We start from the raw sequence: 72,089 nt of genomic DNA, 5'->3' as shown, positions 1-72,089 counted from the left end.
TTGGCACAAAACTCTGTGTTCTCTCCCTCTTCCAAAGGAAAATTCATGTTTATTTTAGAAACCAAGTCACCATTTCCCAAACTGCATTCTAGATAATATGCAAAGTATCTACAGAATTCCTCAAATTAAAAAATATATATACAATTTGGGAGATGGATGATGGTGAGAGTTGCACAACAATGTGAATGTACTTAGTACCACTGAACTGTTCAATTAAATATGGTTAAAATATATATATATATATATAGTTAAAACTGTGTTTTATATTATGCGACTTATACCACAATAAAAAAAATTTGTATATATATATATACAAACACAGATATGTATATTTCAATAAGTTTAGGAAACTAATGTTCTCTCTCTCTTTCTCCTATAGGTATATAGTGCATAAAAGACCTTGAAAAGTCATACAATAGAGAAATTGTCTATCTTTGTTTAGCTCAGTACTTCTAGAACTTATTTGACCAAAGAATATTACTTTTTTTCCAAGGAATTTCCCACAGACACAATTGAGGAAATAAATATTCCTTTCTCTCTCTCTCTCTACACACACACAAGATAAATCATTTATAAGACACTGCTTGTATGTGGAGAGAAATGTACAGAAAGAAGATTACACGTCATATGTACACATATATACTGTTGGAAGTGCCACCAACTAGCCCGTTTAATAAAGTTAGAGTCGCAAAGCTCAAATTGCAGTTTGCTGGCAGAAAGGAAAACAGGGGAGCAGGGATAGCAGACATGCTATTTAATTTTTTGCCCAGCACCTCTTTTCTAGGAACTGCTTCATCCCACTCACTCGCCACCCAAATAGTCATAGTCGGAAAGGCCATGTCTCTGGAGTCCCTGCCCTCAGAGCTGTAGTTGACTGGGACATGATTAGCATTCTCTACTAAGACTGGCCAACTAGTTTCTTCCCTAGGCATTTTGGATCTATGAATGAAAGACCATAAGGAAAAGAATAAACATGGCACTGAGAGAGAAGATGAGATTGGGAGAAAGGAGGCCTTCCTGGAGATTCCCTGCCCCCGAGTCTCCTGCCGAGGCCGAGCCGCATCCTCCCCTTGGAGTCTATGAGATACCCCACTAAACCGCCAGTAAATCTTCTCCCTTCTCCCTCTGTCCTGCTTTTTTGCTAGAATTGGTTCCTGCTCTTTGCAGACGGACTAATACACCAGGGCAAGAGGGATGTAATGAATGAGTCAAAGGTAGCAGGGAGCAAACACTAGAACACAGAACCCCCTCATTTGTCATTTTCTATCCCCCATACCCTCCATTTTCTCCCTCTCTGTCTTTCCAATGGAAAAAAAGTACAGTTCATGGAAGGAAGAGAAACCAATTTTGTAGAATGAGATGCCAAGGAATCTTGCATTTAGATTTTCATCAGTCTGTCAAAACCTGATTACTTTTAATAAAAGCTTTTAAATTGTCCCACTGTTTTCTGTAAGTTGGTTGAGCTGCTCATATATTATATCACATTTTTCTTCTTAAAGATCTCTTTCTTTCTAAGGACCACTGAAGTATTTTTTTTGGCGGGGGAGGTGGGGAAGTATTTCAGGTGGCTAATTCTGTTTCAGTACAAACGTTATTTAGCCCTGTGAAAGCTCACTGATATTGTGGTTACATGTAAAAAGCACAGCTCTAGATTGCAATCCATGTTTTGGTGGCTGGGGGTAAGGAGTATCAAAGCAATGAACAACCTAATTTTATTGTGATCATTTGCCTTAACTCAACTTTAAACAAAAAAATCACTTCCCCCCAAATTAGGCCAACACAAAAAAATTGAACAAGTAAATAATATTAGAGGCATACAGTTAGGAAAGGATTCAAACTTACAAGCAATCAGAATTACAAACTAAAACAGGCATCTTTTTCTATTAGTAAAGTTATATATACCCACCTACACACACACACACACACACACACACACACACACACACACACACACTCGTATGTGTGTATCCTTTGGGGGATAATTTGGCAGTATATACCAAATGCTATATAAATGCACATGCCCTTTGATCCACAGTTCAACTTCCAAGAAAAAAGGAAAAAAAAATATTAAATATGAAAAAGTTACATCCTTAAATATGTTAAATAGTATGATTTTTAACAGTAAAAAATGGAAACAATAAAACTAATGTCCAGCTAGAGGAGAATAATGAAGTAAATTATAGTATACCCACTTGATAAATTCATATACAATAATTAAAGCAATGATTTTGGAGACTATACAGGCAACTAAAACTTATTCATAATTTTATATTAAAGAGCAGGGCCAACACTGCATATATGGGATACTCACAACTGTGTAAAAAGAAATATGTGAAAAAAAAGTCTGGGGCTTCCCTGGTGGCACAGTGGTTGGGAGTCCGCCTGCCGATGCAGGGGACGCGGGTTCGTGCCCCAGTCCAGGAGGATCCCACATGCCGCGGAGTGGCTGGGCCCGTGAGCCATGGCCACTGAGCCTGCGCGTCTGGAGCCTGTGCTCCGCAACGGGAGAGGCCACAGCAGTGAGAGGCCCGCATACCACACACACAAAAAAAAAAAGTCTGAAAGAAATAGTCCAAATTGTTTACAGTGGTTTATTGAATTGTAGTGTAACTACTTTTTGGTATTTTTTATAATGTGATTGTATTATTTTTCTAATTTTACATTTTCTAAATGAAGCAAGTCTCAAAAACTATAATAGTGAATGTTCATACTCCAAGAAACCAAATTCTGATACTAACATACAGCCAACTAGAATTTAAAGACTTAGGAGAATCCCCAAAAAAGAAAGCATCTGTTAAAAAATGCAATTAGATCACTGATCTATACCTAGTTTAAGTCCTAGGGAAAGTACTATAGTAGGAAATATAATATCAGAGTACACAGTGTTTTAGAAGTTGTGCACTGAGAAAATATTTTAAAATGTTCACCAACACAGTTCCCAGGAGTGATAATATGCTATTCAGCAATAGACAAGATAATTAGATTGTTTTCTTTTGGCAAATTACACTGTTAAATTTTTTCTGAGGGAAAGCAAGCATACTACATAGTGTTATAAATATTAAACATCTACCCTTTTACATATTGTTACTTTTTTATCAGACTCAATTCATGTGCATGAGAAATTCTGAAAACAATTCTCCAATGTATAACAAATTCCATCAGAAGGCCGCTTTGAAAGAAATGAATGTTATTGTTCCCATTGTTGTCGCTATTACTATTACTCTACATTGGAACTGAAATTTAACATTCTAAAGACAAACTTTGCCCTCCCTCACCACCACTCTATGAAAACTTTCCTCCAAAATGTACTACTGTATATAAAATAGATAACTAATAAGAACCTACACTATAGCACAGGGAACTCTACTCAGTCCTCTGTAATAACCTATATGGGAAAAGAATATAAAAAAGAATGGAGATATATATATATATATATATATATATATATATATATATATATATACACACACATATAACTGATTCACTTTGCTGTACAGAAGCTAACATAACATTGTAAACCAACTATACTCCAATAAAAATTAATTAAAAAAAAAAGTCATTCCTTACCTCCCTTTGCCAAAGACAATGAATGGTCTTTGTCTTCTCCCCATTTGCATGGAGTCCTCTATAGCCTTTGGCACCATTAACAGCTTTTGAATTATTGCTGTATTCCAGGCATTGTTCTTAGTGCTTTCAAGCATGATCTCAATCCTCACAACAACCCTATGAGCAGGTAATTTTAATAGCCTCGTTTATACACATGGGGAAATGGAGACACCCAGAGGTTAAGTTGCCAAGATAACCCTGCTAGTTATGTTATGGAAGCTAAACTTGAACTCAGCCAGTCCTACTTGAAAATCCATGCTTTTGTCCACCAAATCAAAGTGATCATCTCCAAGCTGCTGTGCTGCTTGGAGTGACCTCCTGTTGAATCACTTCTTCTGTGTCCTTTGCTACATTCTCATGCTTTCTCTCCTTTGCCCCAACTGATGAATAAGCCCAGGACCTATGCCCCCTCTGCCCAGAGGTTCTTTCTCCTGGACTTAAAGATCATTTCATGACAATGAGGGCTCAGACTTTATCTGGGAAAGTCCATTTAAAATACTTGCCCCATGTGTAATTAATGGTATTATTATTATTATATGAGAATAGTGCTGTACATGAGCATATGCTTCAACCTATTTTTAAAAATTTAATCCTCAAACTCTACATGTTCAAGGTCAAGTTAATTACATTTCTCTGCAACAACTTTTGGCCTCTCTTCTTTCAGTGTGCTATCATCCTCCTGTGCTCAAAATCTGAGTCATCTTTAATTCCTCCTTCTTCCTTAGTCTCCACATTTGATCTGTTGCCTTGTCCTATAGGATCCACTTTCACCAGGCTTTTGAGCTTTTTGCCCCTTTCCATTTTCCTTGCAGCTAAAACATACTCCACGAATATCATCCTCCTCCCTCAAAAACCTTCAATGGCTCCCTAATACCTACCAAATTAAGTGCAACCTCCTGAATCAAACATTAAAATTTCTTTATGCCTTCAGCTTATCTTTCAGCATTCACTTAAGTTAATTCACTATGTGTGTTCCACACTCATTCACATTAGATGACATTTATGCCTCATCTTTAAGCAAAGGGAACCACTGGAGGGTTTCAGACAGATTAAGTCATATGCATTTTGTCTTAACAATTGTCAGACTCTTCTCAATGGGTGACTTTAATTTGGCCTGAAAAGTTCCTATAACATCTTGCAGCTATCAGCCAAGATTACTTCATCCTTTAAAAAAGTAAATCATGTAACTGCTCACCACAGTTACATTTACAAAATAATCCCCACACTTTAACACAGAAAGCTGCTCCTTCCATTCCATGTAGCAGTAGAACAGGAAAAGAGAAAGGTACAGAATACTGTTGAGCTACTGAAATTGTGAAAATCCCTTTAAATGTTCTCCCTGTCCTAATAAAAGAGTATGGTTTCCAAATAAGAAATCATTGTGAGTCAGAAGGATTGTAGTCATGACATCCAGTGCTATAAACAGGGTTTCCCTGAATGATGAAAGCAGCCTAAGGGTAGTGAGGTGGGTAGCAAATTTTTTCTTAGCTTATGATTTAAGAACTTACTCATATGAATCATTTTTAAACCTAATTTTGGTAATATTATTTAAATTCTACATTTTTAAAGAAGTAAAAATTACCTTATTCTCTCCAGTAAGCCTGATAGCTTGTCCACTCAATCAAGGCCCTGAAGTGCCCCCTGATGGCAGCCTATCATTATTGCAGGTTCATAGTTCCTTGAGGGCTCTCCAGTTTCACCCTTTCCCGAGTTGTAGATAGACACTCTTGCCTACACAGTGCTACTTCAGGGGCCATTAGTTCTAATCTTCCACCCATCTTTCAAAAAGCCCCAACCACCTAGCCAATGCCTGATGTTCTTCAGGTAGTCCTTTATTACTTGGGGAATAAAGCACTGGGAGAGACAGAAGCTATGTGTCGTGTACACCTGATGTCAACAGGCTACTCCATGGTGTGAATAAGTTCACAACTCTTTGCTGAGAAGGTTTTGACAGCAGAGACACACTCCAGGGTCTTCAGAAGAGAAGGGGGTATTACTGGCAAAGGTGAGGGAAGGGCACAAAACAGAGGGGCTAGATGGGCCAAAGATCAATTTTGTCCATCTTGATGTTTTCTTTTTTAAAACCCTAGTCAGCTTTGGGAAGGAAGTATCTTTGATGGAAGCAAAGACGTTTTGGTGAAAAGGAGCCTTAACATGAACAGAGGTACTTGGACAGGTGAGGGTTGGGGGATGACCATCCTTCCTGAGTGCCTCTACCCTTCCCTGTCAGCATTAGGAAGCTATTCTGTGATCTGTCCTGAGAAATGTGTTTAACCTAGTTCTCAGCACACGTCACTAACACTTTCTTCTTACTTGCCTCAGGCTCAGAAGCGCTACATGACCTGGTTACAGTTTAACACATGCCGATGGCTAAGTGATTTCTCTCAATTCTTTAGGGAAAAAAAAAAAACCCATGGTAAAAATCAGATCCTAGGAATCCAATCTAGGAAGATCTTTATTATATTGATCAGCTGGTTTGGGAGATCAGTGAATGAGGCTTCTTTTCTAAGAAGAGAAGGAAGATTGGGACTGAAATGCCAAGCCTCAGAATTTTATCCTTCCACATCCCTGATTCCAGCACTGACTCAGCTATGCAGATATGAAAATCTCTAAAGATGCTTGTGCTTACTACCGGTTGATTCCAGGAGAGAAAAAGAAAATGTAGCCAATGACTACATCCTTATTTTTTCCTATATCAAAGTCAGTGGAAGCTCAGTATTTCCCAGTATCATAGGGTGCTGAGAAACTCAGCACAGTATTCATTTGTGGACCTTAATATAGCATCACGGGAGGATTGGCCCATATCACTTAAATCTCAGACAACATTTCCCTTTTTGGAAGAAACTTTGCAAAGTTTCTAAATTCTACCTCCTCAGACACTTCTGCAATGATCTTTAAGAAGCTGTTGGCAAACAGGAAATAATATTGAATTACACCTCATTGTCTCCTGAACCATCACTCTATGTTAAATGGGCACTCATTTTGTTTCCCACAGGTGGCAATCTAACTTTCATAGTCGGGCGCTACTGGTTTTCCTTGAAGCTGCACTGTCCAACATGAAAGCCATTAGCCACAGGTGTCTACTAAATTCTTAAAATGCAGCTAATCTGAATTGAGATGTGCTCTAAGTGTAAAATACACACCAGATTCCGAAGCTTTACTAAGAAAAAACAAAATATCTCATTATTAGTTTTTTATATCAATTACTTGTTAAAATGGTAATATTTTGGATATATTGGGTTAAGTAAGATATATTACTAAATTTAATTATACTTTGTTTATACCTTTTAAATTTGGCTACTGGATCAGTTAAGATTACATTTATGCCTTGCATTTTATTTCTACCAGTGAGGCTCAACTCTTGCTGCATTAAATCACTCAGAGCTCTTAAATACTCCCAGACTCCAGGCTCTCAACCCCAACAGTTAAATCAGAATACCTGGGATTGGGGCTCAGCATTGGGGTTTTTTGTTTGTTTGGTTTTTGCTTTTTGAAAGCTTCCAAGGTGATGCTAATATACAGCCAACATGGAGAACTACTGCTCTACATTCTGGAATTCTGTGATTCTAAGATTCTGCACAACAATGCTGTGCAGGTTAAAAGTTCAGAGTTGTTTTTTTCCTTATTCTGTATAATCAACTTTGTCTGTTCTGATCTATTTCTCCCTAAAGAAACAATGAAATGTTTTTCGAGTCATGCAAGTTAGAAGTTGTTTGTTTTATTTTTTAACGAAGTTCACATGAATCCAACACACTGCCAGGGCTAGAAAAAAAAGCACTGAATTTGGGATTTTAAGGTTGATGAGTAACATGTAATCTTTCCTGGGGCTGCTTCTGACACTTGCCTTTTCTTCTTGGAAGCACCTGCTTTGTCCCTGCTAATAACAAGAAATGTGTTCACAGTGCTTCTAGACTTGACTGTGCCTACGAATCACCTGGGCATCTGGTTCAAACACAGATGCTGATTCAGTTGGTCTGGGGGGCAGCCAAGTCCTGCATTTCTTTCAAGTGTCCAAGTGAGCAACAGGGCTTAGGGAATTAGCTCTGACTCACCTGGGCGGGTGGGGCTCATGCACAGCTGCCCAGTCACAGACAGGGAAGTCAACAGCACGCTGACTCTGTTTTCTGAATATGCACGGAGCAAACTTTTCAATGATGCTTCAATGGACAAACTTTCTGCTCTGGTTTGTCCACTGAAGCATCATTACATGGGCACCTATTTCTATAAATGTGAGGGTCCTGAAAGTGGGGTGGTATTTTCATCACATCTATTAGGAGACCTAACTCCCCAGGACCTACTTTCTTCCCATCCTCAGGGCTGAGGAAGGAGCCTGTGAGCTGGAGAACAGACTCTGAGTGGGACTAATTCCATATTTCTCTAGACATACTTGCATCTGCCGACAAGACTCAAAACTGAGTCCCAGGGAGCCACCACTATCTGCCTTGGGTCCCCCAGGACTAATCGTACCATGTTTGTTATCCTTGTCTGTATCACTGGCCACGAGAAGCCCAGGCTCCCAGGTCACCCCACTTCTCTCATTCTTTACTTCCCATCAGGCTCCTCACATCCCTCATGCTATATCCACCTTCCAATCACAAGATCCTCAAACCCCCCCAGTGTGCAGGGCGCCCTCTGGATTCATAATCCTTCTTCAGCAACATCTATTATATCCTCAGCCTCTTCTCTGAATGTTCCTTCCAGCTGGGGCCCCTCCTGAGGGCACTGCTCCCCTCGCAGGCAGCGGTGATGTTTCCCCTCCTTCTTCTGACATCTCTGGGTCTGGAGGCAGAATGGGTGTCCTCCTTGCCCCGCAACACTGCCTCCATACCACTCTCCCTCCTTCCTTGCTAAAACCCTCAGCCTTGCTCTCAACCTGTCACCTTCTATCACTCGCTACCTCTCCCGGTTGTTATGACCCTTCTCGTCATTTGATTACTTTAGCTTCTGGCTCACTGTCACTCTCTCCCGCACTGTTTCTCTCCCTTCTCTTGGTGATTTCAACACACACATAGATGGAACATCCAACCTGTCCTCTTAGTCACTTGAACGCTTCTCCTCTGACAATTGTGTTTGATATCTCCCCTCGGCTACTCACTCCAATGAACAAACCCTCCCAGAACAATAAGTTCAGCATCTCTGACTTAGCCAGGGTGGGATCGATGCTTTATACATATCACAAAATCTAACAAAATAAGCACAGCCTGAGCTTATTCCTGGCTCGTGGTGCATCACCCTATTGGGGTTGGGTGGAGAGCCTTCCACATGGTGATGCAGGGACCCAGGATCCTTCTGACTTGAGGAGCCGTCTTTTCCCAGGTCTAACAGTTCTTTTGCTGGATTCTCTGCATCCAGCTGGCAGACAGAAGAGAGGGGGGATATGGGATAGCAGGAGAGGATTTCTTATGGGCCAGGCCTAGAAACAGGGTACGTCCTTTCCACTCACATTTCATTTGCCAGAACTAGTCACTGGCCATATCTAACTCTAAGGAGGAATAAAAAGTGTAGTCCAGTCAGGTTTGGTGGTGAACAATGACCACACCATCCACATTCTCATTTTTCATCCATCCCGGTGTCTGACCCCTTACCTCCTAGCTCTCCAGTTCACTTCACCTCATGCCCCAACTACAACAAGCCTTCAGCCACTAGGAGAACTGATCCACTGATCCCAACACCTTTTGCTGTCCCTCATCCTCTTCCCTTTTTTTGCCCACTGAAATAACCTGGTCAGTCATTAGAATGACTCCCTGGCCCCTCTAGCTTTTTCACTTGGCAAAACCTCAACCCTGGTTAAATCCAGCAAACACAGCAAACCACAGCTGGGGGAGAACTCACAGCCAAACTCAGTGATCCCACTTCAACTTCGTGATGAGGAAGATCAGTGAGCTCTTGCCACTGCCAGGCAACCGTGTCTGTTTTCCACTCTCCTAGACAACCACATAATAATACCTTATCCACTCTCCTCGGGCCTCTGATAGCTTCTCCACCATCCTCACTTTCAGACGATGGCCTTGCTTCCTGTTTCACTGAGAAGGTTGAAGCCAGCGGAAAAGAAATCCACAGACTCACCCCACTACCCACCCTCTGGCATCAGGACCTGTGTGTCCTGCCTTCTCCCCCGCCCAGACTATAGTCGTCCACTTAATGCCACCCCCCTACCCCCATGCTCTAGATCCATCCATTCCCACCTATTCAAGAACATGGGTCCACCAACTCCTCTCTCTCCAGCACCAAGAACCCCTCCTCTTCTTATTCAGTTATTCTCGTTGTCACACAAAAATGCTACAGTCACTCCCATTTAAAAAATGAAAACAAACTGAGAAACTTCTTTTGCTCCCAATTCCGCTACTGGCTACTTCCATTCCCGCTACTCTTGTCTCCAATCCCTCCCCTCCCCTTCTCTCTTAAATCCATCCACACTGGCTTTCAGCCTCTACACCACAGACTCTGCTCTTGTCAGAGTGACAAGAGCCTCCCCCTTACCGAACCCACCAGTCACTTCTCAGCCCTCCTCTAACCTGACCCTCCGGCAAGGTTGGCGCAGATCCTCTCACCCTCTTCCCTCCATGCTTGCTTCCCACGGCTTCCAGGGCACCACACTCTCCTGATTTCCCTTTCACTTCACCGGACATTCCTCATCAGACTCCTTTGCGGGTTCCTCCAGACCTCTTGGGGAACCTGGGGCTTAGGCCTTGCCCTTGTCCTGCTCTCCATTTGCACTACCCAGTGATCTCATGCAGTCCCTGGCCTTACACACCATCTCTACCCTGATGGGCACCCACATGTGCCTTTCATCCCAGGTGCTTCTCCTAAATCTAGACCCTTAGTCAATCAGTGCCTCCCGGACATCTCCACTTGAGAGTCAGACTACAATGACCAAAAGCAAACTTCAGTATTCCTTCCCCAAATATCTTTACCCACCATCCCCCATCTTGAAAGCAACTCCATCCTTTCAGTGGGTTGCTCAGGCAAAACCAAAGAAACAAACAGAAAAACTAAACCAAAACAAAACAAAAAACTGTACAGTCAGTAGTTCCACTCTTTCTCTTACACCCACTTCAACCTGTCAGGAAATCCTGCTGAATTTTTCTCCAATATATGTCCACTTCTCACCATTTCCATTGCCACCATCTTAGTCCAAGCCTCTGGGAGCCTCCTTACTATCTCCTCTTTTGTAGCCCTGCCCTCCTACAATCTCTTCTCAGTGCTGCAGCCAGAGTGATCCTGTTCTAATACAAGTCCAAGCCCCCTCTGCTCCTGACCCCCCAGTGGCATTCTATCTCACTCAGTATAAATGCTAAAGTCTTAAAATGCCCTACAAGACCTGACGTAATCTGGCCATTTTCTCTTTGACCTCATCCCCCTTTACCTAACCTCTCTCACTTCACTGAGACCGCCCTGGCCTCTTTGTTCTTCCTCAGACATCCCCTGGGAGCCTCAGGGCCTTTGCACTGGCTGGTCCTTCTGCTTCAAATGTTCTTACTCCAGATACCCACATAGTAAAACTTCTGCTCCTTCTTCAAGTATTTGCTCAATGAATCTCCTTAACTATCTTATATAAAATACTCTTTAACATTTTATTACATTCTAACATTTTATAATTTACTTACTATGTCTACTTTTTTATTGCCTCTCTCTCCCTTCTCAGAATGTAAGCTCCAAGAGGGTAGGGATTTTTATCTGGTTTTTACTTTTTTCACTGATACATGCCAACACCCTAGAGCCATGCTCATTAAATATTTATTGAATGAAATCATATCTCCATGATTCTTAGCCCAGTGTCACGTATCCAGTAGACACTCGGTAAATTTTCATTGAACAAGTAAATTAAACCATTCTGAAACCTTTATTTTAAAATGGGTGTGCTTCAAAAACAGAAAGATAGATCAATGGAACAGGATAGAAAGCCCAGAGATAAACCCACGCACATATGGTCACCTTATCTTTGATAAAGGAGGCAGGAATGTACAGTGGAGAAAGGACAGCCTCTTCAATTAAGTGGTGCTGGGAAAACTGGACAGGTACATGTAAAAGTATGAGATTAGATCACTCCCTAACACCATACACAAAAATAAGCTCAAAATGGATTAAAGACCTAAATGTAAGGCCAGACACTATAAAACTCTTAGAGGAAAACATAGGCAGAACACTCTATGACATAAATCACAGCAAGATCCTTTTTGACCCACCTCCTAGAGAAGTAGAAATAAAAACAAAAATAAACAAATGGGACCTAATGAAACCTCAAAGCTTTTGCACAGCAAAGGAAACCATAAACAAGACCAAAAGACAACCCTCAGAATGGGAGAAAATATTTGCAAATGAAGCAACTGACAAAGGATTAATCTCCAAAATTTATAAGCAGCTCATGCAGCTCAATAACAAAAAAACAAACAACCCAATCCAAAAATGGGCAGAAGACCTAAATAGACATTTCTCCAAAGAAGATACACAGATTGCCAACAAACACAAGAAAGAATGCTCAACATCATTAATCATTAGAGAAATGCAAATCAAAACTACAATGAGATATCATTTCACACCAGTAAGAATGGCCATCATCAAAAAAATCTGGAAACAATAAATGCTGGAGAGAGTGTGGAGAAAAGGGAACACTCTTGCACTGCTGGTGGGAATGTGAATTGGTACAGCCACTATGGAGAACAGTATGGAGGTTCCTTAAAAAACTACAAATAGAACTACCATATGACCCAGCAATCTCACTACTGGGCATATACCCTGAGAAAACCATAATTCAAAAAGAGTCAGGCTTCCCTGATGGCGCAGTGGTTGAGAGTCCGCCTGCCAATGCAGGGGACACGGGTTTGTGCCCCGGTCCAGGAAGATCCCACATGCCGCGGAGTGGCTAGGCCTGTGAGCCATGGCCGCTGAGCCTGCGCGTCTGGAGCCTGTGCTCTGCAACGGGAGAGGCCACAACAGCGAGAGGCCCGCGTACCGCAAAAAAAAAAAAAAAAAAAAAAAGAGTCATGTACCAAAATGTTCATTGCAGCTCTATTTACAATAGCCAGGAGATGGAAACAACCTAAGTGTCCATCATCGGATGAATGGATAAAGAAGATGTGGCACATATATACAATGGAATATTACTCAGCCATAAAAAGAAACGAAATTGAGCTATTTGTAATGAGGTGGATGGACCTAGAGTCTGTCATACAGAGTGAAGTAAGTCAGAAAGAGAAAGACAAATACCGTATGCTAACACATATATATGGAATTTAAGAAAAAAAAATGTCATGAAGAACCTAGGGGTAAGACAGGAATAAAGACACAGACCTACTAGAGAATGGACTTGAGGATATGAGGAGGGGGAAGGGTAAGCTGTGACAAAGCGAGAGAGGCATGGACATATATACACTACCAAACGTAAGGTAGATAGCTAGTGGGAAGCAGCCGCATAGCACAGGAAGATCAGCTCCGTGCTTTGTGACCGCCTGGAGGGGTGGGATAGGGAGGGTGGGAGGGAGGGAGACGCAAGAGGGAAGGGATGGGGGAACAGATGTATATGTATAACTGATTCACTTTGTTATAAAGCAGAAACTAACACACCATTGTAAAGCAATTATACTCCAATAATGATGTAAAAAAATAATAATAAAAAATAAAATGGGTGTGCTTTGTTTGACAAAAGCTCTCTAGCAGAAAGTTATTTTTTAAAATCTAGAAAAACTGGAAAAGCACGTATAAGACTTATTTCCTTCAGACAAAGTACTGAAAGTGCCATTTTTCATACCTTCATCTTCGCTGTTCCAGACATTTAAAGTTGACTAATTAGCAGCAGGACCTCAGTCTTGTAACTTTCATCCAGCATTTGCTAGAATCAATGTCCAACAGGAACACTGTCGGCCTTTACTTGTTTTTCATGCCTCTGCTTCCACACGCACCCCATGACTGAGTCCACTCATGCCCACACCTAATACCAAAGAAAAAAAAAGGAGAAAAGGATAGGAAAGAATTGGAGGTGATGGCAGTGAAGGAGGAGGTGCATAAGGAAGCTACCATTTCTCATTGCCTTACTACTATGGCAATCCAATGCTGCTCAAGTCAGCCTGAGTTTTGTGATCATCTGTAAACTTTCTAAAACCATAGATGCTTGGAACCTACCCCAGAGTTACTAAGTCATAATCTCCGACAGCCAGGCCCACGTGTGTGTGCCTTGTTAAAACTCTCCATAGCTAGGTGTGAGCAATACTGGACAAGGTGTTTCACGTTATCCCATTTCATCTTCAAAACAGCCACAGAAGGTAGGTATTTTGATCTTCATTTTATAGACAATGAAGCCAAGTCTCAGAGAAGTTGAGAACTTGCCCAAGGTCGCACAGTCATGAAGTGACAAAAAGTCATGAAGTGACATGAAGTTCAAAGTCAAGCCTTTCTAAGCTCTACTCTGTCTGCAAATACAGGCCACCCCAAGTCCTACAGCACCCTGACAGGGGCAGGCCGTGCTGACACCCCTGATGGAATCTAGTCATCAGTCACTCTCAGGAATCTCAGAAATGCCTGCCAGAGTCAGGTCTCAAAGGACTGCCCCCTGGGCACCCATTAGGTCCAGCATTCCTGCTCACCAACCCCAGGCCCTAGTCCTTGGCTTTGGCCTCAGCCCCAGTTCCTAAGCCCTGCCTCCCAGTCCATCTCTGATAAAGTTATGGGGTGGTCCCCCTCCCTATAGTAAAATTGCACGTTTCCTTAAGGTTGTGAACAGCCCTGCCCTGGATTCCCCATCTCCTTGCTCTACCTCCTCGTGAGACTCTGATCCTTCACCTTGTAGAACCACCTGCCCAACTCCAAGCCTGAGGCTACACCTATTACCCACTTTATCCATTCATTCACAAAGTTTTTACCAATCACTCACTGAGAACCAGAAACTAGTCAGCTCAACGGTCCTAGTACCTTCACGAAAGTTATGGCAGAGACAATGTGAGGGTCAACTCACATTCCCACCTCCGTTCTTGTACCTGGATCTAGTCATTTGTCGTAATGGCCATTTGCTCCTCCATGTATTCAACAAGTAGAACACATGGTAAGTGCTTTGAAGGAGAACAGGAAGATTCAACAGGCAGGGGACAGAGACCTTGACCCATAAGAGGCTAGCCAAGAAAGGCTTTGCCATAATGAACTCGTCTACACTGTACCCATAGGATGGGAAGGTGCCAAGTATGGGAACAATGACAGGAAGGACATCAGAGGGAGAGGGGACAGGATGAACAGATCTGCTGGGCAGGAAGGCGCTCCGAGGGGCAGCAGCAAGATGATCAGCAGGTATAGGTCTGGGGTCAATGTGTGCCTTTCTAAAGGGAGAACGAGTGCAATATACACATTTTACCAAGAGATACATTTAGACTAACAGACTCATACAAAGCCGTGAATACCGAAATGGGGCAGCAGGGAAGAAGCAAGGCAGGAGGGAGGCAGAAGTAAAGCCATGGACCACTTCAGACTCTTTGTGAAAAAAAAATACTTGAGCAGCGCTTTTTAAATCATGTTCTGCAAGGTCTTTCACTCATCCTTTCAACAAATGTCTATTACATGCCTACGTGGTGTCATACACTGTTCTAGGCACTGAGGAGCCAGGGGCAAATAAGAAAAGTCTCTTTCCCTCCTCTCTCACCATTAAACAGATTCTGACTCTGCCCGGGTGGGATCTTTCCTCCCTTGCCTTGCTAGGTTCCTCCTTGAGGGTCTTTAAATACAGAATGGGGAGCAGAGGATAGAAGGACAAAGACGCACAGACTAGGGCTAGGGGACAATGTCCCCGCCCCCATGCCACCAGGGATTTTTGAGAAAAAGATAGTGCTGCAGTATGTGAGGAAAACTAAGAGGAAAGAAAGGAAAGTTTTAAGAAATAGAAAGAAAGAGCATAGCTAACGTACTCAGCTCTTACTCTGTGCCTGGCAATATTCTAAACATTCACATGTATCATCTCACTTAAACCTCACGATTTACAAACTATAATGACATCCATTTTACAGATGAGAAAACTGAGACACAAAGAGGCTGAGTAACTTGCCCTGGGTTACCCAGTTTCTAAGTGGCCAAGCTGGGATTCGGACCCTATTGGGGTGGCTCCCACACCCATGCTCTCTATCATTCCACCATACTGCTTCTTGACACAAACTGCTCTTGACTGTCAATGTTCTTTATGGCATTCATGGAATGTAAATTTTAGAATTGCTACTCTATTTTCTTCTTTCAACCTTTCCATTATAAAATAAAACTGATTCAGAAAACAACAAAAAGTGAATGTATAGTTTAATGAATTGGTACGAGGTGAACACCTTAGCAACCACCATCCAGGTCAAGAAACAGAACTTTGCCAGCCACCCCCAAAGCCCCTCCACATGTCCCATCCTGGTCAATGTGTCTTCCTCCTCACAAGGTTAACCACTACTCTTTTAAGCTAATCATATCATACTTGAGTTTCTTTGTAGTTTTATCGCCTAAGTATGCATCCTGGTATACTACAGTACAGCATTACCCATTTGTAAATTTGACATGTCTTTTAAGTCTATTATATTCTACAGGTTCTCTCCTCCATCCCTTTCTTTTTTCTTACAACTTCTCTGGGTATCTGACCTGTAGAACTCCCACCATCGGCACTTTACTGATTGTATACTCATGGGGCAGTTCACCATGCTCCTCTGTCTTCTATGTTTTCTGCAAATGAGCAGGTGAATCCAGAGGCTTGGTCAACCTCAGGTTTGATCTCTTGGCAAGACTCTAGGTGCTGATTTGTCCTTTCACCAAGAGCCATGTGGTATGTCTGCTTGTCTCTCTTTTTGCAATGATAGCAGCTGTTGGTGCTTGATGCCAAGATCTATTCATCCAAAGGGTGTTGCAAAAGGGTGATATTCTACTTCTATCATTTCTTTTCTACTTATTAATCCATCCATTGGAACATTTTTATAAATATACATTTTTCCCTCATCTGCTATTTGGTTACCCCATGATACCATTCATATACGAAAAACAGAATAAATGATTCTTTTCCTTCATCTATCAATGTTCACAAAAATAACTGGTTCCCTACCATCCTCTGAAGGAGATCAATTTTTAAAAATATCATTATGAAGTCATGGATTTCAACTTATTTGATGGGCTTCAAGTAATTATAATTATTATCCTTTTTAAAGCTTAAATTGTCACCCTTTGGCCAATAGAAGCCTTTTCAAGTTGGCTCCAGGGTGTTTCTGACATAGCCCTGGTGGTGTTTGATAGCTTCCTCACTATCTATTATGACAAGATGTTCCAGGTGCATATCCTACATTTTCCACCCCAAACCTGGAATTTGTCTAGATTCCTTTAGTGGGAAATGGCATTTCAAGACTACAATCTGGGCACTAAGGATGTCATAGAATCCAAGTTCATGTGCCCAAAGCACAGTGAAGACAAACAAACTGAAACATCAGAGTTAGAACAGAAAAAGTTATATTGAAGGGCCAAGCAAGGAGAATGGGCAGCTCATGCTCAAAAAGCCTGAACTCCCTGATGGTTTTCAGGGAAGAGTTTTTATAGGCAAAATTTTGAGGGAGGGCTGCAGGGTGCATGACGTTTCTCTGATTGGTTGGTGGTGAGGTAACAGGGCAGTGCTCCAGGAATCTTGTGCTCAGCCTGAAGTTACCATCCTCCACCTGGGTGGGGATCTTAGTTCCTGTAGAAGAACTCAGAGATGTATTGTTTTGTATATCCTTCGAGGAGGAACCAGGACCCTGCTTCATCTGCACTTTTGTTTCTTGTCTGCTCCTCCTTTGTTTCTGCATTCCCTCCCTTCCCTAATTAGTAACTGTTTGAATCTGCCCTTTAGAACTCAGGTAAGGTCTAGGAGGCCAAAGCCTTTTTCCTAAAAACATGAAATGGGAGGCAGGGAAAGACTTTTGTACCCAGGAAGGCCGTACAGGGTCCTGCTCAGTTTTAAGCATGCTTATTGCTACTGGTTTGATCATTGTTTCTAAGCCTTTTTCCGTGAGCAGAGCTAGGAAATATGCACACACACACACATACACAATGAATATACACAACATACTTTTTTGTATGTACATTATAGTCAACAAGAAGGTTTTTTTGTTGAACATTCTGTTCTTCATTTTGCTTCCTAGACTCCCAATAGTATAGCCCACTGAGGGCCTATTGGCACAAAGCCCATTTAGTATTTTGAAGTCTTTGTGAAGAAAGAAAGCAGTTCTTCAGTTTGAGTTTATGGATCCAATTCCCATTTCAATGTTGTTCATTTTCTCTCCCATATATTAGTTCAAAAAAATCTCTGCTCATCCATACCATTTTACAAAGTCTATTTATATTTTCCATATGCCAAAATTTCATCAAATAATCCTCTTGAAGGACTGTTTGAGATGCAGGCTGTTGCAGAAAAGAAGAGGAAAGAATGGCCTGTAGGCCAGCCCACCTGTGCTTTGCTCTCATTCTGTGAGTTTGCTAGTTGCCAAGTCCAGACTAAGAATGAGCTACACAGGTTGCTAACACAACAGAAACACACCTTCTTATAAGGGATATTAACAAGAATATGGCCCTGAATCCTAATTTTAGCTTAAATGCTAGGCTATAAAAGGAGAAGTACAAGGGGCACTAGATTAAGGAAGGATTTAGCCTATACTGAAAAACATGAGAATAGGATGACAAGTGCAAAAGAGTCAAGGGCAGATATTCAGTTTCTGTCACACTTCCCAATAGAAACAGAGGAAAACATTTGCTGTAATAGTTGTGTGGTCTTGAAGACAGGTCCAATGTGTCAAGTATGACATGGCATAATACATGTGAAAGGCCTTTGCGCGTTGCAATACACTGTGCAAATGAGCTAACGATAATATTATTAAATATTATTTAATTAAATTTAGAAATTCTTTTCTTAAAATTTCTTGACCAAGTCTGTGTGCCCCGACATGTCATTTTCAAATGAAAGGCAAAGGAACATGAGCACATGAGGCTGGCTGCCTCTCAGTGCCTGCAGGGAGGCCAATAATACGACTCTGGGATCATCATTATCTTCATAAAAAGAAAGTCTGGAGGTTGACATGGAGCCAGCCTCCTTGGCTTCCCACTGACAAAAAGCACAAAGGCAAAACTCCTATGCCCACAAGTCCTCACATGCCTTTCATTGTTTACCAGAACTCAGGCCACAGGCATTTTGACAGAGGTGCCATGTCTCAGGAAAGTTCTAGAAAGTGTGCTGCCCTGAGGCAGGGCACTGGGGCCTGAGCAGAATGAAGGGAAGGCAAGAGCATGTGTGATGTTTCAGGGAAACTGAAAATGAATGAGCGTTTTTGAGAGACAAACAGGGAAGGAATGTAGATGTCCTGTGGGCCCCTAATTACGCAGGTTTATGCGTGGGAATCCCAGCAACACTGGAGGTAAATGAGAGTTATTTTATCAAAGAGGTGGTTCTTCTCTAGAGGGGACAGAATGATGAAGCACCAGCAAAATAAGTGGGGAATGCTATAATTATGGATTAAGTTGGAGGAATATCTTTAAAGAAGTTTCAAAAACCATTTTCTCTAGGTTTGTATCTCTCTGATCTGTGGATGGGTACTGCCTCTTTCCCACTATGCAGAATTCTAGTCTTTATTTTATAAACAGTTGCTAACTTTTGCACTCATACGAGGAGTTTTCACTGAATTTGTTCTAATGCTATTATGAAAGAATAAATGTGCCGCCCAAGAATAGGAAATATAATTATTCCATTTTTACAACTTACTTTGCTTTCCTCTGCTGTGAGAGGAATAACAAATGAGATGGTTAAACTAAAATTTCTGACTCAAAAAACAGATCCCCTTCCTTTCCTAAATGGAATGTTATGACTGGAGACAATCAGATAAACAAATGCCTAAATTTTTAAATATGCATTTCAGAGAGAGGTTACAGCCTCCTCTCCCTCTCTCCCTCTCTCCCTCTCTCTCTCTCTCTCTCTCTCATCAGTTCAATTCAATGCTCCAGGAACATCCAAATTCCCTCTATACAAAAGAACACAAATGTGCTATCAGGAACATCACTGATGGTATGAAGAGCTCCCATGTCCTGGCTGCAGCACAATCAGACTCTTTAATCCCCAGAGAATGGGGGTCTTCCTGTCACCTCAGAAGAGCCCTTGCTCTCTGAGGAAGCATCAGCATAAATGTCTCTGGGCTTCATCACGCTGTCTTCTCCGCCTGGATTTAGAACTCAAATCCAGCCTATCCTCAGCTTTCTACTGTCCCTGCCACCTCAACTTCTGGCTTCCCGCTCTCTCTTCCGGTTCCAACTTGGCCTTTATTTTCTTGGTTCTCACATCAGCCACCATGAGGAGCCACTGCCTGTTTCTGACTCTACGGCCCTGTTCTCAGGTGTCAAACTCCATCAGCTGTTTCCTATTTCTGCCTCCTGACAGTGAGAACCCTGTCTGCCCAGAGCTAGCAGGACTCAAACTTAGCAAACCTGACATGAATTAATGCATTGGGTAGTAGCAGCTACTCTTTTCTGGAGGGTAGTGTTTTTTAAGCTACCTCACAGCTATCATGCCATGGGGTCCTGGAGTATAAGAAGATTAAGGACACAGAGAAGAAGCATGCCTCAGCTCAAAGAAAGGAATATGTTAAACGGGCAACGGCAGTCTGCCTCAGGGAGAGAAGCACAGAGAGGGCCCATTTAGCTTCAGGAAGATTTCTTCAGTGTATTACAGCAAGAGAAGGTTGTTTTCTCAAACCAGAATCTAACCAGAATCGCTGAGAATAATTGTAATAGGTTCAGTGAAGCAATATTTAAATAAAATGAGCAGTGTCAAATTTGGTTACAGAACAAGGTATGTGAAAAGAGATTCTAAATAATCTTATGCACAAGTCAGAAAGAGGAAGCAGTGTATTTTTGTTTGTTTTCACTGGTTTTATTTTTATTTATTTTTTAATTGACGTAGAGTTGATTTACAACATGTTAGTTTCTGATATACAGCAAAGTGATTCAGTTATACTTTTTTCAGATTTTTTTCCATTATACGTTATTAGAAGATAGTGAATATAATTAAATGTTCTGTACAGTAAATCCTTGTTGCTTCTCTATTTTATGTATAGTAGTATGTATCTGTTAATTCCATACTCCTAATTTATCCCTCCCCCATCCCTTTCCCCTTTGGTAACCATAAATTTGTTTTCTAGGTCTTTGAGTCTGTTTCTGTTTTGTATATAGATTCATTTGTATTATTTTTTTAGATTCCACATATAAGTGATATCATATAGTATTTGTCTTCCTCTGTCTGACTTACTTCATTAAGTATAATATCTCTAGGTCCATCCATGTTACTGCAAATGGCAATATTTCATTCTTTTTTATGACAGTGATATTCCATTGTGAATGTATACTACATCTTCTTAAGCCAATCGTCTATTAATGGGCACTTGGGTTGTTTTACAACCCAAATGAGACTCGCTGGAGAAGGGACAGGATACAGCAACCCAGCAAAATAAGGGTCACTTGGGGGCAGGGTAGAAAAAATGGGAATCATGACAAATCAGACACTAGAATGGAAACCACAGCAACTTCGAAAAAGAGAATCAGCTGGGAGAGCTCTGCTCTCTGGTAGGAAGCAAAGAGCCATCTGCCCTGCTCCTCAGGGTAGTGTCCTCACAGGCAGACTTAGAGGATAGCTATGCTATGAAATAGCTATGCTATGGATGAAAGCAGAAGAGGAAATCTCCAAGGCCATCAGGAATGCCTCCCAACAAGTACAGTGGAACAATCACAGGACTTTTGGCTGTTTATAGTTCCATTTCATGAAGTTCAGTTTCCTCATCTGCAAAACGGGGCTAATAACAGCACTTACCTCAGTTAGGGCTGTTGTGAGGATTAAAGGGCTTAGTACCTGTAAACAAAGGTACTATGTGCCTGGCACATAATAAGTACTCAGTAAACATGAGCATTATAACTATAATAATTGTATGACCACCATTCAGAGTTAGGTCATCTACATATAATATTGTATTCACACAAATGACACCATGAGTTAGGTGTTTTATAGTCCGCTCCTCCAGTAAAGGGTCTAGTGGAAATCGATGAACAGAAATACACAAAAAATGTATAAAATGGCATTTTGACAGAATAGGACAAGTACAAGAAAATGCTGTTTGAGCCTTAAACTATGAATTGATTAACCTTGTATGACATTAGAACTCAGATTCGATTACTGTTTAAATTCCAAATAGATTCTTCAGTTGTACAAAGTTAGGAGCAGGCCACATGTAATTTAAGTTGGAGAGAAAAATGTCAAGGGGCTCAGATGCAGGCAGTATAAGGGAGACTAGCTTGTTACTCAAAGGGCAGAGTCAGCTGGTATATAAGGGGCCAGTCTGAAGGAGAGTCCCAGGGTTTTCAGGGAGGTATCCAGAGGCAGAAATCCAGGAAAAAAACAAAGCCAAATCGGGGGACCAAGACAGATTGCCCAAAGTTTCCCTTGACATCCCTCATTGCTTTGATGAAGCCATTCATGAGTTTGACCATGAGGCAGATTAAAGGTCCCAGCCGTGTTTTAGTCAACGTTCTCCAAAGAAACAGAACCAATAGAACGTGTATATATAAAGAGAGATTTATTTTAAGGAATAGGCTCACATGATTATGGATGCTGGCAAGTCCAAAATCTGCAGGACAGGCTGGCCAGGGAGACCCAGGGAGAGACCCAGGGAGAGCAGATGTTGTTGCAGGATTCTCCCCTCTTCTGGAGAAATCAGTCTTTTTCTACTGATTGGACAAGACAGACCCACATTATGGAAGGCAACCTGCTTTAGTCAAAGCTACTGATTTAAATGTTAATCTCATCTTAAAAAACCTTCACAGAAATGCCTAGATTAATATTTGATCAAATATCTAGGTATTGTGGCCTAGCCAAGTTGACACATAAAATTAACCATTGCAACCCACCCTCTGACAATTAAGAGGCAGCCCTCTGAATCCCATCACCTAGACCTGAGACTCTGGAAATGACCTAAGTCTCTAGAAATGATCTCAAGTCAAAGGGTTAAGGAAGCTCTTGTCTCTGCACTTTTGATAGGGCAGAAATACCCTATCAGCAATGCAGCTTCTTCAACCATGTGTGTTTTTCGAAGTACTGGCTCTGATGTTTCAATTCAAAACACTAGACTAGAAAGGCTAGAAGAAGCTGGTGAAAATGTCAATTCAGCATTAGTGACAGAGAAATCTTTTCATTTTATCATAAACTAATTTCTGAATAGATGTTGTCCTTTCACATTTTAAAATTTCTATGAAACTGTCCTACATTAGTGCTATTTGCCATTTTCCAGCCTCGTTAGTAGTTCTACATGTTTGAGAAGAAAGACAGGTTGACTCTTGTGTGTATTCAGTCTGCAAATACCCATCAAATAAGACCCTCAATGTGTAGAAATTATCTTGGAAGAATGAGGTAACCTGTATTTACTTCCTGCTACGGAGCACATAAATAGGCAAAGTGCACAGCAAAATACTTTGCATGCATTCAAATGTTGAGTGAACTGAATCAATATACATATTTTTTAGCAAGTTCTTTCATAGTTCTGTACCTTAATAAATAGGTAATTTACTAATAAAAGGCTTATCTAGGAGTTGCCAAAATATTTGACTTTTTAAATAAAGTAGAAGCCACTCTGTGCAAATCATGGTTTTAATCAAAACATAAATATTAACTCATTAGACACTGCCGACCTTGTATTCTCACTTCAGCAATAAAATGTCCCTGTCAATTAAACTGAGCAATTGTCAATTAAACCGAGCAATTGTCAATTAAACCTTAAGGAGAGCTTATACAGAATTGTGGTCGGGCAACCTGACAGCAAATGTCCAAGTTTCCTTATGAAGACAAAACCTTTTTACTCTTCAGAGTAAGCACTCTCCTGATGCCCTACTGTGCGTTCCTGAAATGTTGAAATATATTCCTCTCTGATTCTCCATGAAATAAACAGAGTGGGGTGTGAGCTGATAAGGAGTTGTCTTTGGCCGTCTGGGTCAGGAATGCAGAAAGCATAGTGCTCCAAATCATGCTGTCAGCTCAAAGTCTGCTGATAGGACAAGTGAGGAAGACTCTCGTCTTTGGGTTACTGACCCAGTTTGCAGGAAGATGACCATCTTTGATGCCCAACAGGACCTCTCTACCTATGTGAGTGGAAAACAGCAGTACAGTGACTGCCAAACCTGGCTTTATCTGTACATGAAAGAAAGAACCTGAACTCTAGAAGGAAGTAACACAGTTTTCAGTACTTGTCACAATCCTCAAAGTTCTCTACATAGTTTGGAGGTGCTGTTTCTCATTTGTTGGTTATGTCAATGGTGGTGTGTGTCTTCCACCCATAAATTTGGGGGCATCTCATGGCATCCTATATAATAGTTAACTCCGTGGAGGAAAATCTCCTGGAGCAGTCATTCCCAAAGTGCGTGCCAGGGAGCACTAAGTCATAAGGAGTCAGGGTTACTTGTGGGGAGAGGGAGAAAGGATTCTGAGATTAATTTCAGGAAAACACGATTCTTAGAGGAAAACATAGGCAGAACACTCTATGACATAAATCACAGCAAGATCCTTTTTGACCCACCTCCTAGAGAAATGGAAATAAAAACAAAAATAAACAAATGGGGCCTAATGAAACTTCAAAGCTTTTGCACAGCAAAGGAAACCATAAACAAGACCAAAAGACAACCCTCAGAATGGGAGAAAATATTTGCAAATGAAACAACTGACAAAGGATTAATCTCCAAAATTTACAAGCAGCTCATGCAGCTCAATAACAAAAAAACAAACAACCCAATCCAAAAATGGGCAGAAGACCTAAATAGACATTTCTCCAAAGAAGATATACAGATTTCCAACAAACACATGAAAGAATGCTCAACATCATTAATCATTAGAGAAATGCAAATCAAAACTACAATGAGATATCATCTCACACCAGTCAGAATGGCCATCATCAAAAAATCTAGAAACAATAAATGCTGGAGAGGGTGTGGAGAAAAGGGAACACTCTTGCACTGCTGGTGGGAATGTGAATTGGTACAGCCACTATGGAGAACAGTATGGAGGTTCCCTAAAAAACTACAAATAGAACTACCATATGACCCAGCAATCCCATTACTGGGCATATACCCTGAGAAAACCATAATTCAAAAAGAGTCATGTACCAAAATGTTCATTGCAGCTCTATTTACAATAGCCAGGAGATGGAAGCAGACTAAGTGTCCATCATCGGATGAATGGATAAAGAAGATGTGGCACATATATACAATGGAATATTACTCAGCCATAAAAAGAAACAAAATTGAGTTATTTGTAGCGAGGTGGATGGACCTAGAGTCTGTCATACAGAGTGAAGTAAGTCAGAAAGAGAAAGACAAATACCTATGCTAACACATACATATGGAATCTAAGAAAAAAAAATGTCATGAAGAACCTAGGGGTAAGACGGGAATAAAGATACAGACCTACTAGAGAATGGACTTGAGGACATGGGGAGGGGGTAGGGTAAGCTGGGACAAAGTGAGAGAGTGGCATGGACATGTATACACTACCAAATGTAAAATAGATAGCTAGTGGGAAGCAGCCGCATAGCACAGGGAGATCAGCTCTGTGCTTTGTGACCGCCTGGAGGGGTGGGATGGGGAGGGTGGTAGGAAGGGAGACGCAGGAGGGAAGAGATGTGGGAACGTATGTATATGTATAACTGATTCACTTTGTTATAAAGCAGAAACTAACACCACTGTAAAGCAATTATACTCCAATAAAGATGTTAAATAAATAAATAAATAAATAAATAAAGTTCAGTAGTTTTCTCATGTGAGACTTCTCAGAGCCTTTAATATGCTAATGTGGGTTGCCATCTGTGTGTTTTGCATGTGCACGGTGGGTGCTGTGTATATTGTGTCTGCTGCATGTGTTGTATGTGTGTTGTATTGTTGAACTGGTGGTTTTCCAAGTATATACAGAGTATAAACTGGAAAATTCTATGTATTTAAACTTAAACTTTTCATATGTACTTCTTAAGCTTTATTTTTTTTCTGCATTAAAAAAATTAATATATTTTTAGACTAGATGAAACAATTCCTTATAACATAGCTATTTCTGTTTAACAGAATTCTAGCTAGGCTTGTGTAGAAGAAGCTTACAGAAACTTAAAGAAAAAAAAGACTAAACTTAATGCTTAAAGAAGAAACTTCTATAAAATACAAATGCCTATTAAGTCTGTAATCAACTTGTAAAGTGTTCAGCTAAAAACTGAATGTATTAGGCTTTGATACAAATAATACAATGAAATGTAGTTTTTAAGATAATATTCAAAAAGGAAATAAAGCACTAGTGAAAGAGTAGCAATCATACCTCAAATATGAGTGCTGTACACAAAATAAATTGTAAAATGAGAACATTTAAATATAAATACAGAACATCAATAGAATGTATTTATTCACTTTACCATAACTCTAATATTAACACTGCACAATTCCTAAAACTTTCACAATTTTTAAATTAATTTCCAGGCATTAAGTACCTAAATAATTTTAGTATTGTATCTAAGGTCTTTCTTTTCCTTTCTTGGCACTTTCTCCTTTCACTTGGACTTTACAGTTTTCTTTCCACAAATTTCACCCACCCAACAATACCTGAGCAAATATGGTAGCTTATAAAGGGAAAGCATGCTTACCTTGCTTAACTTCAGAAAGTCACCCAGTGTCTACCTATCATCAATCAACTTCATTTTGGTTCCAATCTAGTGGTTTAACACGGTTCAACCACTCATTCCTAATATTTCAAAAGCTAATGGAAACTGCATTAACTATAACACCAAATGTCTTTGCTTTTAGCCAAATTATATTAATTATAATTATTCTATCTAGAATGTCTCAAGCTGATCAGAAGTTCTGTGTAGCTGATTAATTAGAAATAGATGGGAAGATGAATTATTACTTAGTAAACTAAATTAATATAATGGACAAAAATATTCAAAACATGGAGTACATGGAGGAAAGAAATAATGAAAACGTTCAGCATTATGAAACTAAAAATATCCAGCTTCTGCTGGCAAGAAAAAACATTTGTTAAGAACTTACTATGTGTCGGGTACCATCCCAAGTGACTTACATGCATTATTTCATTCAATCCTCAGCACCCTGAAATAGGTACTATTTTTATAGTTAAATTAAGAGGCTCAGAGAGGTTAAATAATTTGCTAAGGCTGAATAGCTAATGAATAGAAGAGCTGAGATCTAAGCCCACCCTCTTACATACTACCCTGAGAAGGAGACTGTATTAATTTTCTGTTGCTGAGTAACAAATTACTACCAACTTAGTGGCTTAAAATAACCCCCATTTATCATCTCAGTTTCTGTAGGTCAGGAGACAAGGCATGGCTAAATGGGGTCCTCGGCTCAGGGTCTCTCAAGGCTGCAATTCAGGTGTCAGCCTAGTTGTGTGCCTTTCTGGAGTTTGGGGTGGTATGGTGGTTATTCACATGGTTTTTGGCAGAATTTGGTTCCTTGCAGCTGTAAGACTGAGGTCCCTGTTTTTCCAGCAGCTCTCAGCTGGGGGCCACTCTGAGCCTTTAGAGGCTGCCTGCAGTTCATTGCCATGTGGTAGCTTCCTTCTTCAAGGCCAGAGGAAAATCTCTCTCTCCAGTCTGCTACGATGGACTCTTGTATAACAATAACATAACCATTGGAGTGACTATCCCATCACCTTTGCCGTATCCGACTTGCTAAAAGCAATTCACAGCATTCAAGGGGAGGGAATTATACAAGGATGTGACTCATTGGAGCTCACCTTAAACTTGTGCCTACTACAGGTTCCAGTGTTCTCTTCTTAACTGATTTATTTAACCGATGACTGCTATCTTCTGCATAGGAGTCAATACTACACAGGAACATGAAAGCATTCCAGCTGGCCACAGCTCAAACAACCAGCCACAACAGAAATCAAATGAGAGATTCAAGTAGATAATGTGGAGCCTCAAATTCTATAAGTCTGAGGACTTTTGTGTCCACGGTCGTTCTGTGATTTCAGTACTAAACAATTTGAGATCAATATTAGATGAATTCCCAGCAAATGAAGAATATTGTTTAGAACAGAACGCTAATGATTAACTTTCCATAGGCCAGAGTCTTTATTAGTGAACTTGATTTACAATAACTAAGGACCATTTAAACACTGAGTTTTTCAAACTAGTAATCAAATAAATCAACCCTAAGCTACCATTTTACAATTATTGAACTGAACCCCTCAGAAAATGTTTTCATGACAACCTCAAGAATGGATAAGTTGTGGTGACCCAGGTGACCCACAGACACTGCCACTGGTGAGATTGTCAAGGGGCACATCCCTTCTGTAAAGTGGTAGTGTACTGGCTTTGCTAGTCAAGTCCTTCAGGGTTATAAGGAGGATCTGTGCACCAATTATTAACAAACAAAAAAGTTTATTGCAGAGAAACATGGGAAGGTTCAGCAAAATGGATGGGTTGGGCATTATCCACCAGCAGCCTAGATACTCACGGCCAACTGCAATGTGCAGCTTCATTAATAATTAGTGCCATTTGTTTACTATTACTCTAGACAAAGCAACAACCTTCAATGTTCTCTTTGATCATCTCATATTTATAAATATTTTTTAGAATAGGGATTTGATTGAGCCATTTAGCATGGCATGGTATGGAGAGACTTAATGGGTCCAATCTCTCCCAATCTCCCAAAGGTGATTGGTTCCCTCATACAAAGCCCATATACCATGGCTTTCAGTTTCTGAATCTGGCCCAGTAGGTGGTAGCCAGTTAATACAAGGCTCCACTCTCTAAGAGAACAAGAAGAGAACAAGAACTAGTTAATGATTATAAAAATAGCAAAAAAGTTGGGAGGCCATTTTTCTTAAAAGATGGATGTGTAGGTGAATGGTCTTTAAAAATGTATGAATATCTCCTTCAGGCCATGTGATTCAAATGAGGGACATATGTATCAAACACTATAAAAATATTTAATCTCTTTGACTTTTTGAAAGTCTTTGACTCTTGAGAATTTACCCTATGGAAAAATAACATGAGAGAAAAACATATATGTTTGAAAATATGTTATAGTATTGTTATAATTGTTATAGTATTGTTTATAATACCCCCAAATCAGAAACAAACTAAATTCCCAATAATAGGTGTTCAGTGAACATTTTTATCATTAGCCATTAACTGTAACTATGAAACCATGAAAAAACTTGAAAGAATAGGTAAACTCCTAGGTGGGGGGAAAAATATCTACATATACATAGATATTGATATAGATATATAAATAACTTAAAACGTAGCAAAAACATGGTGATACAGAGTTGAGAACCAGCATTAGATGTTATGAAGTCATGAGAACATATAGCATGAGAAGAGGGGAGAACCAAGGATAGACTCTTGGGAAATAGAATCAATTGAGGGATAGTCAGTGCTATGGACTGAATTGTGTCCTCTACAAAATTCATATGTTGAAGCCCATATCCCCAATGTTATTGTATTTGGGATGGAGCCCTTGGGAAGTAATTAGGTTTAGATGAGGTCATGAGGGTGGGGCTCTCATGATGAAATTAGTGCCCTTATATGGAGAGATACCAGAGAGCTTGCTCTCTCTCTCTCTCTCCACCATGTGAGGACACGGAGATGATGGCTGTCTACAAGCCAAGAAGAGAGTCCTCAAGAGGGTAGAAAGATATAGAAGAGGATAGAAGACAATTGAACCGAGCACTGTGGAGAATGGGAGAGAGAGACAACCAGGGGCATGAAGAAAAACGACCAGGCAACATGGGGCCTGAATGAGATTAGGGTACATAAAATAAATTAGTAATGGCACTAATCTCTGTGGTTAATGATTTTTCTTCAGCAGCCCAGACACAGGCACAGAATCGGCAGATCTTATGATTGGCCCAGGGTGGGAAACTCAGCAGTTTGTCAGAGCAAGGGTGGGGGGGGTGTTACTGTTCACTAAAACTCTGACTCAATGCTTAATTTACTTATCAAACATTTAACACAATGAACCAGAGCATTCTTTCCTTCAAATTTCCTTCACAAATTAAAAAATCATAGTAATATCTGAATGAATAAGGGTCCCCTGTTAATTCAGTATGGACCAGCACTGGAATAAGGGATGGCAGATTGGATTTTATCCATCTCTGGAAATACACCCAAGAAAACAATTCAAGAAACAGATGAAAGTTATTCATATAAACTTTCATCACAACATTATTTAATTAGCAAGTTGAGAAAAGATTAGAAAATGTTATATTTATGGTCATTCATTCATTTAAAAAATATTTATTGAGTTCTTACTCTGTCCCACGTACCATCTGATGCATGAAGGACATATTAGTGAACAGAAGTAGCTTGCATTTTGGTGGGTAAAGACAGGTGCCAATCAAATAAACAAGTAAATACATTGTATGCTATTATGGGCTGAACTGTGTTCTCAAAAAGATGTGTTGAAATCCTAACTCAGAATGTGACCTTATTTGGAAATAGGATCATTGCAGATGGAATTAGTTACATTAAATTGAGGTCATACTACAGTAGGGTGGGCCCTTAATCCAATAGGAAGTCATCTTTACATGAAGAAGTGAGAGACACAGAGGGAATACAGCCATGTGAAGATGAAGGCAGAGTTTGAAACCATGAATATAAACCATGGAAATATAAACCAGAGTATAAACCATGGAATACAAAAGGATTGCCAGCCATCACCAGAAGCTAGGACAGAGGCAATGAACAGATATTTTCTCAGACCCACGGAAGGAACCAACTCTGCCCACACCTTGATGCCAGGCTTCTAGGCTCTAGAACTGGGAGAGAATAAATTTATGCTCTTCAAGCAACCCAGTTTGTGGTACTTTGTTATAGCAGCCTTAGGAAACTAATACATATGCAAAATACATAGAAAATGCAATATGGAGAAAAATAAAAACAAATAAGAATGTGGGGAGAGAGTATTGGGTAGACAGAATGCTCTTTATAAAGATTACTCAGGGAGAGCCTCACAGATAAAATGGTATTTGAACATATACTTGAAGCAAGGGAGGACAGGCAGCTATCTGCGGGGAAACATACCAGGTGAGGACACAGCCAAGCAAAGCTCCAAGGGGAGAGCAAGCTAGATGCATGTGCGGCGGAAGCAGAGCGGATGAGGGCCAGAGAGGTGGGGATAGAGGCAGTGATGGAACATGGTGGCTTTTAAATAGCAGTGAGATTAGAATCCTTTCGAGTATTAACTATCATGGGGCCAGGATAGAATCAGGGTAAGACCCATTAGGTGGCCACTGAAATCATTCAACCAAGAGGTTGAATGATGGTGTGGGGCAGGGTGGCTGCAGCAAAGCTGAAATGAGAGGTGACTTTCATCAGATTCTGGACATACTTGAAAGGCAGACTGGAGAACTGGTAGGATTTTTTTTTTAATCAAGAGAGAGTTTATGGAAATCCAGAAATCATTTTTTAAAATAACAAGTTTTCATAATAAAATGCATTCACCAGATTATATATGAGGATGCAGAAACTTTTTAAAATAAACAAACATTCTGAAATGCTTTCAGCATTACTTTCAGATGGTTTCTTTTGTGACTGTTTAAAATACTCCTGGATATATATCCGGAGAAAAATAAAATTTGAAAAGATACAGGCACTCCAATGTTCATTGCAGCACTATTTACAATAGCCAAGACATGGAAGCAACCTAAGTGTCCACTGACAGATGAATGGATAAAGAAGATGTGGTACATATATACAATGAAATGTTAGCCATAAAAAAGAATGAAATAATGCCTTTTGCAGCAACATGGATGGACCTAGAGATTATCATACTAAGTGAAGTAAGCCAGGCAGAGAAAGACAAATATCATATGATATCACTTATATGTGGAATATAAAAAAAGGATACAAATGAACTTATTTACAAAACAGAAATAGACTCACAGACATAGAAAATAAACTTATGGTTACCAAAAGGGAGGGGGACGAGAGATAAATTAGGAGTTTTGGATTAAAACATAAACACTACTATATATAAAATAGATAACCAACAAGGACCTACTGTATAGCACAGGGAAATATACTCAATATCTTGTAATAACCTATAATGGAAGAGAATATAAAAAAAGAATATATATATTTATATATGTGTATAACTGAATCACTTTACTGTACACATGAAACTAACACATTGTAAATCAATTATATTTCAATAAAAATTTTTTAAAATAAAATAAAATGTTAGCAGTAACTCTGTTTACTATTGCTGTTTGTTTTTATGCACATAGACTAAAAGGTTTACACTTAAAAGAGAAGATGCCTACCTCAATCACTTATGTCACATTAAGTCAAACCACAAGTTTGAGCTTGTGTAACATGGAAAATCTAATACATGTGAAAACTAATCCCAGTATCAAGAAATCAGATTATTATTATCAAGAAATAATGACAGATGACTTTTCAACATGAGAGGTTATTTTTAAGAAAAAAGTAATCTGATTTAATTCTTATAGCTTTCCACATCACAAGGACTGCTTTTCCTTAGGTGATTTATTAGTGCCTGGTCCTCATCTTGGTATGACATTATCCCCTTCTCTAGCTTTGGTCTTCTTTTTTCTTCCCATTTCATTGAGATGTAATTGACATACAGCGTTGTATAAGGTGTACAGCATAATGACTGGACTTACACCCATCGTGAAATGATTCCCATGATAAGTTTAGTGATGGTAAGATTTGCTGAAGGGTTGGATGTGTAATATAAGAGTCAGAGAAAACCTCAGACATGGCATGAGCAGCTCAGGGATGGGGTTGCCATTTGCCAAGATGGGGAACCTGGGGTGCAGGTTCATTAGGAGTTTAGCTTTAGGCATATTAAGTTGACTGTGTCCATTAGTCATCTAAGTGGAGGTGGCAAATAGGCAGCTGTACATGGGTCTAGTTTTGAGGCTAGAATTTGGGAGCTGCCAGTGGATTGATAGTATTTGAGGCCATGGTACTTGATGGGATCACCTGGCAAGTGAATGCACCTGGAGAAGGGAGGAGGCCTGAGGCCTTGGGACTGAGTTCTGGGGCACCTCCCACTGTTAGGAATTGGAGAGATGAAGATCTTCCACAAAAGAGATTTAGAAGATTCTCAGGATAACGGAGAGAGAGGGATGTCCCAGCCAAGTGAAGAAGATGTTTCAAAAAACGAATGTTAAAATATGATGCAGCCGGGGCCTCCCTGGTGGCGCAGTGGTTGAGAGTCCGCCTGCCAATGCAGGGGACACGGGTTCGTGCCCTGGTCCGGGAAGATCCCACATGCCGCGGAGCGGCTGGGCCCGTGAGCCATGGCCGCTGAGCCTGCGCGTCTGGAGCCTGTGCTCCGCAACGGGAGAGGCCACAACAATGAGAGGCCCGTGTACCGCAAAAAAAAAAAAAAAAAAAAAAATGATGCAGCCATTAAAAATAATGTATTTTAATCTTAATGTTACAGAAATAGGATGATGTAATATGAAGTGAGAAGAACCTAGGGCTCCAAACTGTATAGAGCAAAATCTTAATTTTGTTCAAAGAACAAAACATGTTTAGGCCTAGAAAAATAGCCTGCAAGAAAATATAGCAATGTAAACAGTGATTTCTGAATTTTTACTTTAGGATGGCATTTGTTTTCTGCCTTTATAGCAATTTCCAAGTTTTCTACTGTGAACTTATTTTTTAATAAAATTATATATAAAATTTCAAAAAATCATAATAGCAAAGACTTTTGGATTCAGCCTTTTAAAAGTGAAAATATGTAACACTTGCAAAGTCTTTAAAGCAAGACAGTAGAAACTGTTGACATAGTGTGTGGTTGAGTTAATTTGGTAGACTTTACTTAGTTCTCTACTCAAAAAAAGAAAAAATCAGGAAAGTATTTAAATGTTTTTCTTTTGTTTTCATTTGCATGGCAATTATCTCCTCCCAGAAAAGAGCAGTATAGTTAAAATAATATCTGATCATTTATATTCATTTAAAGAATCACTTCTATAGATATGGAGAAGCTGGCCTTCTATTTTTAAATGTTAGGGTTTGAGGGAAATAAGTCAGACAGACAAAGACAAATACTGTTTGATCTCACTTACATATGGAATCTAAAAAACCAAACTCATTGGTACAGAGAACAGATTGATGGCTGCGAGGGGTAGAAGTGGGCAAAATGGGTGAAAGTGGGCAAAAGGTACAAAATTCCAGTTGTAAAATAAACAAGTCCTGGGGATGTAATGTACAGCATGGTAACTATAGTTAACAATACCGTACTGCATATTTGCAAGTTGCTAAGAGAGGAGATCTTAAAAGTTCTCATCAGGGCTTCCCTGGTGGCGCAGTGGTTGAGAGTCCACCTGCCGATGCAGGGGACACGGGTTTGTGCCCCGGTCCAGAAGGATCCCACATGCCACGGAGCGGCTGGGTCCGTGAGCCATGGCCGCTGAGCCTGCACATCCGGAGCCTGTGCTCCGCAACGGGAGAGGCCACAACAGTCAGAGGCCCGCGTACGGCAAAAAAAAAAAAAAAGTTTTCATCACAAGGAAAATAATGTAATTATGTGACGGGATGGATGTTAACTAGACAGTATAGTGTTCGTTTTGCAATGTATACATATATTGAATCATCATGTTGTACACTTTAAACTTATGCAATGTTATATGTCAATTATATCTCAATAAAACTAGCGAAGAAAAGAAAATTTAAAAGCAAAAAACAAATGTTAGGATTTCCATGTAGCCTTGAATAGGACACTTAATAGGTCTGTGTCCTGGTTTTCTTGCCTGTGAAATGAGATTCATGGACCCTCCCCACCCAGTAGTGGGGTTGTTAAGACCATTAGACTAAGGTCAATTTGACACAGCGTGGTTGTGAGACTGATGAGAGATGGGGGTGCCTCCCCATCTATGTTCCGGCTTCACTGCCAGCACCAGCAACAATAGACGGCTTAGACCAGTCGGCTCGCTTTTAACACCCATAAGTGGCCACACTACCTCTGCAGATGGGCCTTGAGGGCACAGCTCTTGCTCAGCAGGCGAAGGAGAGGGTGGTTTCCAGTCAGGCCCCAGAGTGCAGGTTTAATTTCTGACGCTGGTAGTGAGACGGGAGCCATTTACCCTGTTATTAGCTTGGTGAAGCCAGTGGTGGAGCTAAGCTCTGCCCACCCTGAGGCCTTGCCTGGGCATGTGCTGGAAGCCTCTTTGAACAGCTTCAAATAACAACATTTTATGTCTCAAAATGCCACAAGCAATTGAGGGCAGTCTGGACTTAGCAGGCTGTATGTTTCTTTGTTTTATTTTATTATACTTTTTATTGAAGTATAGTTGATTTACAATGTTGTGTTAATTTCTGCTGTGCAGCAAAGTGATTCTGTTATACATATGTATACATTCTTTTCTTTCATATTCTTTTCCATTATGGTTTATCATAGGATATTGAATATGGTTCTCTGCTCTGTACAGCAGGACCTTGTTGTTTATGCACATCTCTTTAAACAAATAGTTTATTGCTGATTCTTTTAGCAAAAAAAAAAAAAAAACAGTGTAGGGGAGGTGAGGAATGACATTAACAGAAATGACAGATGCAGGTATGAAAGTTCCAAACACACCCTTTTCCTCTGACGTTAATTCCTCAATGACGTTAATTCCTCATACACACAACTCAAGAACAAACACAACACAGACCTGGTCTCCACTCTACGAATTAGGAATAAGATTGGATTTATGTCCCATAGACTCGAAGCTGACAGTTTTCCCCTGCCAAGAGCAGGGCAATAAGCAGAAGAGACAAGCCTTTTCTTTCTCTTGCGGAGTGGGGTGCCTGGAGAGGCATTCTCAGTTCCAGGAGAAGGAGATGAGATTTGGGGTCTATAACGCAGTCAGCCACTTGCAGACCTGCGTGAGTTAGTCAACCATCGGCTGACCCAGCTTACTTCCTATTTCTGTAAAACTTGGGCTAATCATATCCACTCCCAGGGTGGCTGTGAGGCTGAAATGCTGTAAGCACAGCTGGCTTTTTGGCTCACATTTCCTGTGTGCCTACGTTACATCAGCAGAGCCATTGCCCTTGTGCTTTTCAAGACCCCAGGTTACCTCTCGCAGCTGCTGTTCCATAAACATCAGGTTCTCTCCTCCCCACACGTGCCCACCCCCAACTTTGAGCAGCTCGCAGCCTCCAGCTTCGGTTTTCGATCTTCGGCTCTGTAATGGTGACGGCAATCCACTGCTGCCGCCCCAGAAAATCTTTCCTCATTAGTCCTGCTCCTCCGCTCAGCCAACTCTTGCCAAGCCCCTAGCTTTTCCAGCACTTGGGAATTCTAAATCAATCTGCAATTCCTCTTCCTAGAATCCTTCCCCAAGGGTTCTGATCACATGTGAAACAAGTTTAGCCATTGTGCAAATCAGTTCTGTGGCCAAGTTCCTAATGCAAAGTCTAACAGAAGCCAAGGGTGGGACTGGGAGAAAGAAGTGAGTGTGACAGCCTGTGGCAAGGGGGAGGGAAAGAAGGCTGTGTGATCCACAGGAAAAACACTGGACCAGGAGTCAGGAGACTTAACGTCCAGTTTTAGCTCTACCCTTGAGTTCTGTGACTGTGGATCACACACTTCCTATCTATGGCTTCAGTATCCTCACATATGAGATCAGGAGGTCGGGACCAAATCAGACGCTGCAAGTAGGCAGCAGTGCTGCCGTCATTCACTCCCTCCCTCCCCCCACGCCCATGGCAAACATCCCTGATCAATCAGTACAGTCTTTCCTGGGGAACCCAGACTAGCCCAAGCACACCACACAGCCACCATCAAACCAGTGCTATTGGCACGGGACACAAAAACGTCTTTGCAATCCCCGAGCTACGATCAGAAATCTCCCTTATTCTTCAACCAGTCTCTGCCTCTATGACGCGGATTGCCTCCAAGTACAGGTTTGCTTGCTGATGAGCATCACCAGGAAGTAGGCATCATGACTTTCCTAGAAATCAGCCATGCACACCTACAGCCCAATGCCCTTTAACACTGCAGCTCTGGGCAGACTAGGGATGGGTCCTGCCAGTGTGCCATGCGAGGGAAAACCAATCCTAACTATAACTCACTGTTGGGTGGAGTTTTCCCCAACCACGCCCGTGCAGCGGGGTCTGGCCCTTTGAGACAACACTGACTTTTTGTTGGAATTTCCAAAGAACATACCCCATGGGCCTCATTTCACCATGGATAATCAGACTAATTCCACAGATTCTGTTGTGCCAAGTCCTTCCTTACTTGTTAGCTTCAGTGTCTGCTTTGGCCTCCTGCCCTGCCTGTGAAGCCCTGGCCCGCTCCACTGTAGATTCCACAGCACATGACCTTGACTCAACTCCATATCTGGCTCCAGCCATCTTGGGCTGATTTGGTGCCTCTCTCCCTCACCAACCAGGCAGGGCCTAGCAGCTCCAGAACTGCTCTCTGTTGCCCCCTCTCCCCTAGGCATCCAACTCAAATGCAGATTCTAAACTGACCCCTGATGTATCTGACTTACCACTTTGCCCATGAGCATGAAAGTGGCATCCAGCTTTGGGAATCTCCTGGCCCTGCTGGGTCCATGAAACAGTGTTATCTCTGCTACTCAACAGCCTTCAACGGTTTCAGTACTTCCCTTTTCTCATCCGTATTCCTCTACCTGCTTCTAAGGCCCTTGGTGACCCAGCCCATCCTACACACCTTCCAGAACACCTCCCAACCCTCAACTCAACTCGCTCTCACTTCTTACTGTGCGATCAGCTCCCAAACCCCCTTCTGCTTCTGGCCACCAGACATTATGTTCCTTTTGCCAGGCACTTCCTGTCCTTTCTTAGACCCCAAATCTACCAATTCTTCACAATCCAGCTTATATCCCATCTCCTCTACGAAGCTTCCCCTGACTATACCAGGCCTCAGCTTTCACCTAACATTTAACTTTTACATCAGGAAATCTAGTACTTAATTATATGTTATTTCACAGGATTCATAAATGTTTTGTCAGTGTTGACCTTCACTTCTCAACTAGAGTGAAAATTTTTTGAGGACAAGAAACTGCCACAGGACCTGGATGTCTCTCACTGGTGACATAACAAATCAATAAACACATGGTTAAGCACCTAGTCTATGACAGAAGTGCTCGGTAAAGCAAGTTCACTAATTCATTTTTCTAACTACCCAGTAAGACTACTCAGATGCATCAAATTCTCATCCATTTATGTCCGACCTGGACCATAACAGACACTTGCCTCCCTGAATTAAAAAAAAGGCTAGATTATGCCAGAGCCCAAGAAAGTATTTGCCTGTTAGACTTCAGCAGTGGTTTTCACACTTTTAAGTACAAAGAGTCATCTGGAGTATTTTCTAGAAAAGCAAATTCCCCAGCTGCATTGACACAGATTCTGAATCAGGGAGTCTGGGGTGAGACCTAAAATGTACATTTGAATAAGTGGCCTAGGTAATTATGAAGTAGACAGTTTCCCCTACTCTGAGGAAAACTGGACTCTGGGAACCTCATTCTCCAGAGACACTGCAGCATGGGGGTGAAGGCAGCCAAGACCCCTCCCAAGTCTTTGCAGGTGGCCTCTGACTGAGAATTTCCTCAGCCTCCTCCCTGGTTTCAGTCCAACTCTGGTCACCAAATCTCAGAGCCCTTCAGCCAAAAGACCACTTGGCCTTGAAGGATCATTTTTATCTTCGGCAATCTACCTCCTGAAGGCGTCCATTGGCCCTGCCCTCATTGGAGGAAACAAATCATCACACCAGTGCTCTCACTCAACCAGCAGCCAGTCTGAGCTCACAGGCGGTTCTAGCTCCTGCTATGAATCAGAATGAATTTATGAATAATTTGTATGAGGCTTGTCACCTCTTGTTGCAGCCTTTCTTCAGCACATAGTTTTCCTCGTTTGGCCTTTCCAGTACTTATACCTTCGTTTATTTTAAAGGCTTCAAGTCTGGAATATCACATATGCAGCATTACACAGAATCCGGCTTCTTATAGCGGACATCTCAGTAAGCTCTCAAATTTAGAGCCCCACATGTCAAAAGCAAGGAAACAGAAACTTTCTGAGCAGGTGGGGCAAAGCCAGGTAATAGGCATCTCAGCTCCCCAAGATCCTGCTGGCACCCTGGCTGAGTAACCCTTCTGTGTGTGTCTTAGCATGTTATTTACAGAGGCCTGACGCCAAGTAGTTTTCCACAACAACTTTTGCGGGATTATTAGCACTCATTCTGTTGGCAAATGAGAACTTTGTAGGGTACACAACTGTTCTCTCTTCCTCCAAAGCTTGATTCCACTCTGGGGTTCGCATAAGCATGTGCAATATGTTTGGGAAAAACTGGTTATTGCTTTCCTGCAGGTGTGCAGGGTTTCTGAGCTGTGGGGCAGGTCATAGAGTGGGAAAAGTGTCTGGGAAGACTGAGAGTAAGGATGCCCCATCTGATGGAGGAAGGGAAACAAATGTGTGTCTACCCATTTTTGCACTTGGCCCTTTTCATCTGCCTTCACACTGGACTCCTAAGCAAGGCCATTGCATGCAGCTGATTGGCTTATGTTGAATTCTCTTTCAACTCACCTCAAGCATGAGGAGAGTCACCTTTCATTAAACTTCACCAAGCCTCTTTTAAATTACAGTTCTCCCTTTGAAATGATAGCGGCAGGCATTAAAGTCCAAAGGTGCAGTAACTTTGATCACCATTCAGTAGAGGGTCAGAGACTGAGTCAGTCAACTGGGGTGAAGAGCACCCACAGGCTGGGGTGAAAGGCAGCCTGGTGGGCATCAGTGGCCTGGGTTACCATCCAGAGGGACCTGCCGCCTGGGGTGCAGACATCATGAGTGGAGGGGCAGCAGGGCCAGTGGTGAAGAGCACAGGGGCCACGGTGAGACTGCTTAGGGGCAAATCCTGTCTGCATCACCTCTAACCATCTCACTTTGGGCAGTTTACCTGACTGCCCTGTGCTTTAGTTTCCTGGTCTGTGAGGTTGGGATAACGACAGAAACAACTTCAGGGGACTGCTGTGAGAATTAAGTGAGCTCATCTATGTAAAAATATTCAATAGACACATAATAAGCGTGGAATCAGTATCAGTTATTGACTCTGTCTAAAGAATATGGATGCAGGATTTAGAAGACACCTGGTGATGGGTATCTTCTAAGGATGTTAAAAGAGACAATGCTTCATGGGCTTCCCTGGTGGCACAGTGGTTGAGGGTCCGCCTGCCGATGCAGGGGACACGGGTTCGTGCCCCGGTCCGGGAAGATCCCACATGCCGCGGAGCGGCTGGGCCCATGAGCCATGGCCGCTGAGCCTGCGCGTCCGGAGCCTGTGCTCCGCAATGGGAGAGGCCACAACAGTGAGAGGCCCACGTACCGCAAAAAAAAAAAAAAAAAAAAGAGACAATGCTTCAGAGGCTGCCTGACATGGTGACCCAGGCGGCAGTGTGATCGGGCACAGTTGTCACCACAATCGCTCACCCCAGTAATGCTCAGATGGTCTAAGGGAGACATCCGATGGAGACATATCTTGACCTCCACCTCGGGCAAAGACCCTTGCTTTTGTTTTCGTTTCATGAAAGAATTTAAGACCTTCATTGAATTTCATGAGTGTACAGTAGAGTTCTTACCTGGCAGAACTAATCTGCTGGGGAACAATAATTATTTCATGTTAAGTATGTACTCTCCTCAGTCTATTTTATATTTATTATCTTAGCTTTTTCTCACAACAACCCAATGAAGTGAGTCCTGTTATCATTGCATTTTACAGAAGAAAACTGAGGTGCAGAATGGTCACTTGCCCAAAGGCAGAAGTTTAACCAGGACTTCCTGACTCAAGTGCCCACACTACAAAGCCATGCCTCACCTTAACCAACCCACTCTCCTCTGACTCACTTAAGTATTTTATTTATTTTTATTGACATGTTCTAAGAAGGACAAGTGGATAATGAAAAATGTTAGTGAACATCCATTTTACCGAAATTGTACTGAGCACTTAACCATGAACCAAGGTACAAACCACTGTACTGGGACTAGAGGTGAAGAAGGGAGGGTCAGACATGTGGCCCCTGCCCCAGTGAACATTCAGTCTACTTGATGGGAGGGCAAGTGAGGGAGAGACCTCGGGAAATAAAAGTAGGGAAATATAAGGGAGGGAGGTAAGGACAGAGGGCTGTTGGGATAATTTGGTGCCACAGGGAAAGTTAGTGTGTCTTTTTCTGTTTCATAGTAAACAGAGGAAACAAGCTCAGAGATCTTAAATAGTAAATCCTGCATTGCTCAGCAAGTCAGAGAGAAAGGTAAGAGTCTACTCTCTGACTCTGCAACCCACACTCTCCCCACTGCACCATGTATCTCATGGAGCCTGAGAAAGTGACTGAAAGCCATGTCCTCAAGAGCCTGAATGTTGCTCTAAGAAGCTTGGGCTTTATTCGCTAATAGACGGAAGTACCCACAATGCCCCCTCATCTCTAAATTTAAGAGCATCATCCAGGGATTTCCTTGCAGGAGTCAAATCCCACTGGTTTCCCTCTGTGCCTACATCTATCCCCCCACCCCAGGGGTGTCCAGTGAGCCAATCAACTATTTCTTTCATTCTTTTATGCAAACACAGCAGCTGGATTTGCTGCACCTGTAGCCCCTGCTGTGTCGCACACGATAAAAGGATCAAAGCCTGGAAAATGACTTCAGACTATAATTTAAGATAATTACAATTTTTAACCTAAATTACATTTTAACATTTCATAACAGAGCTGTCAAGATTCTATCTATCAAAACTCTATCAAGCAAACAAAAGAGGATAATTCTATTTTCAGACGCATGCTGTCATCACTCTGGTTTCTCACAGAAAGACTGCTGTCTTCCTTCACATTCTCATTTTCAGATACTCTTCCTCTTTCCCACCCACCTTTGGAGTCTGAGACTATATGCTCTTAAACAAGTGGAAAATATGCCAAAGGCATGTGTAACTCAGGGTATGAAAGCATTTCTCAGAAGCAGCAACTCTAATGAGAAGTGCATCAGAAGGAAATATCTCTGAGTTGGTAGCGCCATCCTGTCTCACTAAATAGACTCTGATTGGGGATGGGAGAAAGGCAGGATATTAAACTCCTCAAATCAAAGAGAACAATGAAATGCCAAAACGCTTCCTACTAGAAGCTGAATTTGCTTTCATTCTGTCCCATTGGATTAGGAAGTTTGTTCTAAGGTTTTCTGTGAGATATCAAGGGAAGAATACTACCTATATCGGGTATTGTTGGATGCCAACTCATTATCCATTTCACCCCTCCCTGGACCATTATGAAACAGCCATGTTGTTTGGGTAACAATGACCTTTCCCCCAGCCCCAGGAGTGTGTCCCCAGTAGCCTCAGGCACTCAGTGTAATCTTATCCTCTTTACAACTGGGACTGATGCAGGAATGGGCAAGGAACACAGGCCTCAGCCAATCAGTACATGGCATCCCCCAGCCCCAGGGATCAGGCGGGACAGGAGCACATGACCTTAGTTGGTCCAATCAGAGTGAAGTTCACAAGTTTTGTTGGATGGTGGAGAGGAGAGAAACGCTCCCTTTTGGACCTCTGGTGAACAGCATTGCACCTGGAACTGCTGCAGGCATTTTGCTACCAGTAGGGGAAGCCAGAGGACCAAGCCAACACACGAAGGAGGGCAAAGCCAAGAGCGTGACAGAGAAATGGAGCAGGAATCCTAATGAAACCGTGCATGAAAACTGACACACAGCCAGTTTGAGGTGGGTTTTCTTTTGTTTGCAGCCAAGAGCATCCTAACTGATCTACCAGCTCTAATAGTTCAGTGACTTGTGGGACTAGAGCCCTTTGAAAATCTGATATAGGCCATGATCTCTGTTCCCAGAAAAAAAAAACCACATACACAAAGTTTACACAGAATTTAGGGAGGACAGCATCACTGACTCCAGATTGAGAGCTCCCAGCAGACAGGTTAGGAACTTAGGTTTGGGGTAGGATAGATTTGGGTTCAAATCCCGCCTCAGGCATTTGCAACTGCATGACTTTGGGGTTCCCTTCCATGACTCTTCTGAATTTCATTTCAGTCCTCTATAAAATGAGAATAATAATAATAATACCTACTTCATAGGGATGTAAAAATTAAATAAAACTATGGCTGTCTAGAGATTAGCATGCCACATAGTCACAACCCAAACACTATGGCATCAAGTAATTAAGAATAGCCCTTAAAGGGCTCCAGAGAGAAAGCCCTTTAGATAAATGTCCATGTCAAATGTTAGGACATGCAAAAAGTGAAGCCATGACTGCTCTGAAAATGTGAAGCAGTTGATCAGGGATTGGTCCTAAACTGAGGAAAAAACTGACATTTGGGACAGGATTGGGGGCAATACACAGCTTCCTCGCCTGAAAAGTACCTAAATGGTGCTCAGGATTATTGTGGGTCAAATGAGAAAAAAAAGGATTTGATCCCCCAGGGGCAGAATGAGGAAGGTTTTGTTAATTGTGAAGTTTTTAAAAAGCACAATAAAACGGGAATAAAAAAGATCTACCGTTGCAGATCTGCTAACAGACTTTTAGAATCTAAGAGAGCACAAAGTTGCAATTTCCCACCCCTGCTCAGCAGAATTGTCTCACCTGGCTGTCCTTCACAGGCCAAAACCCCAAAATTTCTTTTAAAAAGGAGAGATCTTGGACTACACAGGCAGTGGCCACCCTGTCCAATGCCCCACCCTGCTGTTCCACCCTTGCCCTCCCACCTCCAGCACCTTTGAGCCTACTCCACCTAGAGGCTTTCCCGGATATGCACATTCTAACACAGTTATACGGCTCTTCGAATATGTTCCCTTGACTTATGACTTGGAAATATCAGCAGGAATGGAAAACCCAGGGTAGGACCAGGAGGAATCCTGTCCAGGGACATTTTAGAGTTGACACAGCCCATCTGCTTGGCCTTTCACTGTGGTCCTCTATTTCTACCTTCCATTATCTTATTTTTTTCTGCCTCAAAACTTTCCTTCTTTTTCCACTCCATTTTTCTAAGTAGGCCAGTCACAAATAAGCACTTTTTTGAGAATGAATGCAATCCCATCTTTGCATTTCCTGCATTTCTCTCATTTATGTTGACACCAAAGCAAGTCCCAATAAAGTGGCACAAACCAACCCCTCCCTACTGTGAGGTGGGCAGAAAGCCTGGGCTGGGAGGAATTATGTCCCATCCCAGGCTATCATCCCCATGAAATCAATTCCTTCCTATGAATCTTCTCCCTCAACACACCCTCAGAGCTCCGGGGGGTAAAGTAGGGGGTCACACATTAACAGGAAAATGTTAAAAGCTGTTCTGACTTCCCACATCACAGCCAGCAATGACTCAGTGACAAAGTTCTACTCCCTCCTAGAAACAACTGAGACCAAGAGGCAAGAAGAAATGCTGACAGAAACCCACAGAGCCTGCTGCAGTTTGGTAAAGCACCAAGTCAGCCAATATGTCTTATGGAAAAGGAGAGCAGATGTGACCCCAGTTGGCACTGACAATAGCCAAGCCACAGCGCTGCTGCTGACACTCACCACTCTGGAGGAAGGCTCCAAAGGCAGCTGGCTCACTGAGGAAAAAGTAAGTCACGGCTGAGGGGAGGGGAGGTTGGGCTGCTCTCAGGGAGTGGCTGTAATATCTGCTCCGCATCCTAAACCAAGACCTCAGCCCAAAAGCAGAGATACCACACTACTATGGAACAGGTAGAAGAAAAGGTAAGGGTTTCCCAGATCTGATGACTGACAATCTAGCCATAGCTTGGGAGAGAGCAATTCTAAGGTTCTGGCAAAAATCCTGTTTAAATAATTTCTGATGGAGTCCAGGTTGGGTAGGGGGCAAATGAAGCCAAAAGGATACTGATGAATGAGGACACAAGAGAAGCATCTAGAGAATAGAGGCAAGGACTTGAAGAGACAAAGTTCAAAGGCTATGAAGATTTTAGACACAACCCTTGGAGATTTTTGTAAACTGATGAGCACCTGATATGTACCTTTTTTTTTTAATGTAGGATAATAGTTCTGCAAGCCTGGTTGTTCCCACTTTTTTCAGAAGAAAAAAAATGGAATTGAGTCTCCTACGTTGCAGCTCAGAGCAACTAACTTTTCCTCCAGATAGCAAGTATTTAGGAAATGAAGGATCCACAAATAATTATTGGTGTGCTGAGCACTGAGACCTGCTCCATCACCAAGGTCTCAAGCTGAAAAAGTCCTCTCCCTGACCTAAATCTCCTTTCCTTTTCATCCTACAGCTCTCTCATTCCTGCTGAATCTGTCCTCACCTTCTCTGGGTCTCCATTCTCTAGATGCTAAACAAAGGAATATGATGCAAGATGTAATGATGAACAGAAATATCAGTCTATATAGTATTAATTCTAAATAAGCTTGACTATAAACAAAGCTTAATAATAATATGAATAACTAACAAGGAATTAAAAACAAGGTAGAAGAAAATAGTAGGTGCCAACAACATGGATATGGGAGAAGAGCTGAATTAAAAAGTAGAAGTTCTCCATTATGCTAAGTGAAATAAGCCAGCCACTTAAGGACAAACATTGCATGATTCCACTTACATGAGTACCTAGAGTAGTCAAAATCATAGAGGCAGAAAGTAGAATAGTTCTTGCCAGGGGCTGGGGGGAGGGGGAAGGGGGAATTATTGTTTAATGGATACAGATTTTCAGTTTTATAAGATGAAAGAGTTCTGGAGACGGATGATGGCACAACATTAAGAATGTATTTAATATTACTTAACTGTAGACTTAAAAATAGTTAATATAGCAAATTTATGTTCTGTGTATTGTACCACAGTAAAAAAATTGGGAAAAAAAGTAGAAGTTCTCACATTGTTTGGGAAATGTTCACCTTAAGCTTAGTCAAGTATTGATGGCAAAAAATTAAAGATTACCACCAACAGAAATAAAATGTATAACTTCCAGGGGACTTCCCTGGTAGTCCAGTGGTTAAAACTTTGCCTTCCAATGCAGGGGGTGCAGGTTTGACCCCCGGTTGGGGAGCTAGGATCCCGCATGCCTTGCAGCCAAAAAACCAAAACATAAAACAGAAGCAATATTGTAACAAATTCAATAAAGACTTTAAAAATGGTTTACATCTAAAAAAAACTTTGAAAATAATAAATAAAAGTTCTTTAAAAATGTATAACTTACAGACTAGAAAAGGAAGAGGGAAAATAAAGAAAAATCAAATGTAAGGACAAAAAGAATAGCAACGAGAATGGAAGGTAACACAAAAACAGAAAATTAGATAGAAGAAATAAGTCCAAATATATCAGTAATAAATGTAAAAACCATTAAAACTACTGCTTATAACATTGTATCAGACTGGAACTTTAAAAGTTCCAACTATATGGTATTTGTAATGGACAAATGAAAAAAAGACATGCCAGGCAAACAGTAACTGCCAGAAAGCTATAGAGCCTTATTAATATCAGACAAATTAGAATTTAAGGCAAATAGAATTTACTCATATTAAACATACTAAGTGATGAGGTGGTAGAGTGGCATGGACATATATACACTACCAAGTGTAAAGTGGACAGCTAGTGAGAAGCAGCCACATAGCACAGGGAGATCAGATCGGTGGTTTGTGACCACCTAGAGGGGTGGGATAGGGAGGGTGGGAGGGAGGGAGATGCAGGAGGGAAGAGATATGGGAACATGTGTATATGTATAACTGATTCACTTTGTTATAAAGCAGAAACTAACACACCATTGTAAAGCAATTATACTCCAATAAAGACGTTAAAAAAAAAACATACTAAGTGAAAAGGACAGTTTTTTTCAGGAAGATAGAATGAGCCTGATTCTGTTGTGCTGAACAACATGGTCTCAATATACATAGCAAAAAACTACAAAATTACAAGGAAAAAAATGGACAAATCATAGAGGGAGATTTCAGTATGCCTTTTCAGAAAGTGATAAATTATCTTGATCAAAATTTTGGTAAGACACAGAAGATTCAAATAATTATAACTATCAACATTGACTAAAGGAAATGTAGAATTATGAATTTCCAAAATGCAGCAGAAAGACATAATTTTGTAACAATGGAACAATTACACATGACAAGAAAACATTTTTCCAAATAATGTGTGAGTTAACAAAGAACTCATAATAGAAATCATTAGCACAGCATGCCAACATTTGAGGATGTGGCTAAAGCAGCATTAAAAGGAAAAATTATAGCCTTGAATATATATCTATATATACTAAAACTAAGATGAGCTAAGCATTCAGTTCAAGAAGTTAGAAAAAGGATAAAACTCAAAGATAGTAGATGAATGGTTATAATAAAAATAAAAGGAAGAAACAATACAAAAGAATAATATAACCAAGATTTTTCTGAAATGGCAAATCAAATAGATGATTTTCTGGTAAGACTGATCAAGAAAAAGTGACGGCACAAATTAAACAATGATTGGAGTAGAAATGAGATCATCATTTCAAGTGAAATAGAGACTGAAGAAATGACAAGTGAATGCTATGAACCCAAATTTTGAGAGCTAAGTTTGTAATTTTTAGACAAACTTGTCAACATTGACTCAAAAGAAATTAAAAGTTTGCATATATCTATAATTTCTTAAATAGCAAAAATACATATTCATATAAACTTCCAGGGCATGACTATTTTTACTAATGAGTATTGCAAAACCTTCAGCAAACATAAAATTCTAATCTTATGCAAGTTATATTGGAAAATAAAACAAAAGAGAAATTTCTCGATCTCCCTGTAGGGGCTATTATAATCTTGATACCAAAACTGTACAAGTAGAGTCTAAGAAATGATAGCAATAGGAAGAAAGAACAGCATTTGAGATACACTGGATGTTCATAAAGCACTGGGAACTATTCTAAGAGCTTTACTCATGATTTCATTTAATATCTCAAAAAAAATAGACTATTTGGTAGGTGTTGCTGTTAACTCCATTTGGAGATAAGGTAACATAGACAGTTTAAGTAACTTGCCCATGTTGAGAGTCAGGAAGTGATAAAACAAGGATTCAAAATAGAACAGTCTCACCTCAGAGCCTGCGTCCTTAACCATTATGCTATATTCCCTCCCAATTTTGCATCTGTGGCCAATATGCAAATACTAAAGAATGAACAACAAATCAACATAGATACTATCTATCTATCTATCTATCTATAAATATCAGCACTTCTAATCAAGCAATTTGTAAAGCATTTAATAAAATTGGAAACCCATCCATGATTTCAAGAATAAGTAAAAACACTTAGAAAACTAGGAAGAGAAAGGGAACTTCCTTAATTTGAAAAAGGGCATCTATAAAAATCATACATATTATGGTGATTGATTTTCCATTAAGTTCAGCAAAAGAAACGGATTCCCCCATCACCATTTCTAGTCAACATTGACCTGGAGATCATATCAAGTAAAATAAGTCAATGAAGAAAATTAAATGCATAAGACTTGGAAAGAAAAAACAAACTTCTGACTTTCAGACTATATTATCGATATTATATATATAGAAAATCCAAGAAAATATACCATATTAAAATTGAAAAAGTTGCTTCAGAAAGATTCCTAGGTAAGAGATTAATATTAAAAAATATTGTTGAACTCATTCTAGTCACAATAGTAACAAAAATACATACATTCAATAAAAATGTATTGAGTATCTGCCGTGTACCAGGCACTGAATTATGCACTGGAATAATAGGTATAAGACTTTCATGGAGAAAATTATTAACCTTTCCTGAAAGATATGAAAGAAGACCAAATAAATGGAGCAATATATCATGTGATAGGAGAACTTAATATCCTACAGAGGATAACTCTTCTTGAATTAATTTATAAACTCAATAAAAGTGCAATCAAAACCCAAAATAATTTTAATTGGAATTTGACAATATGATTTTTAAATTAATGTGAAAAAGCAAAGAAACAAAAATATCGAAAACAATTTTAAAGAAGAAAAACAAGGTGTAGACATTTGTCCTATAAAATGACAAAATTTATTTTCAAGTTATACTAATTAAGAGAGTGAGTTCTTGGCACTAAGGTTCACCTTGAGAGGGGGTAGGGCAACTCGCCTGGACCACTTTTATAGGCCCTGCATTGCCCAAGTTTACTGATTACAAATTTACTGTCAGCTTGGTTTTGCAAAATCATAAAATTGAATTCTCTGCTACCCTTCATGAAGAGCTTCTAAACAAAATAGAAAAACCATTCAGTTCTGTGTCTGGACAATGTAAATAGTTTCTTGGCAATAATCTGTAAACTGAGTATCAAATATAAGAGTCTTTCAGAACCCCATGCAGAAAGGCAGCCTTATCAGGAAACAAAAGTAGAGGTTGAGAATTGCCCTGACTGGGGAGGGAAAGACTTCTGAGAAATGAAGGCCAATCATGGTGACCTTGAATAGCCTTTGTTAACAGGAGGTGGTATGCTTCAGAAAACCAAGATGAGCCATTTGCCACAAAGCAATTCAGGGCTAGAGGGCAGTGGCATTAAAAACTAAACTCCTTGGAAGGCAGAATCAGTCTTTTCATTTTTCTCTACCTCCACCCTCTTCTCTCCAATTTGGAAGAGATCCCTTTGGGATGATCCTTTCTCTGGGGCTGAACAGCAAGCCAGATTAGGACAAGAACTCATTTTATTTCAGACATGAATATTAAATGAGATTTATGACAGATGGAATACTTGTTAATTCTTTCTATTAGTAGAACCATTCATAACAGCAAAGAAAGGGCCATCCCCAAACACACAGGGATGTTTTTAGTCCTTTCTCTTGAAGACTAATATTCAGTCTTTCTCTCTCTCTCTCACATACACACACACACACACACACGTCATCCAAGAAAACCAAACTGCCCTCAGCTATAAACCCACATTCCCACTGATTCCAGCAGGAGTTGTGGGCATGTCATTGGGAGCCAGAATGTGACCCATGTCCTATTAATTAATCAGTCCTACAACATAGGAATGGAATTTGAAGTTAACAGAAAGACTCCTGTGCTCCAGCCCTCTGCTCATCGACTCCTGTTTGTTCACATGAGAAGAGAAGCCAGAGCCCTAGAGGGCTCCTTGTTTGTTAGCAAGGCCCCTACTTCTAGCCCCTACTCCCATCTTTTTGTGCTGCTACATAAAAAACCTTGGTCAATAGCCCCTCTCCCCAATGGCTTTACTATATGACTGCTCTTTTATCAGGCTTCTAAGGGACCCCAGTAACCTCCCCCAACCCATGTGGAAACGACAGTTCAATGTGTGAACACAGATCAGCTCTCCTACAGGGCTCAGGACCAAATAATGCAGGAAGCTGACCTACAGAGCAGGCAGGCTCCTTTCTGCTTAACAGTTCTCACTTCAGAAAGGTGAAGGCTAATACAGGTAATGCAAGAGCTAGGGAGAGCAAAGATAAGGGGAACGAATGAAAAATATTCACCAAGGTTGTAATGACACCATCCGTCCCATATCCTAACTTGAGTTGCTTCTCTCCCGGGCAGAGCTGATGTCACTCCACCAAATCCAACCTACCAACTTTGGTTTGCTCAGGTATTGGGGTTTCAGAGACAGACTGAGTAATACTGGCATTCGATGAGTCATTCATTTCTGCATTTATGCATTCAACGTTTTACTGAGTGCTATAGACCAGGTACCCTGAACAATCTAGGAAGGAAAAGAAAGACCATTGAAACGCAGCGTGATCAGTGGCTAGACTGGATTTGTGTTTGTGGTGCTGGGGTAGGGTGTGGAGAAAACTTCCCAGGAGAGTGACATTTAAGCTGGATCTTGAAGAACAAGTGTGTAGTATATAAATATATATAGTAATATATTTAATCTATATAGTGCTCCCCTGGTTCCTCAGTGTTCTTCCCTTCATCAAAAGCACTCCAGAAGCTTTGTGGTATCCCCATAAAGGTGAGTCCTCAATTTGTTTTTGAAGCATTTCATTTGACCAAAATGAAAAAATGATTCTAATACAAGGTGCTCCATTTCTTGGAAATCAATATCCTGAATGTTTTTTAATAACATAAATTTTTTTTTTTTTTTTTTGCGGTACGTGGGCCTCTCACTGTTGTGGCCTCTCCCGTTGCGGAGCACAGGCTCAGCGGCCATGGCTCATGGGCCCAGCCGCTCTGCGGCACGTGGGATCTTCCCGGACCGGGGCACGAACCCGCGTCCCCTGCATCGGCAGGCGGACTCTCCACCACTGCGCCACCAGGGAAGCCCACATAAAACATTTTTAATTATGAAAGGAATATATGTTTTCCATAGGTACTCTGGAAAATTCAGAGAAGGATAAAGGAAAAACTTAAAAATTAGCAGGAATCCAGGTATTAGAGAAAACTCTATCACTACTTTGGTGTTTTGTCTTATTTTCTAAGAATAGACTTTTGGTTTTGTGCAAAACTGGGATCACATACCGTACACAAAATTTTGTAACTTTTTTTTTTACTTATTCTATTCTAAACAGTTGCCACATCCTTAAATACTCTGAAAACAGTGCTTTTAATGGCTGAAAAATATTCCATTGTATGGATGGACCACAATTATTTCAACTATTGCTCCACTGGTGGTGGTTTATGTCACATCCATTCTTTCACTCTCTATGCTGCAATGATTATAAATTTGTCTGTACATCTATGATTATTACCTTGCAATAAATTTCTAAAAGTACAATACCTGGAACAAAGGTCATGTGTATTTTTAGGATTCTTGCTACATACTGCTGAATTTTTCTCCAGAAATACAAACATAGTACTACTATGCAGTGTATAAATCAATGAATGAACAAATTATTTTTAAGATTCTCCATAATACTCTTGCTAGAAATTGCCAGGCTTAAACCAGAGGAAACTCAACTTTGTGGGAGTAAAAAAACCATTGGATTGGGGAAACTAGTAAACTAATAAAATTCTAACCACTTCTGAGAAGAATATACACCAAGAATTATTTCTAAAGTTGAGTTACATATTTATCTGAAAATTATGTAGCCAAAGTAATGTTGCAGAAGAATAGTTATAGGAAATTGTGCACTATGTATCAAAAGCAGTCTCTAAAATCACACAGAGTATGATCCCATTTTTGTGGAATATGCATATGAGTGTATACATATATATGTTGTGTGTAATGTTAGAAAACCAAATGCCAAGAGTTTTTTCCAGTTTTACTGAGAAATAATTGATATACTGCACTGTATAAGTTTAAAGTATGCAGCACGATGGTTTGGCTTACTTATATTGTGAAAGGATTACCACAGTAGGTTCAGCTAACACCCATCTTCTCATCTAGCTACAAAAAAAGAAAAGAAAGAAGAATAAAGGAAAAGACTTCTCCTTGTGATGAGAATCTTGGGATTTACTCTCTTAACAGCTTTCCTACGTATCATACAGCAGTGTTAGCTGTAGTCATCAAGCTGTACATTACACCCCTAGTATTTATTTTATAACTGGAAGTTTGTACTTTTTGACCACCTTCCTCCAATTCCCCCTCCCCAACCCTACCCCCTCGCCTCTAGTAACCATAGTCTGACCTTTTTTTCTATGAGTTTGATTCTTATGGTTGTTTTAGATTCCACAAGTGAGATCATACAGTATTTGTGTTTGTCTGACCTAATTTACTGAGCATAACGCCTTCAAGTTCTAACCATGTTGTTGCAAATGGTAGGATTTCCTCATTTCTCATTGGTTAATAATATTCCATTATAGATATATAGATATAGATATAGATGTATCACAACTTATTTATTCATCCATTGATGGACACTTAGGTTGTTTCCATGTCTTGGTTATTGTAAATAATGATGGAATGAACATTGGGGTGCAGATATCGCTTCACATTAGTCTTTTTGTTACCTTTGGATATATTCTCAGAAGTGGAACTGCTGAATTATATGGTAGTTCTATTTTTAAGCTTTTGAGGATCTTCCATACTGTTTTCCATAATGGCTGCAAAAATTTACAATATCACCAGCAGTGCACAAGTCTTCCTTTTTCTCCACATCCTTGCCAGCATTTATCTCTCATCTTTTTGATGATGGTGATTCTAACAGATGTGAGATATATCTCAGTGTGGTATCAATTTGCATTTCCCTAATGACTAGTGATGTTGAGCATCTTTTCATGTACCTGTTGGCCTTTCATGTACCTTTTTTGGAAAAATGTCTATTCAGGTCCTTTGCCCATTTTTAATTGGATTATTTGGGTTTCTGCTATTGAGTTTTATGATTTCTTCATATGTTTTGGATATAAATCCCTTATCAGATATATGGTTTGCATATTTTTTCCATTCTGTAGGTTGTCTTTTCACTTTGTCAATTGTTTCTTTTTCTGTGCAGAAGCTTTTTAGTTTGAGGTAGTTGCCCCTGTTTATTTTTTATTTTTGTTGCTTGTTCTTTAGGTATCATACCCTAAAAATCATTACCAAGACCCAAGTCAGGGACTTCGTTCCTATGCTTTCCTCTAGGAGTTTCATGAAACCCCAAAATATTAACAGTTACTCTCTATGTGCTGGATTCTAGGTGATTTTTCCTTTGTGGGGTGTGTGTTTGTGTGTGTGTGTGTGTGTACGTGTGTATGTTCTAAATCTTGCACATTGAGCATATATTACTTTTTTAATCAAGGAAAAAAATGTTTTTAAATGTTGAGTTATCATGGAACTAAAAGAAATGTTTCCTACAGTGAGACAGTAAACAAAATGATAAACAAGCAATTCTTCCTCTGAAGTCTGCTCAGTTGCCATAACAAAATACCACAGACCAGGTGGTTTAAACAATAGAAATTAATTTTCTCACAGTTCTGGAGGCTGAGGAGTGAGATCAGGGTGTCAGCATGGTTGAGTTCTGCTGAGGACTCTCCCCAGCTTGCAGACAGTCACCTTCTCCCTGATGCTCACATGGCCTTTCCTTGGTGAGTGCTCATGGAGGAGACCAGCCCTCTGGTGTCTCTTCTTAAAAAAGCACTAATCCATCAGAGAGGCCCAACCCTTATGGCTTCATCTAATCATTATTACCTCCCAAAGGCCCCATCTCCAAACACCATCACATGAGGGTTAGGGCTTCAACATATGAATTTTGGAGGGTCACAAACATTCAGTCAATAACAAAGGGAATCCTTCAGAGATTAATATTGAGATAGGTTCAAGTTCACATTTAAAAAATAATAAAATATATAGAAGAGTCATCTTGCTAGATATAATACAGAGGGGGGAAAAAAACATAAACAGGATACAGCCCTGCCCTCAAAGGGATACATTTTTGAGAAGGAAGACAGAAAATTATTACTAATCAGTGCCATAGAATTCTAACAAAAATATACGCTGGCACATATTTGAGTGGAGAGGGAGAAGAGAGAGGAAGTGCTCTTAGTCTGGGAACAATCAGGAGATAATTCTACAAAGAAGTGAAACTTAAGCTGAGTTTTTAAAGGAAAAAAAAAGTAGAACGGGTCAAGCATGTGGAAGGCTGTGCCGGGCAGAGGGAACAGTTTGTACCAAGGCATGGAGGCTGGAAAACATCGCTCCCCACACAGGAAGGGATGAGGCGGGAGAAGAGGTCAGAGGAAGGACTCCAGTCTCTACCATGGTTCCTGAATTCCGGACGTCACCAGAGACTGAATGAAGTGAACTGTATGCCATGCTAAGTTTGAACTTTATCTCAAAGACCATGCAAAGCACAGAATTTTAAGCAGAGTAGAACAAGACATGACTAATGATTTAGAAATATCCCTCTGGTCATGGCTTACATATCAGTTTGGAGAATGGAAAGCCAGTTTAGAGGTTTTCCTAATAGTTCAGAAGAAAAATGAGATCCTAAACTAAGCACAGTTATTTATCAGGAAAATAAATTAGGTATGTATTGTCCAACAGCCAATTTGGTTATAGACAATTTCTATAACAAAGCTATAAACTGTACATGGTTGGGGTATTTAACTGACAAAATAGGTACCTAAGGTGACAGCCCTGGATTTCATTGGTTGTCCTGGTACAATTATTAACAGCAGCACCCATTTGTCTTCAAGAGTGTCCCAATTTGGGTGATAAATTATGGGGACCCTATAGTTACTCCCCTCTTCCAACTCCCTGAATTTTTAGTCTGAACGTCCTACTTTAGACACCATTCCTTGGAGTCTTCTTTTTTTCCTCAGATGAGTTCACCATCTTGCCACCTTCTAGGCCATACTTTGGGTCACCAGAGAAGAAAGCTGCCTGTTCTGTCTCAACCCCAAGATCAGCCTTTTTATAAGATTGTTTACCTTATGGTTATCTGAATCTCCCCACTTTTTGGCCACAAAAGTTCCATGGAGGAGACACTTCTGTCCTGGATCCAAGCCTGTTCCCAAATCAGCTTCTTCTGCTCAGATTCCTCCTTCTCCCTTCAGCACTGGTTGAGTGCCCTGGCCTTCAAAACCCCAGCCACTTCACCGCTAACATTGCCCTTCATTGTATCATCTTGAGCCCATAAATCCTCTAAACGAAAATGTCAATGGTCAACGTCCTTCCCCACTTTGCCTCACATTGCCTGATCATCTATTTGGCCAGAGTCTCAAACTCCTAACACAGACACCTCACCCTTTTCTCCACCAGGGTCAACATTTAATGGACAACGTTAGTCTGTCACATGCCCTCTACTCCCCCATCAAGACTAACCAAAATGTAAAAGTAGTTGTTTATGTGGTAGGACTACATATGATTTTTATATCTCTTTTTATTTATCTACTTCTTTGTATATTCCAACTTTTCCATAATAGTATTTTATAATGAGATACATTTAAAATACGACAATTCTACCTTCACTCCCTTCACAAATTTGGACCACTCTTTCTTCTCCACTTCCAAGTCCCACTGAAGCTACTTATCTTGTAGTTATAACTTTCCATTTACAATCAGATTTGGCTAAAGTATTAGCCATTGTGCCAAGTTCTCTGCAGAGTTTTCTCATAAATTGTAGAACAGCTAGCAATTTGAAAAGAATAACAAAAGAATCCTATGTCTGACAGTAAATATTTTTGACTCCATGTGAAAGTTTAAAAAAGAGTTTTAAAAAGTTTGCTCTCTCCGCCCCGGGTTGCCGCAGCCTCCGTCGCTTTCGGGCCTAGCAGCCTGAAGGGAAAAGAAGAAAAAGATTAAAAAAAAAAAAACCCGAAAACGCTTTAAAATCTTAAAAAAAGAAAGAAAGAAAGAAAAAAAAAAAGAGCGAATCCTCCTCGGAGAACCCGCGGGGAAGTCACTTTTGCACGCTTCCAGCCTGCCCGACGCCGCCGTCGCCGTCGCCGTCGCCGCCGCACCTGGGCGTTCGTCAGTCCCCGTCTGTCGGTCCGGTGGTGAGCCGCTCGCGCGCCCGCGTCCACGCGCCTCAGCCCACCGCTCGGCCGCGCTGCGTGGCAGCCCCGCGCCCGCCGCCCTCGCCCCCCGCGCGCCGGCCTCCGCGCTCCACGTGTCCGCGCTGCCCTTCGCCGGCCCGGCGTGGGAGGCGGTTACGCGCTCCGGCTGTGCGGGGCTTGCCGAGTCGGCACCAACAAATATTTGGTTTCCCTCTTCCCCGGGTTGCTGTAATCTTAAACCGCCGGGAGCCCGAGGCCTATATTTATAGAGAAACGCACGTTCTGGAGGCCGCCGTGGGCACCACTGGGTTGCCTCGGGAAGTATTTTTGTAATTTGGAGAACAGTCCCTGTTTTCATTGTTTTCATTTTTTGAAATTGGGAGCTTCCAGACCAGGACAGCTGAAAATTAACAAACTCCCAGGGAGGGCCATATTGTTTTTGAGAGCCTTTTGTCTGTGGTTGGGCAGTCTCGTCCGAGCTGTCCCCGCACTCCTCTCCGGCCCTCGGAGCCGACTCCAGCTTCTCTGAGCTTCACTGCCACCTGTGGGCCGCGGCTCGGAGCGGAGCCCCTTTTGTCCTGTGTGGCCCCCCCTAAGAAGTCCTCCTGGCGGGGCTCGGGGTACTGGGGGCTGGGGAGATGAACGCTGCAGCCAGCAGCTACCCCATGGCCTCCCTGTACGTGGGTGACCTGCACTCGGACGTCACCGAGGCCATGCTGTACGAAAAGTTCAGTCCTGCGGGGCCTGTGCTGTCCATCCGGGTCTGCCGCGACATGATCACCCGCCGCTCCCTGGGTTATGCCTACGTCAACTTCCAGCAGCCGGCTGACGCTGAGCGGGCCTTGGATACCATGAATTTTGATGCGATTAAGGGAAAGCCAATCCGAATCATGTGGTCTCAGAGGGATCTCTCTTTGAGAAAATCTGGCGTGGGAAATGTCTTCATCAAGAACCTGGACAAATCTATAGATAACAAGGCACTTTATGATACTTTTTCTGCTTTCGGAAACATTCTGTCCTGCAAGGTGGTGTGTGATGAGAACGGCTCTAAGGGTTATGCCTTTGTCCACTTCGAGACCCAGGAGGCTGCCGACAAGGCCATCGAGAAGATGAATGGCATGCTCCTCAATGACCACAAAGTGTTTGTGGGCAGATTCAAGTCTCGAAAAGAGCGGGAAGCTGAGCTTGGAGCCAAAGCTAAGGAATTTACCAATGTTTATATCAAAAACTTCGGGGAAGAGGTGGATGATGAGAGTCTGAAAGAGCTATTCAGCCAGTTTGGTAAGACTCTAAGTGTCAAGGTGATGAGAGATCCCAGTGGGAAATCTAAAGGCTTTGGCTTTGTGAGTTACGAAAAACACGAGGATGCCAATAAGGCCGTGGAGGAGATGAATGGAAAAGAAATCAGTGGGAAAGTCATTTTCGTCGGCCGTGCACAGAAGAAAGTGGAACGGCAGGCCGAGTTAAAGCGAAAATTTGAACAGCTGAAACAGGAGAGAATTAGTCGGTATCAGGGAGTGAACCTCTACATTAAGAACTTGGATGACACCATTGATGATGAGAAGTTAAGGAAAGAGTTTTCTCCTTTTGGATCAATCACCAGTGCTAAGGTGATGCTGGAGGATGGGAGAAGCAAAGGGTTTGGCTTTGTCTGCTTCTCATCCCCTGAAGAGGCAACCAAAGCAGTCACGGAGATGAACGGACGCATCGTGGGCTCCAAGCCACTGTATGTTGCCCTGGCCCAGAGAAAAGAAGAGAGAAAGGCTCACCTGACCAACCAGTATATGCAGCGGGTGGCCGGGATGAGAGCGCTCCCCATCAATGTCATCTTAAATCAGTTCCAGCCTGCAGCTGGGGGCTACTTTGTGCAAGCAGTTCCACAGGCTCAGGGAAGACCTCCATATTACACACCTAACCAGTTAGCACAGATGAGGCCTAATCCACGCTGGCAGCAAGGTGGGAGACCTCAAGGCTTCCAAGGAATGCCAAGTGCTATACGCCAGTCTGGGCCTCGTCCAGCTCTTCGCCATCTGGCTCCAACTGGTAATGCTCTGGCCTCTCGTGGCCTCCCTACTACCGCTCAGAGAGTCGGGTCTGAGTGCCCGGACCGCTTGGCTATGGACTTTGGTGGGGCTGGTGCCGCCCAGCAAGGGCTGACTGACAGCTGCCAGTCTGGAGGTGTTCCCACAGCTGTGCAGAGCCTAGCGCCTCGTGCCGCTGTTGCTGCCGCTGCTCCTCGGGCTGTTGCACCTTACAAGTATGCCTCCAGTGTCCGCAGCCCTCACCCCGCCATCCAGCCCCTGCAGGCACCCCAGCCTGCAGTCCACGTGCAGGGGCAGGAGCCGCTGACCGCCTCCATCCTGGCCGCAGCACCCCCTCAGGAACAGAAACAGATGCTGGGTGAACGTTTGTTCCCACTCATCCGGAAGATGCACTCAAACCTGGCTGGGAAGATTACGGGGATGCTGCTGGAGATTGACAACTCGGAGCTGCTGCACATGCTGGAGTCCCCCGAGTCTCTCCGCTCCAAGGTGGATGAAGCTGTGGCGGTCCTGCAGGCTCATCATGCCAAGAAAGAAGCTGCCCAGAAGGTGGGCGCTGTCACTGCTGCTACCTCTTAGACAAGGACAAACCGACTCAAAAGCCAAATAAACCCTCATGGAATTCAGCTCAAGGTTTGAAGACGTCCTAGCTTGTCCTATGGACCTCAACACCAAGAACCACAAATTGCAAATTTAATAGGTCATTTTGTATCAAAAGGTCAATTATGAAGCACCTAGAATTTTTCAATTAAAAGAATATATTCTCTGGGTTCTGATATGGCCCAAACAATGTTAACTTTTTTTTTTCTATTGTGAGTTTTGATTTTTCCCCCCCAGAAACTGGTTTTATTTGATGTACCCAAGTCTTAAGTTTCTCAATAAAGAAAAAATCTCCATAAAAAAAAAAGTTTAAGAGATGGGTGGGGAAAGGGCCAAAATCAAAGAGATAAAAGTAGTTTACAATAGATGTTGATAGATATCCAGGGATTAAAGCATCATCACTGCTGTCTCCCAAAACATCGATTGTCAGAGACAGCAGAATTCAAAGACCAAATAGGCTGAATGAAGTGGAAGGCATGAATTAGGGAGGAAAAGCAAATACATTAGAAACAAGATTACTTAAGCAACATGGCAATCAACCCATAGGACTATTTCAAGGCTGTGTATTGAATCATCTTTCTGTAAATCAATCACAGTTGTAGTAATTTAATGTTTTAAGATAAATATTTGGATATCTAACAATCTGAACCAGGGCTTTTTAGTTTAAGCTCTGAGGCTACTGCATGTAGACAGGAGGTGGCATAAAGAGGTAAATGGCTAAGACTCCTGCCTCCTACCCCCTTCAGCCAGTCTTTACTACTTTAGGAGATAAAATATGTTTGAAAGCCACTGGTCTAAATAAGTGTGTGTGCACACACACGTGCACACATGTGTGTTTGTACAAGGGATATGCACCACCTAACTTTTCATATGACCTCAACCTAACTAAATACATGCATCCCTTTAGCCTATTAATCAGCAACATATGTTTTTGGCCTTGTTCACAGGAAGCAGAAATATTTCACTGAGAGGTTTAAAAATGCCTCTTTTATCCAATAATAATCTCATATTCATGCTTCTAATTCATATATGAACTCATGTGGAAATTTAATGAGCACACCACAAATCATGTGTTTTACATTCTCCCACTACATGATAAGTTCCTTGGAGACAGGGGTCCCCTCCCTCCCACTGCCTCGTATGTGTACTAGGAAGCTCAATAAGTATTTGCTACTGAAAAAGAAAAGTGAGGGCAGGACAGATTTTAATATACATAACCAAAGAAATTCTCCTGTGAACCCAAAAGTAATTCATCTGAAGAGAAATATGTTCAGGGTTAAAGTTGTAATCCACAAACATATAGAGAGAATGCTAATTATCAGAAGAATGATTTTGCTATAAGGGCCAAACAGTGATAATGAATCAGTACACCATAACCCCAGTTTACAACACAGCCAACCTAGGATGTGGTAGGAACATAGCACATCAGAGTAGTTTGGCTTTATGTTAAGGAATGATACCAGCTTATTACCTTCCAAATGATTTTGGTGAAAAATTTCTTTTCTCGATGCTACTTTTTCTCTTTATGTTAAAATACACACACACACACACATTCATTCTCTGAACCAAAGAGACAGGGTTAAGCAAACCTTACTGTCTCTAGTAAGACCTTTGTATGTAACAATAAATACAAATCAGATGAGAGGCCTATCTTTGTGCAGCCTGCAGGCATTTTTTTAAAAAGGAAGCATCATGGTTGTGTTGACTACCTCAGATACTGGACCTAATATCTCATTTGAAATTTTAGTGTACAAGAGAAAACGCCACCTGCAGTGATTTTGTGGGTTTAATGAAAAGGTCAGATGGAGCATGAACTTGTTTTAAGTGCTTGAGAATCATATAGGGAACACAGACAAAACCACACAGGAAATAAAAGGGTGTGCTGCTGTTAGCTGTTTATTTCAGGCATCTGATGATGTTGTGAGGGAAAAAGTTACAAGCCAAACAATAATCTGGAGACTGTTTCTCCTAGAATAATTAAATTTATAAATGTAAACTATGCATGTTATTATTTTATAAAGCTTTTTGAAAGCAAGTGGAGTAAAGGAAAAACAGCTTGGCTGTCTATGGATAATTCTGCTTTGATACCAGTTGGAATAATACAAGAACCCTTGGGTAGATTTATAATATGACAGTGCAATTCAGGCATGGGATGGATTAAAGGTGACAGGACAGGTGGCGTGTAAGCATCACGCTGACTGGGCAGCCTATAGGAAAACACCGCAGATATGGAAAGCAGTTGGACGTGGAGAGAACTGCACTCCGTGATGCCCTGCGTGTTTGTGAAGGAGAATTTCTCAATGGGTGGTATAAACTCAATCCATTACCTTTCATAATAATTTTGTAAATTTAAAACACTGTTCTTTGAAAAGTGCAATCACAGTAAATCTGAGATCCCGTTATATCCAGTACAGCAAGAGACATTAGGATCACAAATAGTGACAGCCCACCACAAGGGGTCTACGGAAGGGTCTGCCGCAGGAGATACACCACCATCCTTCTCGACTTCTCTTACCCATTGATACTGAGTTACTTCATCCACATCGTCCTCACCATCTTGTGTTTTCAGACCCAACACTCAGAGTTCTCCCTCATATTCTTTTATGCCACAGATTATTTCTCAATCCTCTTTCTCAACTTCTCGCACTTCCGGTTACCAGTCTTGGGAGCTGGTTTCCATTCTACAACCAGGTGTCATCTCCACCTCAATCCAGGGAAATGGTGAGAAGAAATTCACCTTCCCTCAACATAAAGAGTGTGAAACAAGGATGTGAATCCAGGAAAAAATGAGCACCAAGAGAGAAGATTTTTTCCTGGCCCTGTAGTAAGTCTATCACCCAAAACTACAATGAACAGCACAGGTCTAAGATCAGAGGGTGAGATAGACAGTCTATTCAAGAGACAGTGAGAAGAGTCAGGTGCATACTCAAGGAAAATTCCCAGAAGACTGGATGCCAAAACAAAGCAGGAGGGAGCATGGAGTGGAGGGGTTTCAATGAGCAGCTGGTCTCCCACTACTCTCTTCTCACTCAGAACTTTTTTCAGTTGCCACTTCCCTTAAGCCACATGAAGAGGTTTTCCATGATTCTCTCACCTCCATGGATTTCTATTCTTGGGATTGGGTGCAAAGCCAGGAACTTGAAAGGACTCCTTCTCTTCTCCATAAATCACCAAACAGACAAAAATAGAGCCCATTCACCAGTTACTCTTCTCTTCTCAAAGGGTTTTATTTACAGAGCTCTACCGAGTGAGTTAAAAGGGAAAAGGCTTAGGAAAGTTGGCTGACCTTGGTAACTATCTCTTATGGTTTCATTGAAGTTAAACAGAATGGGCCGGGAGTACATCATCAAGAAGCATGCCACGAGAAAACTACAAAACCTCTTGGTAGAGGTCTTGGTCCTGAAGGCACAAACACTGAACCCCAAAGAATACATAAACCTGCAAGTTTGCAATTTGATTTCATAAGCTTATTCTAGAATCACAAGCACAATAACCTATTAAAAGAAAAGAATAAAGCTTCTACATGGATGTGTTGAACACACACAGCTCTTTCACTGTGCATAATATAAGTAAAATTTCATTATGATGGAACTATTTAACTTCCTGTACTGCTATTCACCTCCTTCATGCTTCTTCTAAGAATAACAGCAATTCAAACAATCAAGAAATTATCCATTGTGGTTTCTTAAGAAAGGTGCAGCTCTTTGTTTCTAAAATGATCATTTATGTAGTGAATGACCTTGAACTTGCAGGGAAATATTCACCTGATTATGTGATACAATTTTAGGGCATGAATCTAGCAGCAATGGTTAAATCTTAAACACAAGTGTGGGACAATTGTTCAGCGAGCATGCAAAAGTCCTACGTGATTAAGTTAAGCAGGGATTAGAAACCAAAAATACTGTATAAGAATCATTGCTTTGACTTCCTGGGAAGATGGCGGAAGAGTAAGACGTGGAGATCACCTTCCTCCCCACAGATGCACCAGAAATACATCTACACGTGGAACAACTCCTACAGAACACCTACTGAACGCTGGCAGAAGACCTTAGACCTCCCAAAAGGCAAGAAACTCCCCACGTACCTGGGTAGGGCAAAGCGGAGAGATTTCAGCACAGAGGATCGGTGCCGACCGGCACTCACCAGCCCGAGAGGCTTGTCTGCTCACCCGCCGGGGCGGGCGGGGCTGGGAGCTGAGGCTCGGGCTTCCTTCGGAGCGCAGGGAGAGGACTGGGGATGGCGGCTTGAACACAGCCTGAAGGGGCTAGTGCACCACATCTGGCCGGGAGGGGGTCCGGGGAAAAGTCTGGACCTGCCGAAGAGGGAATTAAGAGCGCTGCTTAAAGGAGCTCCAGAGACGGGCGCGAGCTGCGGCTAAAAGCACGGACCCCAGAGACGGGCGTGGGACGCTGGGGCTGCTGCTGCCGCCGCCAAGAGGCCTGTGTGTGAGCGCAGGTCACTGTCCACGCCCCCTGTCCAGGGAGCCTCTGCAGCCCACCACTGCCGGGGTCCGGGTATCCAGGGACGGTTTCCCCGGGAGAACACACGGCGCGCCTCAGGCTGGTGCGTCACGCCGGCCTCTGCCGCCTCAGGCTCTCCACACACTCCGTACTCCTCCCTCCCCGCGGCCTGAGCAAGCCAGAGTCCCCTAAGCGGCTGCTCCTTTAACTCCATCCTGTCTGAGCAAAGAACAGACGCCCTCCGGCGACCTACACGCAGAGGCGGGGCCAAATCCAAAGCTGAGACCCGGGAGCTGTGCGAACAAAGAAGAGAAAGGGAAATCTCTCCCAGCAGCCTCAGAAGCAGCAGATTAAAGCTCCACAAGCAACTTGATGTACCCTGCATCTGTGGAATACATGAATAGACAACAAATCATCCCAAATTGAGGAGGTGGACTTTGAGAGCAAGATTTATGATTTTTTCCCCTTTTCCTCTTTTTGTGAGTGTGTATGTATATGCTTCTGTGTGAGATTTTGTCTGTATAGCTTTGCTTCCACCATTTGTCCCAGGGTTCTATCCGTCTGGTTTTTTTGTTTGTTTGTTTGTTCCTTTGTTTTTTCTTAATAATTGTTTTTTATTTTAATAACTTTATTATATTTTATCATACTTTACTTTATTTTACTTTATCTTCTTTCTTTCTTTTTGCCCTTCTTTCCCTCCTTCCTTCCCTCATTCCTCCCTCCCTCTTTTCTTTCTTTCTTTCTACTTCTACTAATTCTTTCTTTCTACTTCTTCTCCCTTTTATTCTGAGCCGGGTAGATGAAAGGCTCTTGGTGCTGCAGCCAGGAGTCAGTGCTGTGCCTCTGAGGTGGGAGAGCCAACTTCAGGACACTGGTCCACAAGAGACCTCCCAGCTCCACATAATATCAAACGGCGAAAATCTCCCAGAGATCTCCATCTCAACACCAACACCCAGCTTCACTCAACGACCAGCAAGCTACAGTGCTGGACACCCTATGCCAAGCAACTAGCAAGACAGGAACACAACCCCACCCATTAGCAGAGAGGCTGCCTAAAATCATAGTAAGTCCACAGACACCCCAAAACACACCACCAGATGTGGACCTGCCCACCAGAAAGGCAAGATCCAGCCTCATCCACCAGAACACAGGCACCAGTCCCCTCCACCAGGAAGCCTACACAACCCACTGAACCAACCTTAGCCACTGGGGACAGACACCAAAAACAACGGGAACTACGAACCTGCAGCCTGCACAAAGGAGACCCCAAATACAGTAAGATAAGCAAAATGAGAAGACAGAAAAACACACAGCAGGTGAAGGAGCAAGATAAAAACCCACCAGACCTAACAAATGAAGAGGAAATAGGCAGTCCACCTGGAAAAGAATTCAGAATAATGATAGTAAAGATGATCCAAAATCTTGGAAATAGAATAGACAAAATGCAAGAAACATTTAACAAGGACCTAGAAGAACTAAAGATGAAAAAAGCAACGATGAACAACACAATAACTGAAATTAAAAATACTCTAGAAGGGATCAATAGCAGAATAACTGAGGCAGAAGAACGGATAAGTGACCTGGAAGATAAAATAGTGGAAATAACTACTGCAGAGCAGAAAAAAGAAAAAAGAATGAAAAGAACTGAGGACAGTCTCAGAGACCTCTGGGACAACATTAAATGCACCAACATTCGAAATAAAGGGGTTCCAGAAGAAGAAGAGAAAAAGAAAGGGACTGAGAAAATATTTGAAGAGATTATAGTTGAAAACTTCCCTGATATGGGAAAGGAAATAGTTAATCAAGTCCAGGAGGCACAGAGAGTCCCATACAGGATAAATCCGCCAAGACACATATTAATCAAACTGTCAAAAATTAAATACAAAGAAAACATATTAAAAGCAGCAAGGGAAAAACAACAAATAACACACAAGGGAATCCCCATAAGGTTAACAGCTGATCTTTCAGCAGAAACTCTGCAAGCCAGAAGGGACTGGCAGGACATATTTAAAGTGATGAAGGAGAAAAACCTGCAACCAAGATTACCCAGCAAGGATCTCATTCAAATTTGATGGAGAAATTAAAATGTTTACAGACAAGCAAAAGCTGAGAGAGTTCAGCACCACCAAACCAGCTTTACAACAGATGCTAAAGGAACTTCTCTAGGCAAGAAACACAACAAAAGGAAAAGACCTACAATAACAAACCCAAAACAATTAAGAAAATGGGAATAGGAACATACATATCGATAATTACCTTAAATGTAAACGGATTAAATGCTCCAACCAAAAACACAGACTGGCTGAATGGATACAAAAACAAGACCCATATATATGCTGTCTACAAGAGACCCACTTCAGACCTAGAGACACATACAGATTGAAAGTAAGGGGATGGAAAAAGATATTCCATGCAAAGGGAAACCAAAAGAAAGCTGCAGTAGCAATTCTCATATCAGACAAAAAAGACTTTAAAATAAAGACTATTAGAAGAGACAAAGAAGGACACTACATAATGATCAAGGGATCGATCCAAGAAGAAGATATAACAATTGTAAATATTTATGCACCCAACATAGGAGCACCTCAATACATAAGGCAAATACTAACAGCCATAAAAGGGGAAATCAACAGTAACACATTCATAGTAGAGGACTTTAACCCCCCACTTTCACCAATGGACAGATCATCCAAAATGAAAATAAATAAGGAAACACAAGCTTTAAATGACACATTAAACTGGATGGACTTAATTGATATTTATAGGACATCCCATCCAAAAACAAGAGAATACATATTTTTCTCAAGTGCTCATGGAACCTTCTCCAGGATAGATCATATCGTGGGTCACAAATCAAGCCTTGGGAAATTTAAGAAAATTGAAATTGTATCAAGTATCTTTTCCAACCACAACACTATGGGACTAGATATCAATTACAGGAAAAGATCTGTAAAATATACAAACACATGGAGGCTAAACAATACACTACTTAATAATGAAGTGATCACTGAAGAAATCAAAGAGGAAATCAAAAAATACCTAGAAACAAATGACAATGGAGACACGATGACCCAAAATCTATGGGATGCAGCAAAAGCAGTTCTAAGAGGGAAGTTTATAGCAATACAATCCCACCTTAAGAAACAGGAAACATCTCGAATAAACAACATGACCTTGCACCTAAAGCAATTAGAGAAAGAAGAACAAAAAAAACAGTTAGCAGAAGGAAAGAAATCATAAAAATCAGATCAGAAATGAAGGAAACGATAGCAAAGATAAATTAAACTAAAAGCTGGTTCTTTGAGAAGATAAACAAAATTGATAAACCATTAGCCAGACTCATCAAGAAAAAAAGGGAAAAGACTCAAATCAATAGAATTAGAAATGAAAAAGGAGAAGTAACAACTGACACTGCAGAAATACAAAAGATCATGAGAGATTACTACAAGCAACTCTATGCCAATAAAATGGACAACCTGGAAGAAATGGACAAATTCTTAGAAATGCACAACGTGCCAAGACTGAATCAGGAAGAAATAGAAAATATGAACAGACAAATCACAAGCACTGAAATTGAAACTGTGATTAAAAATCTTCCAACAATCAAAAGCCCAGGACCAGATGGATTCACAGGTGAATTCTATCAAACATTTAGAGAAGAGCTAACACCTATACTCAAACTCTTCCAAAATATAGCAGAGGGAGGAACACTCCCAAACTCATTCTACAAGGCCACCATCACCCTGATACCAAAACCAGACAAACATGTCACAAAGAAAGAAAACTACAGGCCAATATCACTGATGAACATAGATGCAAATATCCTCAACAAAATACTAGCAAACAGAATCCAACAGCACATTAAAAGGATCATAAACCATGATCAAGTGGGGTTTATTCCAGGAATGCAAGGATTCTTCAATATACGCAAATCAATCAACGTGATACACCATATTAACAAATTGAAGGAGAAAAACCATATGATCATCTAAATAGATGCAGAGAAAGCTTTCGAGAAAATTCAACACCCATTTATGATAAAAACCCTGCAGAAAGGCATATAGGGAACTTTCCTCAACATAATAAAGGCCATATATGACAAACCCACAGCCAACATCGTCCTCAATGGTGAAAAACTGAAACCATTTCCACTAAGATCAGGAACAAGACAAGGCTGCCCACTCTCACCACTCTTATTCAACATAGTTTTGGAAGTTTTAGCCACAGCAATCAGAGAAGAAAAGGAAATAAAAGGAATCCAAATTGGAAAAGAAGAAGTAAAGCTGTCACTGTTTGCAGATGACATGATACTATACATAGAGAATCCTAAAGATGCTATCAGAAAACTACTACAGCTAATCAATGAATTTGGTAAAGTAGCAGGATACAAAATTAATGCACAGAAATCTCTGGTATTCCTATACACTAATGATGAAAAATCTGAAAGTGAAATCAAGAAAACACTTCCATTTACCATTGCAACAAAAAGAATGAAATATCTAGGAATAAACCTACCTAAGGAGACAAAAGACCTGTATGCAGAAAATTATAAGACACTGATGAAAGAAATTAAAGATGATACAACTAGATGGAGAGATATACCATGTTCTTGGATTGGAAGAATCAACATTGTGAAAATGACTCTACTACCCAAAGCAATCTACAGATTCAATGCAATCCCTATCAAACTACCACTGGCATTTTTCACAGAACTAGAACAAAAAATTTCACAATTTGTATGGAAACACAAAAGACCCCGAATAGACAAAGCAATCTGAAGACGAAAAACAGAGCTGGAGGAATCAGGCTCCCGGACTTCAGACTATACTACAAAGCTTCAGTAATCAAGAGAGTATGGTACTGGCACAGAAACAGGAAGATAGATCAATGGAACAGGATAGAAAGCCCAGAGATAAACCCAAGCACATATGGTCACCTTATCTTTGATAAAGGAGGCAGGAATGTAAAGTGGAGAAAGGACAGCCTCTTCGATAAGTGGTGCTGGGAAAACTGGACAAGGACATGTAAAAGTATGAGATTAGATCACTCCCTAACACCATACACAAAAATAAGCTCAAAATGGATTAAAGACCTAAATGTAAGGCCAGACACTATCAAACTCTTAGAGGAAAACATAGGCAGAACACTCTATGATATAAATCACAGCAAGATCCTTTTTGACTCACCTCCTAGAGAAATGGAAATAAAAACAAAAATAAACAAATGGGACCTAATGAAACTTCAAAGCTTTTGCACAGCAAAGGAAACCATAAACAAGACCAAAAGATAACCCTCAGAATGGGAGAAAATATTTGCAAATGAAGCAACTGACAAAGGATTAATCTCCAAAATTTACAAGCAGCTCATGCAGCTCACTAACAAAAAAACAAACAACCCAATCCAAAAATGGGCAGAAGATCTAAACAGACATTTTTCCAAAGAAGATATACAGACTGCCAACAAACACATGAAAGAATGCTCAACATCATTAATCATTAGAGAAATGCAAATCAAAACTACAATGAGATATTATCTCACACCAGTAAGAATGGCCCTCATCAAAAAATCTAGAAACAATAAATGCTGGAGAGGGTATGGAGAAAAGGGAACACTCTTGCACTCTTGGTGAGAATGTGAATTGGTACAGCCACTATGGAGAACAGTATGGAGGTTCCTTAAAAAACTACAAATAGAACTACCATATGACCCAGCAATCCCTTACCCTGAGAAAACCATAATTCAAAAAGAGTCATGTACCAAATTGTTCATTGAAGCTCTATTTACAGTAACCTGGAGATGGAAACAACCTAAGTGTCCATCATCAGATGAATGGATAAAGAAGATGTGGCACATATATACAATGGAATATTACTCAGCCATAAAAAGAAACGAAATTGAGCTATTTGTAATGAGGTGGATAGACCTAGAGTCTGTCATACAGAGTGAAGTAAGTCAGAAAGAGAAAGACAAATACCATATGCTAACACATATATATGGAATTTAAGGGGGAAAAATGTCATGAAGAACCTAGGGGTAAAACAGGAATAAAGACACACCTACTTGAGAATGGACTTGAGGATATGGGGAGGGAGAAGGGTAAGCTGTGACAAAGCAAGAGACAGGCATGGACATATATACACTACCAAACATAAGGGAGACGGCTAGTGGGAAGCAGCCGCATAGCACAGGGAGATCAGATCGGTGCTTTGTGACCGCCTGGAGGGGTGGGATAGGGAGGGTGGGAGGAAGGGAGATGCAAGAGGGAAGGGATATGGGAGCAGATGTATATGTATAACTGATTCACTTTGTTATAAAGCAGAAACTAATACACCACTGTGAAGCAATTATACTCCAATAAAGTTGTAAAAAAAAAAGAATCATTGCTTTGCCTGAAATTCTTCTGGTAAAATCAACATAGTATCTATCTCAGAAATCACAAAATCTCTAAGTGGAAAGAGACCTGAGATGACATTAAGGGTGATCCTCTTTGGTAAGGTGACCTTTAACCAGGTTGACTGGGATTTTTCTGATTTTAACACTGAAAACCTCAGTCTTAGGCAAAGTGGGATAGTTGTTCACTCACCCCTTTGGATCCAAAGATCCCCTCGAGGACGGAACCTACAAGAGACTTAACTTTCACAGGGTTCTATTCCCAATCATGAGTCAAATCAGTGTCCCTATAACCTATCCTTACTCTGCCTTCTGCAGCAAAACAAAGTTTGTTCCCTCTTCTATCTGGTAGTCCTCTGAGTATTCAAAGACTGCCTCTTCCCATCCCATACTTCCCCAGTCCAGTCTTTCTATTCTCTAGGTTAAATTGACCCAGTTCCTCCATCTACTCCTTGAGTGTTCCTGTTCCACTGGTGACCCCATTACTCTCCTCAGGGCAAGCTCATCTGTCCAGGTCCCTCAGATGGTGACATTCCAAACTGAGCTCAAGCCTCCACACCCTGCCTGAGCAGAGTCCCTGAGCCCCTCCCCTGTCCTGGGCATTGGGATTCCATGCCGACAAACTGACATTCCCTTGGCTCATTTGGTCACCACATCCCACTCTTGAAAAACAGTATGATTCACGTCAACAAAACGCCTTGGAGATTTTTCACACATACTGTTGTTCAAAGCTCTGCCATCCTGTAGTTATGTAATTGGTCTTTAGACCCAAACATCACCCAAGGATCCCTTAGAATGAACCCATTATTGCAGCCCATGATTTCAGCTTTGGATCATAATTCTTTCACCCAAATCACTCACTCCCCTCCCAGGTTCATCTTGTCAGCAAGTGTCTTCTGTGCGTCAGCATCTGCAGTCCTTCAAATCATTGGCAGAAATATGTACGAGGTCAGGAGGAAGACCAGATCATTCGCCAGTGCATGGCTATTGGCTGCATAAAGACAGGTATTCACTTGGGTCCTTCATTTTGAGATATTCTCCAGGGCTTTTCCTATTTCCAGGTTTTAGAAGGGAAGTTGAAACTAGGAGAGAGCAAATACACTGAAGCAATACCTTCTTCATTTTCAACCAGCAACTGTCTTCTCCTTTACCTGTACCCACATATATTCCTTCGGGTGTTTCCAAATTTCAGTCAAGCATGTATGACGGAATTCCCACCATGAGCCTGGAACTGAGCAGGGCCCTGCAGGCAGCGAGTGTGACTTATTAGTGCAATTCCCCTGGTGTCCCTGACTCTCCTCTTCCAAGGTACACAGCAGGGTTTCACTTGCCTACCCCTTTTGAAGTTAGGCATGGTCATATGACTTGCTTTAGCCATTGACACGCTTATGGAATGATATGCCCTGTATCCTGGTAGAAGCTTTAAAAGCCAGCAGTGTGGTTCGTCCTGTTTTCTGCCCACTGCCGTTTTCATCTGGGAAGCAGGTGTCAAGATGAAGCCTTTCATGAGCCTGGGTCCCTGAGAGATACATCACCCACATGATCCGAAGCCCCCTGCTGGCCCACACTTGACGTGCAGGTGGAGTAGGAAATAAAGCCCCTGAGATTTGCGGCACAATAAGCTCATAGTATAGTTGAAGAGATAAATCATACCCACAAAATAAAAGTAGGGACTAAAGTAGCATAGAGTAAAAATCTGAATTGGAAAGTAGAAATAATCAGCAAACAAGATATGGTGCTAAAGGTGAATCACTCAGACAAAGCATTAAAACGGAATTAGAAAAGGGCAAGTGCAACGTGGAATGACAGTTCTCAGAAGACATCTCATTTCTGATAAACAAAAAAAAAATTATATAATTTACTGAAAAATATTCTAGAAAATGGTTCTACAAATATGTTGTCCACTCTTTTTTTATTTTTTATTGGAATATAGTTGATTTACAATGTTGTGTTATTTTCAGGTGAATAACAAAGTGAATCAGTTATACATATACATATATCACTCTTTTTTTTTAGATTCTTTTCCCATATAGACCATTACAGAGTATTGAGTAGAGTCCCCTGTGCTATACAGCAGGTTCTTATTAGTTATCTACTTTATATATAGTAGTGTGCATATGTCAATCCCAACCTCCCAAGTTATCCCTTCCCCTCCTTATCCCCTGGTAACTATAAGTTTGTTTTCTACATCCATGACTCTATTTCTGTTTTGTATTCTCTTTTAAAACTGCAATAAAAGTGTGAACCTAAGTTATGGGCCATTTTAACTATATTTGATTTTAGCCTTTTTAATAAGCAGCACTAGTAAGGCACTTTGTTTTTTTAAATGGATATATTATAGGTCTCTGTCCCTCAGAAATGGACAGATTTAGCACCCTATTAAAGACAGAGGGTCATCATTTATAGGAGTTTTACAGGAACCTTGGCAATTTGGGGAATGCCAATGAAATGGAGCTGATCTTAGCACTCACTTAAAATGTGGTTTACTTTATTTTACAGAAAGGTCTATTATTATAACTATAAAAATAAATACTGGCTTGAATCCTCAAGGCCAAATACCAATTTGGCTGATATAGCAAAAATACGGCCTTCTTTTTCTTTTTAAAATATTTTCAGCATCTCCTTTCTGTACTTTTATAGGGAGGGAAGAATTTTGATATTACTTGGACTAGTCATTCACTCAGTCAGCAGAGATTTACCAA

The 72,089-nt window shown here is 41.2% G+C and overlaps 1 protein-coding gene across 2 annotated transcripts; it reads left to right on the top strand.

Annotated features, from left to right (window-relative positions):
* Window positions 1-56,242: 56,242 nt before the first annotated feature.
* On the top strand, window positions 56,243-58,516 carry LOC309802338 (polyadenylate-binding protein 4-like; the record flags this gene model as incomplete). Of its 2 annotated transcripts, XM_082617799.1 has the most annotated exons (2): window positions 56,243-57,938; window positions 58,074-58,516. In XM_082617799.1, the coding sequence occupies exons 1-2, from the start codon at window positions 56,534-56,536 to the stop codon at window positions 58,514-58,516; spliced, it is 1,848 nt and encodes a 615-aa protein (XP_082473925.1). In that variant the 5' UTR covers window positions 56,243-56,533. The 2 variants fall into 2 exon arrangements, with proteins under 2 accessions (XP_082473925.1, XP_082473924.1); XM_082617798.1 differs by having other exon boundaries at window positions 56,243-58,516.
* Between the last annotated feature and the right edge of the window lie 13,573 nt (window positions 58,517-72,089).

Source organism: Mesoplodon mirus (assembly GCF_964341445.2).
Source record: "Mesoplodon mirus genome assembly, chromosome: 4".
NCBI classification, from domain to species: Eukaryota; Metazoa; Chordata; class Mammalia; order Artiodactyla; family Ziphiidae; genus Mesoplodon; species Mesoplodon mirus.
The sequence above is the reverse complement of the archived record's forward strand: the minus strand, read 5'-3'. Positions and strand labels throughout refer to the sequence as shown.